Source organism: Siniperca chuatsi, linkage group LG13, assembly GCF_020085105.1.
Source record: "Siniperca chuatsi isolate FFG_IHB_CAS linkage group LG13, ASM2008510v1, whole genome shotgun sequence".
In the NCBI taxonomy this organism is placed as follows: Eukaryota; Metazoa; Chordata; class Actinopteri; order Centrarchiformes; family Sinipercidae; genus Siniperca; species Siniperca chuatsi.
This window is the reverse complement of record NC_058054.1, coordinates 15,434,414-15,495,361: the sequence shown is the minus strand read 5'-3', so window position 1 is coordinate 15,495,361 and position 60,948 is coordinate 15,434,414. Positions and strand designations below refer to the sequence as shown.

Genomic DNA, 60,948 nt, shown 5'->3' with positions numbered 1-60,948 from the left:
GGCTGAGTAGTACCCCACATGAGTGAACTGATCTTGACGTGTAAAATCAATAAAATACCACTCGGAGAAGGAAAAACCTGGAGTGTGTCTTTGCTTTATAAACAAAAAGTAAAAGTGTTAGGTTTTTATAAATAATAAAATTCCCCTGTAAGAGTGAAAATGCGTGGAAAGTGATAGATTTCTGCTTCAAGAATCTCTTCATCAACAAAGTTGTACTTTCAACTGTGTTGGGGACTGGGGTTGAAAATATAATTTCATGTTTAATGTTCATGACTTTGACATTCATACTTTATTCAATACCCGGCATTATATAAATTTCTGTGCACTATACTGTGCATAAATATAAACAGTATATAGCATAGATGAAAGGCACATAGTAATAGTCATTTTTTAAGGACTAATCATGATAACATGTCCATCTAACTGACTAACAAGCGCATCTAAAGGACAGTAGGGCTGGAAGACAACATGACATCATAATCTCCCTCTCTCTCAAACACACACACACAGCAACATCACATAAACAGGCCACAAGAGACAGTCTAAATGGCTCCTGCAAGGCCACAGACACAATAGGAAACAGAGGACAGTAAATCACACACGTACACACGTACACACAAAGCACCCCCACAGACATCCCTGTCCTTATCCTCTTCCTTCGTGACTAAGGAACTTCAAACCTGTAATTTAAGAAATGCTCTGCCAAAGGAATGCAATAAATCTTGTGACAGCAAAGGGAGCAGGAAGGGAAATAGGAGGAGAAAAAAGAAAGAAAAGTGTCAGGCGCGAGTCAGTTTCCTCCTGTGCTGTGTTTGCGTGAGTGTGTGTGTGTGAGGGTGGGGTGTCGGTGTTAACTGATACAGGATCAAGCTGGGTGGTCCAGGGCCTACACATACACCATTTTTGTGTACAAATAAACTTAACCCCCATGCCATTGTGGTCACCCCTCCCACTGCTTTTTTCTCCATCTCTGGTCTTCACAGCTGCACAGTGTGTACGAGTCTGTGCTCCTCCCTCTCAAACAGGGTAAAGTGAGTAATTTAGACCTGCTATTAGGAGACAGTAACGATCTGATAATAAATAGTGTGGTAAAACCCATAGATCTACCTAGAACTGACAGTCAAAATGTCTCTGTCTTTCTATCAGTGTGTAACTTAGCATACCGTTTGTTTTCTCAAAGTGAGTAACTAAAATTCCTAAAAAAAAAAAAAAAAAAAAACCAACAATAAATAAAACAAATACAAACACCAACATACTGATTCATGGGTTTAAGCACTTGTCTTTATTTGGACACAATGTACAAAAAAGCCTATGAGAAGTGAGTGTAGAACTGTCAAGCAGCATGGCAGGCTTTTGATTGGTCATTAAGCCGGTGAATTAGTTGTCCTCCGTGTTTTTCTACTCTCTGATTGGTTAATGAGGCAATGTCGCTCCTTCCCCATGAGAGTTAGATCTCCATCAGCTGGTCCTCTCCAACGATGACCTCGTTAGTCCTCTCAGCTAAAGAAGAGAGAAATTCACACAGAAAAGAAAATATTATATCAAAGGCAGGTATTGCTGTTGTGCGAAACCCTCTGGTGATTTTTGTGTTTCGAACTGAAATCGAAAGTTTTGACACCCTTCAAACTAAAAAAATGGGGACGCGGCAGCTAGTCAAGTGACAGTTACAAGCTCTACAAGCTCTCTAGCATGTTGTGGACCAAGTTATCCTGTCTTTACCTTAGCCAACAGGATAACTACTACTACTACTACATACGGCCCCATTTCAACCACATGTAGATACTATTGTTTGTTAAAAAAAGATGAGACAGGACAAAAATGAAATACAGTGTTTCTTAGACATCCTGACCATGGATAGAATATAAATATGGTGGTAAATACAACCAATAAACAGCATTTTTCACTAAACACATCTTGCCTGGCACTTTTATGTGCTATTTGTCAAATCATAAAAAGCAGCTATTCATGGGTAGCTGACTGAGGTAACATCTGAAAACACAAAACAAACAATCTGACCTCACCCCAAAATAATAGTTAGAATGTGACTAATGTCTGTGGACATTCACAGTTGTGGTGTGTCCAATTTGTTTTAGAAACTATTCTTGAAGATAAATATGGACTACAGACGTAAACAACCATCCCACTGGTTTTGCATGTTTTATCCCATTAAAAGGTACAGAGTGATGTTTTTGACTACTAGTAGTGCTATGGAGCAATGGGGTTTTTACGAGTGGGTCCCCATTTTGCGAGCAAGTGGGCTGCACGATATCCATTAATGCCTCCGGTTTCATGCCATTCTGCATTGTTGGTGGCGGTAACGTGCAAAGAAGGGTAGCAATGAGCCCGCAAAGGCAGTGAAGAAGAAGGCTGCTAGCTAGCAAACATGGACGTAAACAATTCACAATTATAAATATACAAAAGTTGGCTTTACAAATGTTTCATGAGAAAGGAAATGCATTCAACATGTTTGTTATGCCTTAAGGATACACAAAATGGGTTTTGTTGTGAAACACTGAATCCGAACATAAACATAACTCCACTGAGCATCTTTACTGCTGACCAAGTGTATCACGGTATGCAAACTTTGAGAGTTGGCTGCCAAACAGGACTGCGTCAGCAGGCTGAGTTATAAGAAAATAAAACCTACAACATAACAATAATCAAACAGTGATGTTGTGAAAATGATCTTTTAGTAGTTTCTGGCATAAAAAAAAAGTTGTTTGGCAGGTGACTGTCAACTCTTGGATGACAGTTTCCTCAAGTACATCAACAAGGAGAATTTCTAAGCGGTTCTTTGCTCTTAGATAAACTACCTTCTGCCAAAAATTTAAAGGAATTGAAATGTTTACTCTAGTGGAATACCCATTAAGTCATTTCTGCATATTGATTTTGATAAGATACTGAAATTAATGGAAAACAATGGCTGCCTAGCAGGTAGGAAATAAATGTAAATGCAATTTGTAGTTAATGGGCTACAATATGCATACCCACTGTATGGTGCTTTCATTTATTAGAAATCAGTGCCAGAATCTTCTTGTGTGGCAAGACTTAGGTCACCCTGACTGCTACCTGAACCTCACAAAAAGAAATAGATTATGCTTAAATCTGAGTCTGCCAGCATTTTCTTGCTATCTCTCTCAACCCAAAGCTAGTTCAGCATGAGCAGAGCAGTCGCTGCTCCTCCCTCCATCCCTCCATCTCCGAGCATAGGTACTGATCCAAAGCAAACGGTGGCCGAGGGTAATGTTCCATCCACACAGACAGGTTTTAGTGTGAAGGAATCTGTTGCTCAGAACGAGTTTATCCTCTGCTGTGTGGAGGGGAGGACAAATGGAGCATGGGACAGCAGGAGAGGGAAGGAGAGGGAGTGACTGGAGAGAAAGGGAGGAAAGGTTACTCAATTTGGGTCTGTTGATTCTTCAGTAACCAATGTAGTGTTTAAATGTATTAAGACTATATATTTACACATTTCTCCTGCTGGGCCAGTGATAATATAAAGCTCCAACTCTGACCCAAATGAACAAATGACAGCGAGAAAAAAAGCCATGTGTTCATGAACAAGACTGAATTGTTTGGTAAGTGCTTATTCTAACCCAATATGGTTGATTGTCAGGTAAATAGTTAAATGTAATCAGGATGCACCAACAAAGTTTCATCTTCAAGAGCCAGCAGGAAGAAGAAGAGGACAGAGAGTGTGTATTTGTCTAAGATATATGCCCACTGTTTTAATGCATGCATATGCATGTATTTATCAAAGCACCCAGAGGGAGGTATGGATCTTTTAAATATCAACACCTGACAGACCTGTATCTGTGTGTGTGTGTGTGTGTGTGTGTGTGTGTGTGTGTGTGTGTGTGTGAGGCTAACTGGCAGGGTGGTCCTTAGTTGCTAACAGCTTCAACAGTAGAGTGGGTGTGTAATGTCTTTAGCAGCCTACAGTTAAGCAAGCTAAAATTGGTGGTGAGAGACAATCCTTTGCTTTCTTGCAATACAGTAAAGTTAATAATGAAGTTAATGCGCCAAATTAACTCAATGATTCAAGAACCTCTATGGTTATATCGCCTTATCAGTCATGCAAGAGGGGTCGTTCTTCTATTGCTCACCCTAAGGGATCTCCCTTTTTTGTTCCCCTGATAAGGTTCTTTGTGGAGTTTTTCTGTAACCAAACTGAGAATAAGAACAAGAGACTGTTGTATGCGGTACACATTGTAAAGCCCTCTGAGGAAAAACTCAAGGTTTTGGGCTATTTAAATAAAATTGACTTAACTTGACTATATACAGTAGATCCCTTTTAAAAAGTCTAGTTAAGAGACAACAAGGCGTTTTATAAAATAATAATCAAAGAGTAAACATACAATAAAAACAACAGTGTGTGTGCATGTGTGTGAGAGTGACATTTATATATGAGACAAACAGTAAGAGACACACTAAGAGACGGAGAAATTTTCTGTCAATCAGAGACACAGAAGCTGGAACTTTGCGATTGTGTGACTGAACTTCGGCTATACAGTGTATGCAAAACAATTATGCAACCAGGGGTCCAAGTTTCCAGTGTTCACTAGATAATGTTAGCACCTCGTTGCTGGCCAGTGAGGAAACCGTTGCCAAAAAAATCAGTTTTGTTGCAATGATTGCTCACTGGATACTCCAAAAAGACGCAACTGTTGCAAACATTTTTAGGCAAGTTTAGCTCACTGTTGTTACTTAGAGCACCCTGTTGTTCACTCAATTAGGCTGCTCAGTCTGGTAGCTGAGGTTGCTCTCTCTTTCTCTATATGTGTGTGTGAGAGTGTGTGTGTGTTGGATGTGGCTGGAGGCTGCTGCTGTTGAATTCCGGGTGGTCCTGTTCTGGCCCTGCTCTCTAACCTCTCCATCAATGTGACACATGCGCGCGCATGCGCGCGCACACACACACACACAGAGCTAGCTTTGGGGACAAGAGGATTAAGGAAATAAAAAAAATCTCTGACAAATCTCTCTATCACACAGACTTCAGAATTAAGAAACTTTCCTAGTTGGCTTGAACGCTTGGCACTTACTAACAGATACCACACACATACATTAACACCTTATCTGAGTCAGCCGAAGAGAAGTGCTGGGTGTAGACAAAATAACAGTAACAACTAAACATGGACATTACAAGCTTTAAAAGGTTCTGTAAATGAGATTCTGAACATTAATATAGCAGCAAACAACTATTTGCTATGTAAAGATATAGTGGAGTAATGGCGTCCTGAGCAGAGGATGACATCGCACTCCCTCTGCCTGTGTTGTTATCGCAGCCCCTCTGTGCTTAATTTATACAGCCGGACCGGCTGAGCGTGAATGTTAGTGCATGTGAGTCCCTTACGTGAAACTGTTGGTCTGTGAGGAGAGCTGTTTTTTTTCTCATCTAACGTGGTGAATAAAGGATTTTTTTCGACCAAACCAGAGGCTGAAAACGGCAGTTTCTGGTTAAACAAAAAGAATCTTACTTTTTAACAAAAAGGTCTAGCTCTGTAGCGATCCTTTCCATAATGTTGTCAGACACTTAGAATAACAATCTGAGCCTGACAGTGGCAAAAACAAGCACTTTTAGTGGACGTACTTTGATAGCTGCATTTGTCCACAGCAGCCATTGCAGCCCGTTTTGCAGCTGCCGGCTGAGGCGTAGAGCCACAATATTCCAGTGAATTAAAAGTTTATTTCGACCAAACCAGAGTTTGTGATTGTTGGAACAGTGGAAAGTCTAACAAAGATGGTTTTGGTGAGTTTTATTTTGTTTCTGTCCAGTTTGAATTAAGTGTGTGTTACGATGATCTGCAAGTTAAAATTACTGTTTTTCCTCAATGGAGTCTGGTGGGCCGTAGTGCCCATTTGTTTTGGTCTGAGATGCTGGTGCTCTAGTGCGACATTTAGTGGCAGTGAATGTCGCTTACAGCTCCTTTAACTGATAGTATTTATTTGCAAAGTTGTTGTACTGAATGGTGTTATAATGTAAGGTGTTTCTGCTATTTGGTCCAATCTTTGTTAATTCTGTCCTTTCCTTCAGTATCCAGTTTGAGGATGCATAATGGTAAACTATTGCATGTTGCAAAACAAACAAATGCCTAAAATGTACTTTCAGTTGGACTCCCAGCATCCCTGGGAAATGAGACAAGAGAGTTTGTTGAGTAAGGGATTGTGTGCTGACAATGATGGTGAGAAGAAATTAAATACAATGCACAATCAATAAAATAAAGGAGGAGTAGGAATCAAATATTTTGGGGCCATTATTTTGTGCGTGCGTTTATGTTAGTGGTCCTCACCCTCTGGTTCGATCCTTTGTCCGTTTCCCACCAGACAGTATTTGAGGTCTGCTCCTCGGCCGATGACAGCATTACTGCAGATCACACTGCCCTGGATGTTACACCTGCAAATCACACACATATTACATCAATTGCATTCTTCTTATATTTTCTACAGCAGTGGTTCCCAACCTGGGTGTTGGGACTCCGCCTGGGCCCCAAGATAAAATCTGAAGAGTCACAAGATAATAAAAGGGAATAGAAAGAAAACATATATTTCTGTTACATGCTTATTATGTTTCTTACCTGTAGAATAGTTAACCTCTTTAAGACTTTTCAAAGAAACAATGTGAGAGGGAAAAAACACACATTGGTTGAATTCGTTTGTCCACATTAAGGCCAGAACCAGTGATCACAAGAAGATATTGCTATAATTTAAGGCATCACAAGCCAAAACAGTTGGGAACCACTGGTCTATAGGATATATTATACTAATATACACTCTGATGCCAGTTTATTAGGTACACCTAGCTAAAAGCAATAAATTCTACATAAAGGTTTAATGTTCAGTTTTTGTTTAAACTGTTTTCTAGAGGTGTTGATTCAACTTTATGGTACAAAGAAAAGAAAAAAAATCAACAGATGAATCAATAATGAAACATTCACAGCCGCTCAATAATATCCCTAAACCTTGAGTTACTACATATGGACCTGAAAGTGGTGAGCCAGTGGTTCATTTCTGGTACTGACTCTTGAGTAATTAAAGATGAATATTTTGCTGGGATGGGTTAGGTAGTGTTAAAACATGATTGTCCGAGTCTGCTGTTTGCTCTTTGTGCCCGCTGGAGATTCGAACATGTTTATGGTTCACATTCTGTTTTCTTCCTCGTACCTTATGTACACACGCACGCACAGGCACGTACACACAGTTAAGAACATTCATACTGGGAGCTGTCCGGTGCAGCCACAGCCTTCCACTGTTGGCTGTTAAGCTTCTCCACTGGCACAGTTGTGGAGTGAGTACTGTAATAGCGGTGAGGCTGCAGATTGCAACCAACTGATAACCCTTCCTCTCCCATTCCAAGCGTGAATGGGAAGCTACGGTGGCCACTAAACTTGTGAAAAACGAGAAAGGCCCTCTCTAGAGCCAGTGGTTTGTCCATTCTGAGCTACTGTAGAAACATGGTGGTGCAACGTGGCGGACACCGTGGAAGGGGACCTGCTCACTCTGTAGATAAAAACGGCTTATTCTAAGGTAACGAAAACACAACCATTCTTATTTTCAGGTGATTATACACTAATGAAAACATACTTATGAATATTATATTCCATTTCTGCCAATAGCTGCTCCTAACTCTTACACACTGGTTCTTTAAGACATTGTTGGCGCGGTGCTTCAGTCCCACCTGAGCTGGCAGTGCCAACCCACCGTGCACGCTCACATTCAGCCAAACCATCACCATAAAATTCTTGGAGGGGAGACACAGACAGTCTTGAAACAGACAGTGTGTCCTGTGTCGGCTAACCGTGGACGGTGTGTACGTGTAAGTGTGTGTTTCTTGCTTGGGGAGCCCGGTGGAGAACACATGTTGGTCTTGCCCAGGCAGTGACGCACACACGCTTGGCCCTCTGCACCTCACACACAGACAGGTTTGTATTGGCCCATTCTATTCAGGTGGTTAGGCCTGGAGGGAGAAAGGTGTGTGTGTGAGTGTGTGTGTGTGTGTGTGTGTGTGTGTGTGTGTGTGTGTGTAAGTGACTACCTAGGAGGTGGTGGGAGTTGGTGATGGGAGATTACAAGATTCAGAGTTTTGTAACATTAGAGAGAGAGGGAGAGACCACCAAAGAAGCTTTCGGAGCTGAAACACCACTAATTACTAACACCAGGGCTCCTCCTTGCCATAACCCCCACCATCCTCCCTCTCTCTTGCGCACACACACACACACACACACACACACACACACGTCAACCCCCACCTCTTGTGATGCACCCCCCCAATAAAGTTGACCCCTACTATCCCCGCTTTGTCAACAAGTTCTGGTCAGCACCAAACAAAGAAACCAGAAATGCGAGGGGTTTCTGCGACATGGCCGGGGTCTGCTAATCCCCTCACACTGGCTCTTTCTTTCCTTCTTTCTCCTTCCTTCTTATGTCCTCAAAAAAACAGAAGAAAGAGTTGCAATTTCTTTCTTGCGTGCTAGCTTGCTTTCCCCTGGCTTCTTTCTTCCCTTCTCCCATCTCTCTCGTTCTTTCATGCCTTTGTGCGTGCACCTACATGGGCATGATGAGGGTCCCCATGCTGGCTGGCTGGGATCCCTGAAAGGCTTAAGAAGAGATAGAGAGAGACAGAAAGCGAGAGAGAGAGAGAGAGAGAGAGAGAGAGAGAGAGAGAGAGATGGCGTTGAGGCCTTGATGGAGAGAAAAGAGAGGGAGGAGTAAGAAATTGAGATAAAAGAAAAGGAGCCTCTGAATGAGTGTATTAAAATCCAGACTTGAGGCCAAGATGAGTCTCTTTCCACTAGAGTTTCTGGCAAAGAGACAGAGCAGATCAATCTACATGCTAATTCTACAGTAGCTACTGGCACTCTCTGTATAAGTCCTCTTTAGTTGTAACAAAGTCAATTTTGACCACTTTAACTACTGGCTACATTTGACAATTCTGATGTGCAATGACGTGGCTGATGATGATGCATCACTATTCAGACTGCGATTTTTTGCCCTCCCCAAATGAAATCATAATCCAAGTTGGAGTTGTTATTCCTTCCTTGTTCACTAAGGTGATATTTCAGCTGAAAAGAAGCTGCAATGACGTAAAGCATTAGATTTCTACGGCTGATTTCTAAAAGCATCACATTTGTAGAATTTTTAGCGCATCCTTTGGTAGTTTCTGTTGAAAATTATGCTTAGCGACCATCACAAACAGCCACAAAACATAAATAAAGATAAAAGGAAAATTGCATTCAAATTATAACAATATTACTCAGAAAAAGCCAAACAAATCTTTAAATTTGTGAAGATGTAATAAATCCTTACAATGTCATGCTGTACAGCCAAACTTTCTTCAAATGCACAGAACTTGACTTCCTATGTGGAGATCCCAAAGTTTCATAGGATGCCAAATATGTTGGACTGAAGTTTGGGGAAATGTACAAAATGATATACAAGACCTACAAGAACATTTCCATTTGATGGAATGGTGCAGCCATAAAAAAAATAAAGTGTTGGGTTTGAATATTTTGCTGTAAATATCAGGGATTAACCAAATAAATGACTAAATATATTATAAAAATGGAGATCGACACATTTTCTGGCATTTGATTAGCTGGTATTGATGAAACCGATCAACTGATCATTTCAATGCTACTTAACTTCCTGAGAGAATTATCAAATAGCCCAGACTTTTGCTGTCTGGAGTACACCTTTCAAGCCCCCATGGTGTTCCACAAATTCCATAACCAGTGGGAACCTTGGCATAGGCGAGTAAATTAGCAGCTAAATGAAATACATGGATGTTGTGTGTTTCAGTTGAGCAGCTTTGTGTTTGTTTGGAACTGATCTCTGGCTGGTTGCACACCAATAGATCCATTGTTAACCCAGCGCTCCCTGTTTGACCCCATAGAGCACAGAAAACAAAACCTGTTACACCTCCCATCAACGGACACACACATGCACCAGCATCTGCCTAACACTCACACACGTTTGCATATAGGAGCATGTATTTCAATGGAAAGATATGCAGTGAATGCAGAATTAGGCATACCATTGCTTCTATAAGTGAAAACCAAACAGTGTTAACACATAAACGGAAATAAGTTGAGTAGTTTTCGAAATAGTGACACTCGGCACATAAATGGTACTGCAAAATTTCAAGTCATATAAAAATCTGAAAATTTTAATAGAGATAAAAAAAAAAAGTATTTTCCTGGCAACACGAGATCACTCATTGTATTTTGAAATCTTTGATTACTAAATTCCACTGCTTTGTCTCACACTGTGTGCATGTACTAACCGAACACCTAACAAAAGCTGACATGAGGATTAAACTTTAATTCATAAACATGCCTCAAAGGCAAAATTCTTTTTTCAGGCTAAATTAATCTGATCGCAGAAGCACTTCAAAGCACATGTCATCAACGAGTGTGTGCATGTGTGTGTACAGATTTGTGTTCTCACCCCTCCTCGATGGTAACCCCGTGCATGATGACAGAGTTGGTGACTTTGACCTTCTCTTTTACAGTGGTGGAGTTTCCGATGGTGGACCTCTTTATGGAAGTCTTATCTGCTACCTGGCACAGTGCTCCGATGATACTGTCTGATCCCATCTGAGGGCAGAGCAAACACACATAGTAACATTACTCAGACACAAACACATACACAGGCCTCTCCAATGATAAAATGCAAATTAGACTCTGAGAGAAATAATAGGGAGTGAGCTGTGATACAGGACAATTAGTAAAACTGCCAATTAAGAGGAAAATGTAAGATAACAGAAATCTGAACAAATATAAATCTGACTTGTGGACTGACTAATGACACTTCTACTACATTATTCTTACTTGACATCTGTCAGAAATGACAGCAGATGGGTGGACTGCTGGCTCCTCAAACAGCTTTGGGGCCTACAGTATTAGGGAGAAGACAGAAGAGTGGGAGACATGAGATTAAAAGCCCATGGAATAATAGAGAGATGATTAAATAACTTTGAGGAATTGGGCCATTGGGCCAAGTATAGAACATTCAAATAAGCGTGCAATTCTGCATTAAAAGGGGCAAAAAAGAAGCGTCGTCATGTGCAATATAAACATTGTGACATCCACAAGAATGAGGGGGATAAAAGATAAAGACAATGAAAAACAGCAAATTGTCACATTTAAGAGTCATTGCAGTTCTAATACTTTATGTAATGAAAAAAAAAGCAATGTAAACATGTACATATCTAGGCATATAAAACTGAATTCCCTCCAAACATAATCAGTTACACATCCACGTAGTATGTACAGAACATGCACATTTGAAACTGTGTATTTCACAAAAACCCTCGAAGGGGCAGGCTAATGTCCGACTCACCAGTCGGTTTGCTTCTATGTAAGCAGGTAAAGTGTTGACGCGGTAACAAAGACCCTGGTCCATAATGTGAACATAGCAGCGGAGCTTTCCTCCGTGGTAAGCCTCGCTCATGTCACCGCGGTGGTCGTTCCAACATGAGCGCTCCTCGGCCAGCTGCAGGAGAGGCTCGTCTCGTGATGAGATGAGGAGCTCTGGATAATAAAAAGAGACAGGAGAAGAGGCAGAATGAACAGAGTTAGGAGTTCAAATAATGAAACACACGCTGTTTGGGGGGATTCTGCGTGCCTTGGGAGAGGCAGAGTTGTCCTTTTCTGTCAACTTGTTACGAGGTCTGTGAGTGTTCATTTAGAGCAAAAGCCAAACCCAGATGTTCTCCATGCTGATGGCTTATGAATAAGATCAAGGACTATTCTAAATACGTTACAATGCTGTGGCTGTTAAATGTTGTTTTTCCTCTGCTTTTGATGTGTGAAATTGTGATGTGTGCAAACACTGACCATGATTTGTAGAGCCGTCATTCTTTTTCTGGTTCTGATCCTCTGCGTCATCTTTGATTTTCTGACAGTTGGTTGTTTTGGAAAACTGCTTTCGCACCAAATATGGTACCAACTCACCACGGATTGATGAGATGGACCTACAATACAAGAAGAGGAAAGATAAAACAAGATTTCAACATGCCGCAGATGTTAAGTATCCTACAAAGTCATCACACATAAGCATAAAGTCAATGAACCTAATGTACTGTCTTTATATAATTGTACGCTTCCTTATGAAAAGGAGTTTGTGAGGGAGATACTCTCTGCAGCCTTTAGGTGCTGTGCATCTGAAACAGAAAAGACAGCTGAAGTGGTTAACACATTTACTGTGACCTTGCAATTATTTGACTCCATGAGTTTTCCATATTCGCTTCCTCTAACTTGTAATGTCCTTAGCAAATGCTTTGCTGCCATTTGTGCTCCACATCTGATTCTATATCAACAGAAAGAAAAAGGCCAAGGTTGTGCCAGAAAGTGGCACTACTTTGAAGAAACAGAAATCATAAAACAAATAAATGGACTCATTCATTTAGCTAATGCAGTTCAAGTTCACTCACACTGCTTCATGTCATGTCCACAGGACATTAATGTCTTCGTAATGTAATAATTTAGAGGGTGATATGTCTGCCTTAGACTCATGTATAAAATGAATGAACACCCATTTAGTCAATTGCAGTTGAGCATTTATGCAGGCCACAATATAAGTAGGTGTATATCTATACTATCTTTACAGCAGTGATTGTGTAATCCTTAAGAACTTTTAGTAATTGCAAACAGGAAGTCAAATGGGCTTATGTGTCATTATTGTGATTGAGCAGATTAGTAAAGGCAAAAGAAACTAATAAAAAAAATCAGTAATGAAAAAATATGCAGTGAATGATGTATAGTGCAGTTAATGTTACTGAAAGTACATCTGTTAAACATTATGTGATGACAATTAGCACCTCAGGTTCTTATGATGACTTCTAAAACAAAAGCAGATAAAGCTGAACCCTGCTTTCAAGTCTCTCTCTGTGTAAACCAGGAGGTAACTTCCCCATCTTAATTTCTTCCTCCTCCTCGCACTGTGCTGTGCTCGGTGTTCCTCTCCACCCCCCCACCCCCCTTCACTTGCCCTCTCTTACTTTCTTTTAAAGGGAGATTAGAATTTCCATCTGAATGACAGGAGAAAAACAACAGTTACTCTGTCCATTTCTCTCCTTGAGCAAGAGACAGAGAAAGACCATGGAAGAGAAAGGAAGAGAGAGAGAGAGCAGAGCTGTTAAAAGAAAGTCCAAGAAAAGAGCTGAAGAAAGAAATGAGTCATCTAACGAGAGAGATGATATATGGTGGTGGCAGAGGGTGCATTAGTGATGTAATGATGTAAGATTTATATCTACATCTCTATGGCAAATTACTATGTTGAAGTGTAGCGTTTGCCTTAACCAAAAATATTCAGCAGGGGAGAAGAGATGGAGTATAGTTGGGGGATTTGTGTTGGCTTTGGATTTATTTATGTGTCAACTAATACTAGCATGGTGAGGACACACTCCATTTAAAACGGTTAAAATTTAAAACTGGGCAATAACATATTTCCACAATCAAACATTTAGCCAAGCGCCCACTTTTCAATGGGACCATTTCCAAAAAATGTTCAGAATACACGTTAGCAAAGTCTCATCACCACCCTGTTTTGAGAAGTTTGGTGCCATGCTGTTTCTAAGCTCGCAACCTTTTCTGGAATGCATCTGGATCTAGTCTCGTCCTTATCAAACATGCTTGATATTTTTGTCAGCAGTCTCTTAATGTGCTAGCCCAGATCTCCTCTTCAAGTGTGCACAGTTTAAAAAACTTATATTAATGGTCGGAAACGATGAGATAAGACATCTTCTGACAAAATATCGTCTAGAGGGCAGATCAGGGAACACTTGACAGATCTGTTTTTGACAATCGATTATTTAACGTGGTTTTGGCTAGGGTTGCAAAGAGTCGTTAAATTTCCGAAAATTTTACAGATAATTTTCCCAGAATGCCCTTAAATAGGAATTCATTAAAATTACAACCCTCTGCTTGCACAGTGCATTCTCCCATCACATGTGTAGCCCACACTACTGCACTGTCTGAGCTTACCTTTCAGGTAAGTTTTGATTATATTACTGGAGTGAAAATATTTTATATTTTTTATGACATTTTCTTTTAGTAGTCTAAAGCAAAGTACACAGTTCATAACTTCTTAACACCTTCTGGTAGTTTTTGCTAGCTAGCTGTTGGGATGTAGCTTGATTGAGCATGCTAATTGAGGAGTTTTAACTAATCTATTTACATTCATTCTTGAAATTAGTTGTTTAGTTTGCACACAGCCCACATTGTGAGCCCGAAGTTCCTTTTCCCATTAGTTAACTTGCTAGCTAGCTAACTCACCACATTGCACATTTCACATTATATTTATTTGATAAATTAATGAATTTATTTATAAAACTAGATAAAAATGGTGAAAATCAAAACACTGTTTTTGCACATAATACACCAGAGGAAGAATAACTAACATTTTCTTTTGCAAAATTTTTTTTTCATTCATACTGTGTTAAAATGTTGTGAGGGTATCAAACATGAGGCCTGTTGTGAATTAAATTGAATCATGAGGCGATTATATCGTTACACCCCTACCAAATACAATTATGTCATTACTGACACCAATTTTATCCGCAAAACATTTTAATACGAGCTGATATCATATAGATCATTTAGATCCTTTGATTTTTCTGAATGTAACAATGCATCTATTGCCCGCGCAGCTACAGAAGGCTCCCTGTGACACTGCTCCACTTCAGAGGCTAAAGGCCTAACAGCCTGCCTCAGTGGCACATAGTAAAACAAATTAACACCTCGCTAGAATACCCTGCTAACAGGACCTTTCAAAGCCCTACACACCATATAACCATGTTTAACACTTGCTACAGATTAAGCAGCGAATGTGAAGGTCTGTATGGGTTCATGTCCAACTGTATGCATGTACTTAATAACCATACTGCTCACACTGCAGACATAAACTGGTCATTTTCAAATTATTTTTGAAAGATTTGGGGTTAAAATTCAAGGCTGGATGGTTAATTATCTAATTACATGTTAATTCCTATATTCATAGTTAGAAATAAGTGAAGAACTCACTTGTTGTCAGTGAGAAAGTCCACCACTGCTTTTTTCAGACAGTAGAGGTGAGCGTCCACGAGGCCTGTTTTGATGTGCATCCTGGGATGTCTGCAGGTAAAAGGGAGAAACAGACAAAGACAGACACAAGAAAGGATTATATCAAAACTGCCATTTTACATATGACTTCAGGTTACCCTGCTTTGCAAAAACTCACACAGCACTAAAAAAGGAATAAAAAAATGTCTGACATTTTACACACAAACGCTGAAAGAATACATCAGAATTTTCATCAGAATATGCATTTGTGGAGTCCCACCGCACTGCATGACAAACAGCTTTACCCTGGCTGCTAGTTGAAGGACAATTTGCTTTGATTCTTTGCATCAGCATCACCTGCTGTTTTTATGTTTGCCTCTCATTTACTGAAACCCCTTTTAATTTACCTCTGCTTTGCACAAAGAACAGGAACATTTGATGGAAACCAGACACAGCCATAGGCTTACATAAAAGTCAGAGAATAGTGACATCTGTCTATTGTCCTCTGTCAGCTACCGTAGATGTCGCCCCACAGAGTTGCTGATATGAGACAGGTTTATGTTGACCGGGGGGCCACATGTACGCAGACACACTCACCCACCCATGCATTCACTCATTCACACATTTACTCACACATGGACACACAGTGGCCTGAGATTAAACATGTGACATTTACGAAGCGAGAGCCAAAGAAAACCATTTTATCCTCCAGGTTTCAATAAACAAATCCACCCTCACCCCCTCACCTCTCTGACTACCTATCCTCCTCTTCCTCTGCCCTTTCAATCATTAAATAATAAAAACTGCGGGAGGCATTGTTCCTAAAAGGACCATGCCAGTGCTTTTACATGTTTTAGCCCATTTACTACAAATCACATGTACCTTCCATTACTGCTAATCATTTTTCAAAGCATGCTGCAGTGATTTAGACAAAATTAAAAGCAGACATGATGCTCACTGTTAACAGAGATGTTCAGATCTGTGCAAGCTGATTTATAATTTCATACTGAAATCAATAGACACTAATGGCTAAATTGGGGGGGGGGGTTGGTATCTGAGATTCTGTGGTATGTACAGTCAAGACAATCTGGGTGGTAGCCAAAACTAACTACAATTGGCTAATATATTTGCATCGTAACATTTGAGTCAAAGTTGTGCTTGCCTGACAAACACAGAATAAAATACAAATGTCTGATGAATTATCAGAACTTTTAGTTCTTGACCCATCATGCCCTGAATGGAAGTGTCAGCATTTGTTATGTTTCGCCACATTTTTTAAAGCTTTTCCTTTAATTTGTCACCAAACTGTATATACATTTTGTTGAGTTACAGAACCACTTGCCAAGCAAACTGATTTCTCTACTGTTCCTCTTATTGTTGGTATTGATTTTTTCAGTTTTAACCAGAGCCACCAGCACTGGTTAACCAAACTGGCTAGTCATCAATACCAGTAATACCAGTAATGGGACCAGCAGTGCCAGTACTAAAGGCCTATATAAAAATGGTTACATAAACATGACTGTAAAATGATTTCTTCTGAGACAATATTTGGTGTATTTGAATGATTTTCTGTACAAACAGCTAATATTCAAGATTGGAAAAATACCACAATAAAAGCAGTGCAGTATTTCCTAAAACACAAATTAAATCTTGATTTTACACAGAAATGGCTTTAAATTCTTCTTTACTGTGAGCACTTCCTACTATGTACATGGAAATTAGCAATAATGATTAACCAAATGTCAAATCAAATATCTGCAATAATCCAGGATAGGATATTGAAAATGGCATGGGATTGAATGAAAAGTGAATGACACACACTGTACAGAAATGTGATACACATTTTTCAACTTTTTCTTTCTCTTCCTCTCTGCTCATTCCCTTCCTCTATATTTCATCAAAATCTCTTTTCTACAATTTTCCAGCTTTCTGCTCTCCCCTCCTTTCAACTATCTCTCCTTCTCTTCACCAGGCTTGCACTATAACTAGAGTGACTCAAGAGGATTGCTTGGTCACACATCTTTTACAACCAGATGCTGAAAACCATAAATCAAATTGTGTGTGTGTGTCCGTCTGTGTTAAGGTATTTTATTCAAAAGCATAAAAACACATGTGCGTGCACACACAGACACGCTCTGTGGGTGTTGGTCAAATGTATTTATTCGTACAACATTTCCCAGGTGTGTGTCTGTGTGTGTGTGTGTATTGTGGGCTTAAAGTGGAATTTATGAGAACACCCAGCATGTGACATCACTGTTTGGCACCTGCGGGTGGGCAGGAGAGTGAGACAGAGCAAGAGTAGGAACAGGTGCCCTATACAGTCTAGGGCATCATGGTGAGGAAAAGTTTTTATAGTAGAGTGAGGTCTCGCAATCAAGTGTTCACTACATCACTACTGATCACTACACCCAGTCCGACCACAGCCACTGATGATATAAATCCAGCTGGTCAATACAATCTTTAAACTGACTTCAGCTCAGTGCAGACTCTGTAAAAGTGTGTCTTACCTGCAGTGCAGCATTATGACTGACTGGGCTGTCTCTATTTTTCATGTATAAAATCAGAAGGTTTTCTTTTTCCCAACATTGCAACGTGCTGCTCTGATTAATTACTGTGAAGCAAAAGTACGATGTGATTGAGCAATCAAAATTAGATGACAGGAGTCACCTCACTCTTTAAATATGTGGCCTTTGCTGTGTGATGTAGCACCACTGCTCACATTCCAAGAAGCTTAATAAGCCCAATATTACTTTTCATAGAATTGTATTAATTTATTGTGTTGATTAGACATGATCTCAGTCAGTCAAATGACCCATTCAATACCAGAACATAACAGATGTGCCAAAAAAACCCCAAAACAACTTTCTCCAAAATACTATGACCTCCATATTGCAGCTGTGTGTTGTATGCATGGCATGAAAACACACAATGGTCAGGGATATCAACACTGGTCCTACTTGCACCAGTCCTTGCACTGACACAAAATTAGAGCCCAAAAGGTTAATTCATTCTAACCTTTCAAAAATCTTTTATTAATCTGAAATTTTACTTTAGCACTATTGAGTCTTCACCAGTGAAACAAAAAACTAATAGAAATGGAACACACCTTAAATGCAATGTCACTTTTTCTAATATACTGTATTTCTATTCAAGGATGGCATTACCCAGGTTGTACACTAACATTTTGTTCTTCTTTAATCTTCAATCCTAAACTAAATCTGTACCAAATCACAACACCTGATTAAATGGGATTTTTTTTTTAAACCAGGAAAGTATTTACACTGACGGAAGCTAAAACATTTTTTCCATTTTTTTTTAAGGGCTGCTCGTCCTTCTGATTCAAAACACTGAGCACTGGCCACATGCTACTTTATTAGTTTACACTTTTTGCAGAATCCAACTACAACAAACATCTTGCATTTCCCAAACAAGGGTAAACATCTTGCATTTTCCTAACAGCAGCATCATGTGATTTCTGGTTGCTGCGAGTGCTGTAGAGCTCGGTGTCGAGGGGAGCAGGAATTTAGTGCCTCTGCAGGCAAGGATGACTCAACCCTTGGATTAATGACTGACTACTAAAATATCACTAAAGTCCTCAGTGGGAGAGTAGTCACATCTCTCTCACTCTCAAACACACACACACACACACACACACACACACACACAGCATAATGTCTTATTTAGTTACAACTGAAACCCCACAGCGGACGATGACTCAGATGCAGCAGATTGACTGTTAATACCCTCATTAGTCAGGTTTTCACTACAGAGCCAACAAGGCTGAAGGGCTTATGACTTATTCAGGGCATTCAACTACTGCCTCCAAAATAAAATGTGTGTGATTCCCTTAATACCATGCTAGTCTAATAGATGCTTTCTTAATTGAGCTGACTCACATATCTGAACCTGTGTTGTAAGCCTAAAGTGCACATGGCCCTGCTGGTGTAGTACGGTTACTCTTGACAACTGACAAAACTAGCACATTCGGTATGTGAGATCATATCCTGCCATTTATTTATTGTTTAGTCTTTAAAATGTCAGAAAATAGCCCATTACAGTTTCCCAGAGCCCAAGGTCAAGTCTTTAAATTGCATTTTTGTCGGACAAACAGTCCTAAAAACAAAGATATTCAATTTAGAATGACATGAAACAGAGAGAAGCAGCAAATCTTCACATTTGAGAAGCTGTAACCAGCATGTGTTTGCCATTTTTGCTTGATAAATGACGATTATTTGATCATCAAAATAGTTATTCATTTTCTGCCAACCAACTAATCGATTAATTGACTAATCGTTTCAGGCTTAATGTTTATGTTTTGAAGAATCACAAATGTCTAAAGAAAAAGGGAAATGAAAACCAGGCTGACATGTATGCCAGCACTTAGATTTTAGCTTTCAAGCCTGCCAAATGATTCAGAGGTTCTGACATTTTCAAAAAAACTATAAAGCCAGCAAGTAAACGAATATCCATAAAACCAATAAAGCGGATGCACAAAATATATATGAACATATAAATAAAAGATAATAATTACTAACTTATCCCTTTAGGGCTTTCAGTCTATATAGACATTAGCAGCTTATATCGATGGTTCTTGTTATACTTATTGCAAGGTACAGTACATAGAGTACTGCATAATCATTAGTTATGCAGTAGTCCTATTTGAAATACATGTTTTCTAAAATGTGTTATTGCCTTAATGTAATCCTGCCCTTCTGTTGCACTGCAATGGAAGTTATTTAATATTTGGAAAGTACAGCATGTGGTATTTGTGCTGATTGGGTTTTAGCCCCTCTGTTTTGTGCCATCATTGCTAACAGATGCAAACAGGCTCCTGGTCCAATATCTTAAAGGTCACTGCAATTAAGATATGCGTCTCAAAAATTCTAAATCAAAATTGTTCGGATCATGAGAAAGATTCAAGCAAAACCACTGAGGTTCATGTTTGGGTAGTGCCATTAGTTACAGTCAGCATAAAATTCCAAATTTACATCCATACTTAACCAATACTTCTGCATCATGTGCCATTACTAACACTAACACTAAATGTGGTTGCATGGGATATATGTATGTATGTATATATGTATGTATACATATATACATACATATACATATATATATACATACATATATATACATACACACATACATATATCCCCATGCAACCACATTTAGTGTTAGTGTTAGATGATGCAGAAGTATTTGTTAAGTATGGATGTAAATTTGGGATTTTATGCTGACTGTAACTAATGGCACTACCCAAACATGAACCTCAGTGGTTTTGCTTGAATCTTTCTCATGATCCGAACAATTTTGATTTTGAATCAGCCTAGAAAGACACAGTCAGTCCAAGCCTGCGTCCAAGAGACTCTGACAGGTGGAGCTGTAATGTACGAGGGGAAGCTCTGCTGGAGTCCTTTCACACCGTTTAAGCGATTTCCAGGTCAAACAATCTCACATGTGTGGAATGTTTTGAGCTAACACACCTCAACCATGTGGAAACCAACAAGGAAGAATTGCACAGGACAGCGGGTGAACAAGGATGGAAGGATGAAAGAATGGATGAATGGTCGCATGGAGGGATGCACAGAATAAGGGAGAGATGGCTGAAAGAATGAAGTGAAGAGGGGAAAATAAGTCTCCAAAGACAACAGAAAGGCTTTTGACTGAGACAAAATAAAAATAACATCTAATATTTTCACGTTTGAACAGTGGATTGATGTTCCCAGTGAAGAGTCAGGTGCTGTGAATGCTATGTCAGCACAAAATCAAAAAGTGAAAAAAGTAGTTTTATTTAAAAAGATCAAGTTATGATCAAACTGGTGAGGAAAATGTTTCATGAATGAGGCAGTGTGCACATGTAAAATACAAATAACAAAGGAAGGCCCCTCTAGTTTGTGTATGATGTGCCATGACGAAATTACCTTTGACTGGATGATACTGATGTGCAAAACTGTCAGATCTTGTAAAACTACCTAGTGGTGAGTTATAAAAATCCAGAACTCTGGAATGTATTCTGTTATTACCGATAAACACTGTATGTAGAGAGATTTTTTAAATCTGTTTCATGTGGTTGTGTGACGTGTGTGTATAAATGACCAGTCTTTCAATGTAAGCCATAAATGTTTAGCTGTGGGCTTGTGTTTGCATAACACTGTGACAACGTGTGAGTGTTTTCTGTCCATCAATGTCCACCTCGAGGTTGTGTTACGCATTTCTGCGTGTGTGAAAAAGACAGAATGTATATATATATATATATATATATATATATATATATATATATATATATATATATATATGTGTGTGTGTGGCTGAAGATTTCCCTGTGCAGGGAAGCATGTAAGCAGCTGCTCTGGCCCCCTCTTATTGGCCAGAATTTACAGTGGCTTTGGCTCCATGAAGTATTTACGAGCTCCCAAAACACCCGCTCACACACATACGTGCATTTTAGGACTCAGAAACGAAAACCTACCTAGAGTACTCTTCCTGTAACAAAAACCCCACACACCAGCCACAAAACCTTCAGCTTAAAACACAACGACTCTGATTAGAAACCAACACATCTGCTCTCCTAAGCCTAACTAGAAACTACAGATGTACAGAACATATTTACCATCAGTCAAACCCCAAACACGGACTGACCTTGGGATGAGAATCATCTACTGACAACATACTGCAGAAGTTTAGCAACTGGAATTAATGTTAATGCTGTGGCTGGTAAAAAAAACAAGAGTCATGTTAGAAGATAGTGACTGATTAGTTTAGTTTTGGGGTTTTTTAAATCAGTCAACATGCAGTACAATCCGTCTGCATGTTGTTACAAAGACACTGTCTCTGAAAATATGCGCTGCTGTTTTAATTTTTTAAAATGTGATTTTTCAAAGCTGTGAGTACCACAAACAAAATTCCATTCACCTCCATTGTATTGGGGAGGAGGGAGATAACTTAGAGATGGATAACCTGCAAATTAAACCAAACCTATCTGCATGGATATCTACCACTGGAGGTAAGAGACAAAAATATGTTTTTGTAATTTGGACGAAGCCCTTCAGGCTTTTTAAATGACTTACTTCCTCATGATAGACTTCCTAATTGATAGTCCGTCCTCCAGATCTGCCTCATTGGCCATGAACAGCAGCCTCTTCCCTGACTGATCCACTCCCACAAAGTCTCTCTGCTCAGCTGGGAAAAAATACACAATATTTAACGTTAAGACAAAATACTAAAGGTCAACAGTAAGTCACACATTTAGCAATTTTCTACACATTTAACACTTTCGCTTAAATTCATGAGGAAGCCTGTTTCCTTTCTTTAATATTTGGAGAGTAGGCAATCGCACAACACAATAGCAAGCATTAATAAAAAAGAATATATGAGGACCAATCATACATCACGTGTCAGAATTATGTCATACATGTAATATATAAAGTAATATATGCAAAGTGTCTCATCTCCTGTGATGAATATTTCCTGTTACCTGTCTTTTTCTTGCCCTTTTGGCCAGGGACTGTCTCTGTGAATTCATGGGCTTTGCTCATTAGCATGGCCAGTGTTGCATTGTGGGCTCTGAACAGGTCAACCACCTCGTGAAGCGCCACGTCTGTTATCAGGTCACAACTCACCACCAGGATGTCAGTCTGAAGAGGGAGGTTGGAAAGAGAAAAGAGAGAGTAAAGTATGACTGATATCCACACCAGCCTATTTATTTCACTGTGTAATAGTAAGATATGACTAACTGACCCTAACATACTGGAACTGCTGTGTTGGACTATGATTGCTTCACCAAGTAAAGAGATTTACAGCTTTCAAAAAGAGCTTTCTGGCTTGTACTCTATTTTGGAACAAAATCTTCCCACCTGTTGTGATTTTAAAGACATTTCCAATGTGACCCATGTACACACACACACACACACACACATACACAAAAGCCCACAAAAACACAGAAAAGCATAAAAAATAGTTTGAAGGGCGAGTTGTGTTTATAAAGTGAGGTTTGCACACTCATGACAGTCATTCCGGCATGCATGTAGACTATACATAACTATATGTGGCGACAATGCTCCACATAAACACCTCAGGACATGAGAGCTTGGATTGTGTTATTTTCAATTTTCACAACAGAAATTGGCTCACTGAGCAGAATTTTGAGATAGACATATGGAGAGAGAGAGAGAGAGAGAGAGAGAGAGAGAGAGAGAGAGAGAGAGAGAGAGAGAGAGAGAGAGAGAGAGGAGAATGAAGGAATAACTGTTCTTGGTCAACATTGAGCTCTTTTTAAATCAAATTTAGTATTGCTTGTACATAAGCCAAACCCACACACACACACACTTGTAGGGCCTGTGTTAAAGTGACTTAAACTCTGATGACAGTAAGTAATAAATCCTGCTTTGTGTCATTGTTTTTGTTTAGGAATGTTTCTCCTCAGCTGATCCAATTCTGTTGTTAGAAAGTGTGCATTATTATAAAAGGTTTGATTATGAGTTGCCTTATCATCCTTTAGCTTTAGCTGCATAAATCTCACTATATGTACAGTAACATCAAAGCAATGAATGCAAACAGATAACTGAAAATGAAAAGTTGTGACATTACTGAACCTTATGCTGTAAAGGGATATTACATGTTCAGCAAGTGGTAAGATTTACCAATCAATGTTCACAGTAATATAGGTACAGATGACTGAAGTATCTGTTTGTGACACTTCAAAGATGAATGAAGTTCCCAACAACAGAAAACCAGCTTAATGGAGATTATACCACCAAACAGTAGCTGGCCTTTCTCCTGCACCAAATAACTAAGGCCAATGTTACAATGTAAAAAGCTGTCCTATGTAGGAACTACTGTCTGTTTGCTGTGATTATACATCCTTTCCTTTGTGGTAGAACTGGGTGGTTTGACCAAAAATTATTTTCTGTACCTTCTTTAATATTGCATGGTAACAATAAAGGTTTTTTTTTTTAACCTTACAATTTTAATAAAATGTGGTGCAATAAAACCATATCATGGCCCACAGCTCCTCCAGTGAGCCCTTAGTAGCCGGTTAAACTGCCCAGTGGCCACTATGACAGGCGCAGATGTGTAGTCTTACATTAACAGATACAGCTATTATTGATTTAAAGTTTGGGATTTCTGTCAAGAGAAATGCAAATATTTGTATATGTTTATATTGTATTAGAAATCGTGTTCAACTCTTTTGCACTAGCTGTAATTTTCCATTTAATGTTTTATGGACCATTTAAGTGCTTAACAGATGCCATATCTGGTGTGTTTACTTTTCAGCCTGTGTGAGCGATCATATCTCTGAAAAAATAAGTGGGTAAAAAAAAATCAAGGCCACCTCTAACCTTGCAAATATCCAAAGTATGTTTAAGCCAGGTTCATTTTTCTACTATTCTCCTGGCAAAAAGTGACACGATATCACATAAATAACTTCCTACCTTCCTCTTTTACCCATAACACCGAGCTAAGCTGGCTGGATTCGTGCACCCACTATGAACTGATCCAAAAACTGCACTGCTCTAACATCACAATGACAAAGAAAACAAGGATCTTGGTACTTGATTTCCAAAACTCTAATGACAAAATACCCTCTTGTTTAAAAGAAACCCTCCATCATTTGTTAAAGGACCGAGAAATAATATTCTTTTAGCATTTCACCCTCCAGAGATTATTTCCATCATAAACTAAAACTCAAACTATTTTCAGCATTCCAGCTTTGTAATTATATGTAAAACAATGTAGGTTTTAAACCGTATATCAATACACAGCTTTTGAATTCCATAGACATATCACTTACTCTTCCACCAACGACAGGGAGCACAAAACCTACATCAGTCATTTTAACTGGCCTACACTGATGTTACATGTGTATATGTGTGTTTACATGTGGGTGCGCCCACATTTGTGTCTGTGTGTGGTATCCGTCTGTCCAGTGATGAAGGCTGTCAGCATAAGAACTAATCCCACCATTAGCACCAGCTGCCTTAATGACAGAGACGTCTTTTCTCTGTCTGTGATGGAGGCAAGAAGGAGTGAGAGAGGAGGGGGGCAACATTAAATAAGGAAGAAAAACACACGAGTGAAGAATCAACAACCACTGTCAAAAACGAGGAAAGAAAAAGAAAGGCACATTGGAAGTATAAAAAAAGCAAAGGTGGATGAAGGGATGTCTGTCATCAACAAAATACCAGCAAAACTTAATTTACTGCATTCACTAAAACACATCAATATATAGGCTTAGTATATAGTGTATGTAAAAGGATGCATCTTAAGATATTTCAAAAAACACAACCATTACCATAAATGTTTAGCCTGATGAACAATAAATGAAGAAACCTAAGAAATCCTATCATTTTTCTTTTTCATCTTTTACAGTTTTAATTGCCGACACCTGCTTTTGCAATATTCAGCAAACTATAATATTGCACGTTTGATTTGCGTAAATTACCAGTTGATTTGAAACACTTGTTGGGGAAACTACAAAGCATTACAGAATTCACTTGATTTTGTGAGTAATGACCACTGTGGTTGAATGTTGAAGAGCTGAGTGGAGTTCTGTGTGTGTGGAAAGGGCTGGTATCAGTGGGGTCAAGGGTTATGTAGTTGACCTAGAGGTAACTGCCAGCATAACCCGGTCTCGACCTGGCGACAGGAAGCTGCCACGGCAAAGCTGGAGGTGTCTGCAGGAGATCTACTGACACTGAGACTCAGGAGACCTTTCAACTCTCTTCTCCCTCTATCTCACACACACAGGCAAGCTCGCACACATGTTCAGAAACAGAGCACACAAGTATGCGCGCACACACACACACACACACAAATGGGCAAACACATGCGTCTGCACAATCCCCACACACAGACACACACTCAGGCGACAGCAGAGTGGAGTCAGCTGGAGAGACAGAGACACTTTGGCCTTTCAACAGCCAGGATCTCTGGACAGGTCAGGACCACACACACTGATGCATACGAACACCCACACACACAGACACACACTTGTCCCTGTGGTAGCTGACATCAATCCAAAACTACTGCTTACACAATCTCAACCCACTTTAACAATACTGTGATTGTGGCTTTTTTTGTTTTTGAGCTTGCCTGATGCCTTTTAATCAGCATCAAATAATGTCTACATGGTTGTTGTCTCCCCTTAGTCGCTAAGGATTTTTAAGTGTGCAAGATGGTTAAAAGACGAAGGTTAATAAAAAGAAACCAAGTCTCATCTAAGTGTGTTTGCTGTGTCCTTCTCAAATGAAAAGCATCAGCTCCATCTCTCACTCTTCTCTCTCTCTCTCTTCACCTTTTGTCTTGAGTCTTACAAGCTGACTAACATGTGTAGACCAAAGGTGAACCTTTGACTGAGCAACTCCAATGTACTGTATATATAGTTCTTTTAGCCTGCATACAATCATTCTGCCAGGTGATTAAGCATGAATGATAATAAAAATGTCAAATGGGCTTTAAGCATACAAAGCAAAAAGTGCATGTAAAGTACTCCTTTCACTAGCTTGGCTTATTATGAAAGACTTGAGTAATAATCAGGCATATCCCTCCACTTTTGTGTAACTTCACTGTTTGAAGAGTGAACAAAATAAAATATGCTGCTTGTAATCTCTCTTTTCACTAATCAAGAGGAATGACCTACTCTTCTTGCCAGGAGTGTACACTTATTCCTGTAAGTATTTTGTTCGATAGGTTACACCAAATCCCCTCATGGGAGGCTGTTTGTGTAAAGAGATGAGTGAGTGTGTGTCCATACTGTATTCATGCATCAGTTTGACAGTTTGAGTGATTTCTATGCTGGGATTTGGCAACCCATGGTTACAGTTCTTCACTCATCACCCTTGAGTGTGTGAGTGTGTGTAACTCAATGCCTCTAATCTAGCTGGCTGCTCAAAGGATTAGGGACTCGACTATTCTCAATGGGAGCATGCTGGAGCTAGTCCTGTTGTGTGTGTGTGTGTGTGTGTGTGTGTGTGTGTGTGTGTGGTTATACAATGCGTCTAATAAAAAACTCCATTCAAAAGCCAGAGGAAAAAACATTAAACTCGCTTGTCACAACAAATTCAGCATTTTTAGTCTCTGATAAATCTGTTTTCAAAAGCAAAGCTGACGGATTTTGCTGTGAAGAATGTAATGAGCTGCAGTGGCAGGACACTTACTTCTTCAAATGTACATTTGATGTGGTACGCTCTAAATTGAGACATATCTGGAAGCACACGTCAGAGATTTTTGAACTGAGACTGTTGGGAATCCTTGGGAATTTCATGATAAATGTTTTATTCTTGGCATCATGATATAATTCAAAATCGAGCTTTGAGCCAAAATTGATTCTTGATTCAATACAGTTGCTACTCATTTTAGCTGCGTAAGTTTTGTATGACAAAATGTTTGTCCGCGGATGAATGGTAATGTCATTGCAGAAAAATGCCCGTAAAATGTATAAAACACCACATGTTCCCCCACACGCTATTCTCTGCTTTCTTTGTCAATGTTTCAGTCAGATTTGACCTTGATCAACATTATTTAGCTCACCTGCCAGTTATGTTTCATATTGCAGTATAGTAAATCGTTACTGTTTTAGTGCACATTGTGCATTCTGAGTCAAGCTCATTCCCCAGGAGATTATTAAATAGAAAAAGCATCCAAAAGCTTGACTTCATTGGCAGGTTGAATTAATTTTTCCTTCTCCACAGCATCACAGTTGTGTGTACTTGTGATTTCTGTCTTCCCTCAACATGGTGTATTTCACGTACACTATTTTTCTGGTATTAGTAAATTAATTAAAAATCATAGAAGACAATAATTGTGATTCTTAAGTAAATCAAGACTTCCCCCCACCCCTAGATGAACCAAACAGGAAGCATTAATTATACTATAAAGTACAGATCTCTATAAACTCAACAATCCTAAGTCAACCCTATGCAATCATTGATAGTCAAACAATAAACAAGACAAATTGCTTTAGAAACACATCAACGGTTCTAAACTACACAAAACCTCATACAAACATGTTTTCATGGTCACAGGATGTCAGTCAGAACCATGGCGTATACAGAGGGACGACATATACCCCAACATACCCAAACACAAATGCTGCACAGATGTGCATGACTGCAGGATGAGAATAAATGGTGCACCGGGTAAACTGGCAGCACAGGGAGTTTGAGTCTTAACCATGACCTCATCTGTTTAGAGAGAATCGGATGAAGGGAGGGATGGAGGGATCAGCAGGCAGGATACAGAGGGGGTCTGGAAATTGGGGTTGGGGGTCATGGATACCATGTCCCCGTGTGTGTAAATGTGTGTGCCTGTGCATGTTTGTGTGTATTTTAAAAAGGTGAAATGAAGCACTTCAGCAGCCTTGACCATTCGGGGGAGGGAAAGGCACGGATCAGTGGTCACTCAGCAGTACACACAACGCCCACCTAAACCTCCCCCTCAATCATTTTTCTTCTCTACCTCCAACCTCTCTAAAAAAAAATTTCTACGGGGTTGACATTACACAAGAAAACAGTCCCCCTGTCTCATTACGAAACTCTGGCTTACAGAACACTGGCTACCGGTATTGGTGAGTGTATAATGCATTGTTGGGGTCTCCCCTTCCAACACACAATAAATTAATACTCAGTTGTTGCAGCTTTCATTATAAAACAACTTAACCACATTATCTTGCTCAAATTAAGGTTGTAATGAGTCAACAACAATTAATTAACAACACTGGAACAATATTTTGAAGAACTAGCACTTTTCAATAATTAACAACATTCTGGTTTCTGTTCGTGCTTTGATTCATCACACACAACATAAAGGTCAGAGTGAACCGCATGAAAATGGGTGCATTCACCAATGGGTGCAGATGAGTGGTAGAAAAATAAAGTTTGTCTTTTGGGGGGGTTGAATGGCTATGTTGAAAGTACCATTGCAAGTAAGAAAGCTTGTATTAAGGTGCAAAGTGAATTCATCAATATGAAAAACAACAATTTTCCCTTTATATTCTTATATAATTTAGCTAGTGGCCTAAAACACATTATTCTGGGCATTAAGTTAAACAACACATTTCAACTCAGGACATTGGGACAGTAGAGTTACAGCAAACCATTTAAAAAACATTTTAATTACTGTAATTATTCAAAGTAATCGAGTTGTGTGCATGTAAATGTACTGATTTTGAACTTAAGTCTTCTGCTTTTGTGTTGGTTATTTATTAGTTAATTATCTGACTAATAAATTGAAAATACCTGAGAATATTTTGGTTGATAGACTTGCACATCTACTATGATTTATTCCTGTCCAATTTGGTTTATCAATTAAAACAAATTATTTGATTTATAAATTTGAAAATCATTTTATTTCATGACAATGAAACCTGACTGTATTTAAATGGAAGCAATAAGGAGAGAAAGTATTTTTTTAACTCCTTTTTGAATCATTTTTTTTCCACCATTTGCCATTCAAATACAAAACCTAAACTCCAAACAACATACCATATTTATGTAAGAGGTTACACTCCTTAGTTTCATCACTGTCTTGCCTTTTTTAATTTGCTCAAATTATTTCTGTAGGTACAACATACAACTTCAATGTTGTATCAAAATTTCCACTGAAAATCTGGAACATCTGGGGGGAAATAAACCCTGTTCTGTTGGAGCAAATTAATTTGACAAGCATGACCTTTGCTACATCCCAAAACAGTTAATGATCAATCCTCTCCCAAGTCTACATACACAAAAATACACACACCTTTATCTTCTGCTGGATGTGTCTGAGAGCATCTGCGGTGCCCATATCTCCATCTTCCTGGATACAAACCACATCCAGTTTCATCTTCACTTCCAACTTAATTTTAGGGTCTGTGCTCATCATCTTCTGGACCTCTTTGGTGGTGATCACTATCACCTCTGAAAACACAGTTCACAGAAAATTACATTAGAGAGATGCAAAAATGTCAAGATAACTCATAGCTGCAGTGATCCATGGTGTTTTTTTTCTTTGTAGTTTCTTTTAAGTTAATATGATCCCTTTCTTGCAAGCTATGTATCATTTCTTCTAAAATGATAATTTTCCCACTGAAATCCATAAAAAAGGTGCACATCTTCAGAAAGCAATAAAACACATGTAGCCCACTAAAGCCTTATGTACACTATATTTAGTTCCTAATACAAATACATTTTTTATGACAGTTATGACATTTGACATTATGACATAAAATTAGCAATAACATTACTAGACCACTTTATGGATCTAGAACATTGCAGAGTCCATCTGCTTTAAGTAGCCTTGTCTGCATAAAATGTTTTCTACTGGTTCTCTAACTGTGTCAGCCTAGTAAAACCAAATTGCAGGGCTTTGGCTAGCTGGCTGCACACAATAAACTGCTGGCCACACAGGATGATTATGTATAGAAAGATACTTTTATTTAGGCAAGTGAGGACCTACAGGCTTTTATAACAAACGGTCCTGTTTACTGGCAAGAACAGCATACTGCAACAAATCCCTTTATAAGCCCAGAGTTTCTAGACCTACTGCATGCTGCAGCACAAGAGGCAAAGATCTGGACTGTAAATCTAAACAGGAAATGCACACCTGAAAATGGCTGATGATGTGATGACAAGCTGGTGAAAGCACGACTAGAAAAAGCAGCACAGTTGTAAACTTAATACGTTTTATGCAGTGAAAGGAGCAAGCCCATGTTGCTGGGGAAAATTTGCAAGTGTACTCGCCTGTTTTCTGGGTACCAAACAGCATAACTACCACTGACCATGAATGGAACAGAGTTCAAGTTTTCAGTATAACATCGGGAACTGGTCAACAACTGCTTGTGTTTCAAACTTGCAAAGGCAAGTAGTGGAAATGTGACTTATCTGCAACATTAAATTCTGCAATTTATCCATCACAACAGATTACAGTTTCTAATTCCTTGGTTGCTCTCTGACTTTAATAACCAAAGTGAATGTCAACTTTAAATTATTATTATTTTTTAAATCACAGTTGATATGAATTTCTTGGGTGTATTTTTACAGCAGTCAAAATACTGTAGTTTATATGCTCTTCTCTGTCATCCTCTCCTTGTTATATCATAGGGAAATGATAAATAAATTGCAAGAAAATCTGTTTTTCTCATCAGTAAGTAAGTATCTCGGTAACATTTGCTCTCCAAAAACTGTAAAAATCAGAAGGGACATAAATTTTTACTTGGGTTTTTAAACCAGTAATTTTACCTATACAGTACTTATGTTTAAAATGAAAAACAGTTATAGTCCTTGTGATTGAGCAGGAGGTGATCTTTTCTCTTAAAGGTTCTCTTTCCACATTAATGCTAAAATGAAGTCTGCACTCTTGTTTCAGATTTTCCAAGTGGGCCAAATAAACTTACACTGAAAGTAATGGCTGTATTTTTGCTTCTTTACATTTTATGTGGAAACCAACCAAGAATGCCAGTGCACTGTTGTAACACTTTCCACCCCTGCCACTAACACACAGTATAGATGGAGGGCTAATCAGCCATCAGATCCAATTAATGTAAAGCTCTAACAAGGAAATGTCACAGTATCAGACCTGGCTGCCAAAACATCCCATTTCTAAAATGAATCATGTGTAGGATGAAATAAAAATTCCACACACATTCCATAATGATGATAAATAGTAAGACTTTTTTTATTTCACAGTTTTTCTTTTGCTGTCACTGACTTAAAGGCCCTGCACACCCACACAGGTGATGTCCCACCCTAAAGGGAGCAAAAAAAGATGTAGTTGTTGAAGAAGTACTTTAATGAAAATTGAGCTCTCACCTTCAAATCCCACCCTCTCCAAAAGGTTCAGCGGGTACCATATGAGGGGCTTGTTGCCGACAGGCAGCATTGGTTTGGGGGTGCTGTATGTCAGATCAGTCATACGAGAACCCCCACCAGCCGCCATCAACACCGCCTGGAGCTCCATGATGTCTGCTGGGGACGGCTAAGAGAGAGGGACAAACAGATAGATTAACAGAGTTATATTCATATAAACTGAAAATGGACTCAGATTAATAAGTTTATGTTTATACATATAGACTCTTGTAGGTGTTGTATAGAGACATAAGGTTCTGCATATAGTTTGTGAATATATGTGTATACTTTTGTTCAGTAGTCTCTGTGAGACATTCAATGATGCAAGTTTGAAGTTAAATATCTTACCAAAGGTAGCCACTTGATACACCTATTGGTAATGAACTGAATGAATGAGCATTGTCGGTGACTCAACACTAAAGCTAAATGACTATTTCACACCACAGAAGGCATAGCCGAAACACCTGTGCATTTTACGTACACAAAACTGTCTTTTCCTCTTTTTGACCTTCATTGAGTGCAGTGTCTTTTCCTCTACATTCACATGGGAGGCTATTCTAATACTAAATACACATATATGAGCGGTACACTCTCTAAAAGTATGGCCTTTTTTATTTGTGTGTGTGTATTTTGGGCAACAAGCAGCTAGTGTGCCAGTTTTCAACACAGCATGTGGTCATGACAACACATTTTAAGAGAGTACTGTTACCAACAAAGTGACACTATTGTACTGTATGCTGTACTGTCTGGACGTGTACAGCAGTGAACAGGCATAGATTCACATCCGATCGTGCAAGCATGGTCATGTTTGCAGATATGGCACATACATCATAAGGCAATCCGCATTTCTTTGTACATTATGTCAAAATTAGACAGGTCGTCAATATAGCAACCACGGCTGACACTTTACGTTATCTGATGCAACTAACGGTACACTGGCATATGGTCAAGGCACACTGTCAACTAAATCCACAACATGGCATTAACAAGAAGATAAATGTGTCATGTTGATTCGCTCAATGGGTCTGAATGTACCTGTCAGTGATCCCTGTTGATCCGCTGCCACTTGAAATGACAGCAACGGCAGACGCATGTAAGTTGGTTGCTATCACTGTTGTTAGCACTTGGCTAATGATTAGAACAGAGCAGCAAACGAAACCACTGCTTCAAAGACAGCTCGCAAGCAGCTGGACACGTCTTTTGAGAAGCAAACACCCACTCAGATAAGCGGAGGTGGCAGAAGTTAAATTACTCGTTAACTTATTTGACAGAGTTTACGTAAAAGAGGCTAACAGCTAGCATCGTATGATGACACCTGGGTGCTGTCAGTGAAATACGTCCGTGTAGGAAACTACTTCCTCCGCAAAGTGGTTCCTACAGAGTAGAGCAGAATGGAGCACAGAAAGAAACACGTGTGTTTGCATTGATCATTTGCATTTTACAATACACTAGGCTACAACTGAACATTAGAAACAACAAGTACAACAACTTACAAGTGTTATTGAATATGTATAAGACCATGGGGTGCTCTCTAGTATCAGTTTATTCTATCAGAGCAAGAAAAAAATAAATGAAAATAAAGTAACAACTAAACTACAGTCTCATGTTTAAATTTCCAAATGCATTGGGAAAGTCTTTTTGTAAATATTCTTTCTTGCCAGAGGCATCTTAAACTCCTTCCAGATTTGAATAGTCACTGATTAAGGGTATATATATATATATATATATATATATATATATATATATATATATGAGAAGAAAAGGGAAAAGAACATAATTGAACTGAACAATTAAAAAAAATCTTCACCATGCTCACTTTATTCATCATCATTGCTGACAAACAAAATAATATTTCATTTGATAATATTTGTCAAATATTGACTCAAGAACCTTGTTGACACTGACACATTAAAGGAATCTCTCATAAATGTAACCTTGATAAGCATGATAAATATGGTGATGATGATGATTATTATGTTTCAAACAACAGACACAAAAATGCTATAAAAAAAACTTCCACATATGCTCACATATTATACAATAGCATCACATAAAATCTTGAGTACATCCACAACCAGCCATCACCATCCAACCCAATCATTAATGGTTAAAAACATCATCACCATCACCATAAACCCGTTGTTATATGGAAGACTTGTCATCACTCTCCACGATGTGCTGGTCATGCATAAGAGCACCTTCAGCAGTAGACTGTTACCACCACGATGCACCCACCACAGAACACCACAGGAAATCCTCTCTCTGTGGCAATCAAACTTTACAACTCATCTACTTCATGCCGAGAGATGGACAGCAGAGGCATGGGGTTGCTGAGGTGGCTCCAGCCTCCATTTCAGCTCTGTTCTGCTCAGTTTAGTCTCTCTCCTTCTCTCTGGATTACTGTTTCTCCATGAATCACAATCATTCCAACTTTCTCACTTACGGGACATAATGTGCAATAATGGCACATTACGTGCAATATCAAGGACATAAACATTGAACATTTGTATATGCCACTTCTCATACATATCTATATACAACTCACCAAGAAGCATCTTGAGATATGAGCAACTTATGATCCTTACTGTTAACCTTGTTTATATTTCTGGCATTGTGTATATTTTGGATTTTGTGGATTTTTGATATTGATATTTTTAAACTTGCACCTTTATTTTTATTTTATATTTGCACTCTTTCCTACATTGTACAGCAACTGCTGCACAACAATATCCCTCTGGATAAATAAAGTTCTATCTTATCTCATCTTCAGCTTACACATCATGAGCATGTGACAGTTTGATGGCATGAGAAATAAAACAATTACTCACCCAACCAAGTAACCATAATAGAAAAGGTGATGACTGAGTTATGGACGAGTTTCATGAGTTGTTGTTGTTATTGATGATGTTAACATTTTATCATACATTTTTATATGTCACGTTTTTGATTTGTTTTTCAGTTGCTATCTTTTTTCTGTTGCTGTCTTCAACTGAATGACTACTATGAAACAAATAAAGGGCTTGAAATACACATGCTTTTTTTCCCTTTTGACCATAGAAGAAGTAATTCCGAGGGTTCGCACACATTGTGTGTGTGAACAAGTGGTGTGAGCCGTTTAGCAGCCAGAAGCCACCCAGCTACTCCTCCAGACTTCAAGCTTCAAAACTCTCAATTCATAGAGCTGAGACGTAACAGCAAATTGAGTTTGGGGAATGTGGCTTTGGTTTTGTTTGCTCTGGCCAGGAGATGAGCTTGACTGCTCGTTGCTGCTTGCTCGAAACCAGAAGAGCGAGAGAGAGCAAGGAGGGAAGAAGGAGAGACAAAAAAGAGAGAAAGAGACAAACAAGCTTGTCCCTCTGTTGTTGCCTAAATGCCAGAATAATGAAATAAAATAATAATGGAAGGAGGAAGCCTGGTGGGTTGAAATGTTGGAGGAGGAAGAGCGAGGAAGTGAGAATAGGTTAGAGAGACAGGTTCCTGGAAAAGGGGTCCTTGAGTAATGAGGAGAAAAGAGCAGAGGTGAGAACAGAGAGCTGAGGAGGAGGCAATCAGCTTGGAGAGGAGTCATCGAAGAGTAGAGAAAGGAAAAACAGATATGGAGACAGAGATACTTACATTCGTACATTAAATATACACATGCTCAGATTGAGTTCTTTTAGGAGTGAAACATTCAGGCAACTTGTAGCTCAATATGTCTGAATGGGGTTGTAATAATAAATGACCTTGGGAAAAAAATCTCATCAGTAATCATAGCTCATTGCTAAAACTTAAGGACTGATGTAATTGATTAAAGTACATTTGTTTTTAACGTAATAACCATAATAATTCTAGATGCTCTGGCTGGTATTATCCAGTGCTTTGCTGACAAAACAGAGATGCTGGTTAGACCAGACAGATAATGGAATCAGTTTGCGGATACCACTCCAATCATTAATTGCACGATTAAACACTTCTATCAAAATTGCTGGTGTTACATTTAAATAGGTACTCCTTCAATTTAGAATTGCATTTCCATAAGTGATGGGGGACTTTCAAAATACATTAAAAAAGAATGGTCAAAACCTAAACAGCAGAGGCCAGGATATCCTGACTTTTATTCCTTTGTATGGGTCAAGCTCGTAAAACATTGGATCCTACTATTTCCCATAATGCGACCAATAGCACTGTTTTGTTACACCCTCTCTGCCTGGTAAATGCCCAAGTCCTTTAAAACCCACACCTCCAGTTTGTAAAGCAGGCTTTCTTTTAAAAAAAAAGTGTAGTCTCCAAGCCCAAGCCAAGGTAACCCATTTGAAACACACAAAATCACAAAAATTAATTGTTTGCACACTCTGTGGCACTGTTTGGGTAATAATTATTTATTCATATGTGATTTGTAGTGTTTGGACTGTGAAGCCTTTTGTCACAAGCTTTAGACATAAACCTGGCTGAGGAAGGATTAAACACTGTAAAACCTACATCAAGCCATCTATGCTGTTTACCGTATCAGGAGATACTGAAAGAAATTATCTCCCAATGTGACTACTGTAATGTGGAAAAATGTGTCTTTGTAGGCCAGCTGATGGCATTTAACTTATAACCAAGTAAAACAAAAAAGGTTAAAAGAACCCCAGATTTAATCAATTATCTGACAAATATTGATATTTATGAATTAACTCACAGTAACTTTCTATGTAACAGATACTATACTTTCCAATATGCTCAAGCTACAAAAGGTCCTTTATGTTTTTCTGTTTTCCCTCTTTGCCCGCTGAGTTTACAAGGTGTTGTCAGTGGGCAGGTGGCATCCCTCTCTCTTCATAAAAAGGGGGATCTGGCAAAAAAACGAAACTGCAATAAAAGTCAACCCAAACCACTGACACTCACAGAGATTACTGCTTGGCTGGTTTACCACAGAGCGCTGATGTGTGCGAGACATTCCACATAACTAAACTGGAGAACTGGGCTGCAGTTTACTGGTGTCACTGAAAGCTCACATGACAAGACGCTAAGATATAAAAGGTGGATGACAGTGTCCTTTTTTTCTCTTCACAAGAAAGAAGAGGCCATGCCAGCACATGCAGCTATAAGTGTATGCTTTTTTCCTGCTATTACATCATCTTGTTCTTCATATGGCATGTTCATTATAAGAAGAGAAGTGTGTGTGAAAGATAGACAGATTGTTATCAAGATTTTCTTCCTCCCTTTTCTGTGGGAAATTAGAAAAGGAGAAAAAAAATGTTGAGAATGAGGGTGAGAGCCTTCACAGGCAATTGAAAATCCACTGATCCCTTGTATTTTGCATATCGTCAAAGACCAGCTAATTTGTCAAATAAAGACATCCGTCTAAGCGATGAGTGGGGGGCACATGAAAAAGACACAAACACAGAATACCATAGCTCTGAGATAGAAACAGATGGAGATAGGCATGAGAACAGACGTAGAGTGTGCAGGTCTAGTCACAGAGTGACTTGAAATGGAGCCCTATTTCTTCTGATTTCCTCCTCCCTCCTTGGCCCTGTTGCTGCGTCTTGTAAATCATTCTCAATTCACTGAAACAAGCCAGTTGGATTAGCTTGGTTTAGATCATAAACATTTGCAGCACAGACCACCCAGGCAGAGAGCGGAGCCAAGGCAAGAGTGTGTGTGTGTGTGTGTGTGTGAGTGTGCATGCATGGGTGTGTGAAGCCTCCCTCTGAGTTTAGAGGTGGGCACTGCAGCAGATACATACTCAAATGCGGTCTCACACATGCACGCACATACATACACACACAGACATACTTATACTGTGGTTTGTGTTTGCGCCACTTCCAGGGCCAGTGCACTGTGGGGCCCTCACTGCTGCCGTGGAAACCAAAACAAGCCCGTTCACCCAATGTCAGAGACTAATACACACATACATACACAAGCCACGGATAAAGATGTCTCATTGCACTGCTGCTTAACAATGCTGCAGATATTCATTTAATGTAAAAAAGACATTCCTCTTAAGACGTTCATTCATTTTTCCTGCATTGATTATCATAAATAATCAACTGACTGGCTGGTGTACTTATATGCTTTTAATTAAAGGGAATGTGTTTTTCTTTTTATTGTTTACTAATACTCAGAAAAGTTTTACAAGATACGGGTCAACATCTTATTGGAGCAAAACAACAAAAATGAATAGATCACTTCTTGAAACCAGCTGCAAAACGTTTAGTGTCATCGACCCAAACAACTGTGATATGAAGCATGTTTTCCAAGGACTTTCACAAATAAATGCTTTTTTTTTCTTGCACAAGTTCAACAGTCTGCGTCACCAGACCTTGAAATTCATTCTTTTTCACTGGAGCACAGTTGGAGTGATTCTTCTCTTGTTTCTCTCCACATGCAGGAGAGATCTGAGAGCCAAGCTGGTGTCAGAACCAGGAAATATCTGGGCTGGGTTTTGAAGAGCCAGAGTGGGAAAAGCTGGGCAACTCCCTGCCGCAAGGCGCTGGCACTTTTTTCTGCACGCTGCTTGTCTGTCTGTGTGTCTGACATTCTAACTGTGTGTGTTGTTCATTTACCTGTCTTTTAACTTAACTTAACTTCCTCTGTGTTTACTTGAAATTGTGACCAGTCTTGTCTGTCTCACTGCCATTTATTTCTATGCTACTTGTCTATATCGTATTGGCCCAAATATAATACAATGGGGTTTTTTTAAGAAAAAGTTGGGATCATCATATATTCGAGGACTTGTACTTAAAAGCAGGTGTATTGAATGGAGTAAGTAGTTGCTCTTGCGCAACAATCAAGCTTGTGGTGATAAAAATAGTATATTTGCTTATGTTGTTTCATTTGAAGTGCCTTTTTCCTCCAAATATAGGCGTTGCAAAAGGTGTTGTCATCTTACAATCAGGCTTGTCTTATATTCGGGCTCCATAGTACATGTCAGGTGTTGATGGGCCCTCTTTGTTCTGTATGTGTGTGCAATGCAGAGGTAAGTGCTATTACTTTATTGATATATTTCACAAAGTGAAAAATCTCTAGTAAAGATAGACATATAAAGACTAAGGAATATACGGAACAATATAAGATGAAGGATAGAAGGAAGAAAGGAATCCCTTCGTGATTTGACAAAGTTTCAACAGCAGCTTCCCTGTCTTCAATGTGTGTGTGTGTGTGTGTGTCTACGTGTTTGCCCTGTGTGGTTGAGGGACCTTCCAGTCAGTGGACAGTCCGTAAGTCAGAATGTGGCCACAGACACGCGCGCACACACACGCACACACACACACAGTCTTTGCATATATCGATAGTTAAATATAGTAAACGTTACATTAAACATGTCTTTGCTTTGGTAAATAACATCACCTTTATTTATTTCAGATAACAATTTTTGGATAATTTTTGGGATAAGATCCTTCCAGGATTGTTCAGGGCCTCCACATGAAATTATCTGTGATATTGTCAAGTCTGCTTTGCTACTGTTTTTCACAATTTGATGTAACACAATAGTGGTTCATATTATGCCATGTCAATGAAAGCTTTTGTTCAGTTGATTTATCAGGAGAAATCTTACTGTACACAGGAAGTGGTTAGTTAGTTTAAATAAAATTTTGAACAAACAAAACAACAACAGTTCATTTGAAATAGATAGATAGACATTGTTTTCTTGCAGCTTGATCACTGGCAAATTTTGTGCACAATTATGATATTTGGGACAAAAAAATAGGACATCGTCGTAATGTGTAATAATTTAAAATCGCAACAAATGTCAGGATTAGCACTTTAACATTACTGTAAATTCAGAGAGAAAAGTCCTCTAAAGTATAACATATTGTCCAAATCCTAACTCTTCTTTTGTAATAACAAACTCCTAAAGGGACTAAAAGTACAAATTTAGGATGCTTTGGTAAATCACTCCTTTTGAAATGTTTCATGTGTAAGCAATGACTCAGCAATGGGTTTAGCTCTTTTTATATATAAACCTGTCCCATTTTATGGACAACACACCCAAAATATTTGGTCATGTTTGATCTCTTTCTATCTGGTGGCCTGCATGTGTAGGTAAACTTTCCTTCTCTTTCAGCAAAAACAGAGACAGTGCACACGTACACACACACATGCAGGCACATACACACACACAAAAAATGTTCTTTTCAACTGAAATAAATGTTTATAGCATTCCAAACATTTTGTGTGTGAGACAGTATGTGTGGTCCTGTCTGCACCTAGCATGAGGTTTGAGGTTAAGGTGTTTGTCTGCTAGTCTGTGTGCATGTTAGTGATGTCTGTGTGTGTGTGTGTGTGTGTGTGTGTGTGTGTGTGTGTGTGTGTGGGGGGTCTGGGGTAATCTACTGGATCCAAGCTGTTCAGGAACACTGTGACATATGGTGTTTAATACAGATACAAATGCTGAGGGCAGGTAACGTTGTAGGTTAATGAAGTTTGGTGGAGCAGTGATTTGATGAATAAAGTCAAATTAATAAAATTCAGTAGAAAATGTCAGCTGAACCGTTAGAAATGGCACGAAATGGTGAGACAAACACACAAATGTACAGACACAAAATTACATAACAAAAAGACACAATACTTTCTACTGTGATATGCTTCCATAAGTTGTAAAAAGATATAGATTTTTATTCTAAACTTAGTGGTTGAAGAACTAAAAGGTCCTAGATTTGAGTCTGCTGTTCTTCTGAAAGCGTGAATTCCTCCATGTCTCTGTGGGTTTCCTCCAGGTTCTTCAGGTTCCTCCCACAGTCCAAAGACTAGGTGAACTAGTGACTCAACATGGGCTGTAGGTGTGAATATTGTTGCCTGATTATATGTGTTATACAGTATGTGATTATATGTATTATCCAACATGCTGAAATAAACTGAAGAAATTAATATGTTAAATATGTCTACACCATGTATGAACCAAAAGAATAAGACAGTGTCTGTGGGGTTCTTTTTTTTGGGGGGGGGGGTTGCATATAAAACAGACTTATGCCATAAAACAATAATAACCCAGCCCCAATAACAGTAAGGCCATTCAGTAACAAATAGCACAGCATGCCTTCCCAGAATTTTACAAATCTCTGTGTTATTTCCCCAAAGGACTGTAATGCCAGGCACTATAAAATACATGGAAACAGTTGTTTGCATTTAGAGGCCGTTATACAAGTAAATAGCACAACAAACACACACACACGTGGGCATATTCACACATACACTTGACCACAAACACAACTGTCGATGCAAGGACACACAAATGATGATACCACTCAACCCCTGATTACCTGTACTTTTCTGTAGCTGGTTGAATTAAGTCCACTTCTGACTCCGGGTATACTGTTTTATGCTATGAGTTAAATTTTATTTGGGTTTTAACTGTCACGTTTTGCCGTGACATTTTGTGCAGACATTCATGATCCCCAGATAATAAATCCATATGACTGAGGTTTCCTCTAATGCCTTCAACAGGTCAAAATGTTAATTTTTCCGATACTTTGGTTCATGACCAAATACCTTCAAAACTAACAACATTCCCATCATTTTCGGCTGTACTTTGAGTTTAGTGCTTATTATCAAATGTCAGCATGCTAACACACTAAACTAAGATGGTAAACATAGTAAACATTACTCTACATCAACATATAAGCATTTGCATTTAGCTCAAAAGCACCACTGTGCCTAAGTGCAACCTCACAGAGCTAGCATGGCTGTAAACTCTTAGTTCTGATAAACTGGTTACCTATGGCAACAGTTACTTTTTGGTTTTTCAGCCTCACAGAAAAAAATAAGTACAGTATCACTTGCAATGAATAAGTATACTGTGAACAAATAAATCATGACAAAAAAGTTTGTGTGTGCTGAGGGGTGGTGACTAACAAAGTGATGCACAACAATATGTGTTAATTTTGTGTGTTTTAAGGAGAGTGAGAGATGGGGGGAAAGAACAACATCGAAATGACCTTTTATTTCTTGTGAAATTTTGCGTAGGGAGGCTGAGTATCATTTCAAGGGTTTCTGTATCAAAAAGAAGATGGGTGCATATGCTTGCACACACACAGATATACACATCTGCTCCAGATGTTGAGAGTATTTTGTTTCAGTGAAGGTAGCTTGCAGCCCCACATCGGAGAGGAGATAAATCACAGCCCCTGGACAGCAGTGAAGACACTTTTAGAGGCGTTCGTAAACCCACCGCATTCATTTTGTTCCCATATGGCAATATTCACACATGCTGTTTGGAATGACGCTCATATACAGAGAGAAGTAGGGCAGGAGGAGTAGTACACCTGGCCAATTATTTTCAATGCCACCCATTAAATTCTATTTTCTGCTCTGGATGAAATAGAAGTGTTGCACCACATAAAAGACAAGATGCTTGGGCTGTTTCTAAAAGTCATGGGCTGCCCCTGATTCCACACATTGTAAAGCCTAGAACACTGGTTCCCACCTTTTTGAATTGTGACCTCTCAAAATGAAGCAACGTCTACCTGTGACCCCTAATCACAGGTTACGGCCGTTTTCTTTCTTGGATTTAAAAAAAAACTTTTTTTAGAGGCCCTGTGAGGTGAATGTATCTAAACACAAGAAAAAAAATCTAAAATCTGAGAAAAAGATTTTTTCTTGTCCCTTTAATTCTCTAGCGACCCCTGGATTAATCTCCCATCTTGGGAACTGGACTTAGAATATCACATGCTGTTTTAAATTAAAAAGTTATTAGGTTTGAGCATGGAAGTTCAATGTATCTACATGATGATACTTTATATGACAGTGAAGTTGTTCTTTTTATAAAATACCTGGCACTGACCCTATGCATTTCCCACACATGCATGCAGGTTTCCAAACCTGCAGTTTTTCAACATAACCAGCAGGAAATTCACTCGTGTTCACAGTAACTACTGTAACTGATCATGAGTGTCTGCCAAAGTCATTTATTAAGATGAAATTTGATCATAAAGCCATTTTTAGATGAGGTCCCTGGCAATAATTAAACTCATAGTAAGTTATTTTAAATTGAAAATGAAAGTAACAAAAACTGTGAAGTCATACTGAATTAAGATACTGTGTGGTATCTGAACCTGCAGCTGGAAACTCGCATATGAGATTGGGACTAGGAATTTTCAAGTTCAAATTTTTGGTTGGTTTTAAAAATCTGGGTGCACAAGGGGAAATATGATACACAGACCTCTTAAAAAATACTGACCAGCTGTCTTTGAGCAAGACATTTAGACTCTTTTGATTGAGTGGAGCTGCATAGTGGCTAACAGTCCAATGCTGACTGAAGTCAGTCGCTTTCAGAAATGAATGTGTGAGTGTTAAGAACCGTGTTGCCAAAATCATACATATGCCCACATTCACACAATATACTTAATATAAAGTATAAAAGTTAAAGAAATAATTACTGCCCTCATGCTTGTATGAGGAAAGTAGAGGTCATACATGCCTATCAAGGTTATTGCACCATATTTGACTCAAAAAGCCAGATGTACAATGAGACAATTTTATCACTGCAACATGATCAAAAGAAATCGACGCTCTTCTGACTGTGTTTGCATTCATCTAGTCTACCCAACATCACAGGCAACACACAGAGAGCTAAAATATTACTCCCTCCATTGGATTTTAGCCTATATGAGACACTTGTGGAGTCGCCTCAGACCTTCATTCATGTGGGGGATTCAAAATGACCATTGTGGTTATGTGAATGAAAGCAGTTTCCTGGCCTTGACCACTAATATAGTTGTTTCTCCTCTCATCTTGATATGCAGTCTTTTTGAACAGAGGAGGTGTCATCAATCATATATTCAAATGTGGTTACTCTCTCTCTCACATACACACACATTCACGGACACACAAACCTCCTGTGGTCTAGTCTAAAAAGTTAAATGAAGAGATTGAAAGAAAGTATTCACTTACAAGGCCATTTCAGTATGTTTTAAAGGAGAAGCTATACTTTAGAAGATAGGTGAATGCTGTTATATGCTGACTCTAAGCACTCCATGTAGTAAGTATGATTAAAGCATAAAATAAAGATGGAGAGGTCATCATCATTTGTTTAGGAGGTCTTTAATCATATAAATATTTTTCATGGAACACTGAGTGAAATAAGTAATAGGTAAGTCCTTAGGTAATACTGTTCAGTATGTGGACATAAAACTCTGCTGAAGACATCCTGCTTCTGCAAGCGCCAGTGAATGAGCACCATCTGCTGGTCTGGTGGAAGTATTTCCATTAACTTGGTAGTGCATGACTAAAAACTGATATGACCTGCACTCTGTAGTTAATGGACATGTATGTACAAGTATGGGGCAAATTGATGTTGAAACTCCATCCTTACATAACTTTAGTTCTTGAATGTCCAAAACAACTTAGTGACTTACATAATGTAACTGTAAGATTACGTGGTTCCAACAGGTGTAACCATTTCAGTTCGTTTATGTACACAGTGTATATAATATCAAATGATTTTCTGTCAGGGCATTTCAGCCATCTTGCAAGCATTACAGTACAGTATGTTTTTAATGTTGTAATATAGATGTTTCAAAGAATTTTTTATTTCATTTCTCAGTTGAAGCAATCTCTCCTTTGCATTTCCAGCTATCACTGTGCACTGTGAAGAGTTGATAAAACGGCAAAATCTTTCTGTTGTCCTTGTAGGAGTCATTATGCGCAATACCAGATTTTACCATAATTCTTTACCTCCAATTGGACTTCCCAAAAATGTCATGAATCAGACTTAAATTGGGCTAAAGTGAGGAAACTTGCTGCTTAATTATTACTATTAAGTGTGTGTGCTGTCTGCTCCAAGGGGGATATTCTCTGGACATGATGTGACTGACCTTGTTGCTTTCAACCCATTCACGCTCCTGCCTTGCTTCACTGGTGGATGTCACAGTGTCACCCACAGGGATGAGGGAGAAGGAGAAAGAGAGAGATGGTCGGTAGACATTCCTACACTGGTTGCTACTTACACGTTCTGCATTTATGCACACACAATACCCCCACAAACACACACATACACACACGCACGCACGCACAGTAAGTCACAGCATCCTCACGTAGATCCCTGGCAAAGCCAAAGCGATGCAACTGCTACTCCATTGTCAAACCCCTTAACTCCCTCGCTCCCTCCCTCTCCCACTCTTTCTCCTCTACCCCAGTCCCTGCTAGCTGGCCCCGCTCTTTTCTCCTGGTTGTCATGGAGACGGCTAACAAAGCCATCACTTTTACCAATTTCCTCAGAGACAGGTGCTGGCACAATGACTGCTTCCTCGCTGACTGAAAGGGGAAGGGGCAAGAGGGGTCCATGGGAACTCCAGGCGGACACTCTGAGGGCTGTCCAAGTGTCCTCCTCCCCAGGCATTGCCGAGAAAAGAAGGCTAATTTGTTGTCCCTGTTTTCCCAGGGAGGGGGGATGCAGGAGGAAGGAGGAGGGGGGAAGAGAGGCTAGGGGTGGAAGGAGGGCGAGCGAACAAGAGAGAATGAGGCAGAGAGAGAGAGCGAGTGTGTATGCAAAGGGGTGTCTACCAGTTTTCAAAACAGACCGCCTAATATCAGTCTCTTCTCGCTTTCTCCTGCCAATGGTGGCAAGGTCCTCCTTTCTCCCCTTGTTCCTTCATCTCCTCTCGCTTCTCCTATTCTCCTGCTACAACTCTTTGCGCCCAGAAACAATGGTGAGTCATGGCATCATGACTGCAAGATGTTTCAATTTAGCTTTTAGCAAGCGTTCACTTCCTTCTTTGTGTGTGCCTTGCATGTGTGTGTGTGTGTGCGCGCGTGAGTATGTGTGTCTGTATGTGGATTGTAATGTTTAATGACAAATAAACTGAGCAGTGAGAAGAACACTTTTTCTTTCATTTTCTTCCAATTATTGCAAATGTGTTGCCAAGTATCGGTATGACCAAAAGCAAACTTACAGAAATGTTTTATTTGTTGTTTTTCTGTATAGCTGACATTTGTTTGTTCATGGTCATAACATTATATTTTTGCAACTGATGCCCCTAAAAAAATTCAAATAATCATATACAATATGAGGGAACTGACAATCTACAGTGGAAATCATATATGTATTGTAGAACCTTGTGTCACGGACACGCCAGGCTCCACAACCCCACAAACACAACGCACCCCCTCACCAGAATTCTAATCAGAAACATCTGTCACTAATCACACACTTGATATCCATCTGCAACACTCCAGCCCCAGTACAAAAGCACACCACTCACCTCAGTCAGTGTCCAGTCTCGTTCGTAACAAGGACAGTTCCCTCCTCTAATGCCTCCACCAACACTCCACCGGGCTGCCCACCAAACCATCAATATGTCCCTAGAACCCAACGCACTACCCTGATCCACGCCTCCCACACATTTCTGGGCACTGGTCACCCAGGGGCCAATGAAACCCTCTCGTTGCTACAGGAACGCTTCTGGTGGCCCAATATGGCCAGGGATGGGAGAAGGTACGTACAAGGATGTCAAGATTGCGCCATATCTAAAAGGACTCTTGGAACCAGTTCCTGGGTTCGGCAGAGTACATCCAGAACTCCCTACGCCAACCTACCACTGGACTCACTCCCTTCCAGTGCGTGCTCGGGTACCAACCCCCTCTCTACCCGTGGTCTGGAGAGCCCTCGGAGGTTCCCGCAGTCGATTACTGGTTCCGAGAGAGCGAGAGGGTCTGGAACGCAGTCCACCACCAGCTGCAAAGAGCGCTCTGCAGGCGCAGGTTGACAGCTGACCAAAGACAATCCACTGCTCCAGAATATCAACCTGGTCAAAAGGTCTGGCTGTCCACCCGTGAAATAAAGATGCAGAAAGCTCAGTCCCAGATTCATTGGCCCCTTCACCATCCTCAAGCAGATCAACCCGGTCACGTACAAGCTTCAGTTACCTGCACAATACAAGATCCATCCTACCTTTCACATATCCCTTCTCAAACCTCACCACCCTTCTGTTTCTATCTCCACAGAGCCTGGTGTGGCAACAGAGCCCCCCTTGCCACTGATCCTGGAGGATGGAGCTGCCTACCAGGTCAACGAGATCTTGGACTCCCGGCGCTGTGGTGGCATTCTGGAGTATCTGGTATACTGGGAGGGGTATGGTCCCGAGGAGAGATCATGGGTTCCCAGACACGACATCCTCGACCCATCGCTACTAGACGCATTCCATGTAACCCATCCAGACCGTGGAAGAGGACGGCCACGGGGGGGTACTGTCACAGACACGCCAGGCTCCACAACCCCACAAACACAACGCACCCCCTCACCAGAATACTAATCAGAAACACCTGTCACTAATCACACACCTGATATCCATCTGCAACACTCCAGCCCCAGTACAAAAGCACACCACTCACCTCAGTCAGTGTCCAGTCTCGTTCGTAACAAGGACAGTTCTCTGTATCCTGCACTACAACGTCTAGGACTCCTACCCAACGAAAAAGAGTGTTTTCCCTTCTCCTGAGCTCCCGACTCCTGCCCTGTGTTTCTCCTGTCTCCAGTGTGTGTGTCTTCTACCTCGGATCTCCAACCTCACTAGCTAAAGGACAGTATCAGTAACCAGTATCCATTCATCTACTCACTGTCTGTTTGCATCGTTTGAAATAAATCCATCTGTGTCTCCATCTTGGTGTCTCTGGCCTACTCTGTCCGTAAAACCTTGAACATTACACCCTTTTTATATCAACAGTTCTTTTACAATTTAGTACTGTAAATAAAGCATGTAGATTTTGTTTTGGGGAAGAATTTTACATGACTACTTGATAAGCTGATATTTTCTTTAAGTCACTGTTTACTGTTTTTTTTTCAGAGCCTGGCCGACAGAGGGGCTGTCTGTTGGCACAGCTACAAAGTATGTATTGCCCCTCTAAGGAGAGAAGCCATGGGCTTTCAATTTGAGGGAGGTGTATGTGTGTCTGTCCATACACACGTATACATAAGTATGTGTCTATGTCTCTGCTTATGAAGTTGTGTGAGTTTGTGCATGCGTGTGTGGGAGCTCTTGTTTGAATAGACCATACAAATTTTTTGTTGGTGGCACAAAACTTTTTGAGGCAGCATGTAAAGCACTTACCTTCTGTAAAGGACATGCCATTCAGCTGCAAAAGACCCCAACGGCTGTTGTATTGGCCTGTGTGTGCGGTTGAGTATGTGGGTGTGGGTGCAAACGTATGTGCACGTCAAGCTCTAAGGCCCTGCTGTAGATCAGTGACATTTCCAGGATGTTGTCTGCATTGCACTGCAGTGCTTGCTGGGATAGATTCCTCCTGACCAAATATACAGTAGAAGCTTAATAGATGGATGGATTGATTTACTGAAACTAAATTGCCTTTGACATGTATCATGGTTCCCTGATTGTTCTCCTTTATCTGCCTTTGTGACACTTATAAGTTTCTGTTCAATAATTTCTGTTCATTACATATTAAGATGACTGAATTGAATGAATTTTTGAATACAACATCTTTTTATTCTCAGAGCTTTGGTTGCAAATGAGCCGATCCCAGTGAAAATGGTGTATTATGGTTGCATTAACCTCATTCATTCTTAGTGTTCTTGAGTTGGATTCACAGAACACACAGTGTGCATTGCTGTCTGCCACAGTGTCTTATATTCAAACTATCATTGGGGGGCACCAAAGTTTCAAATCCTACACACAGTAGCTTTATCATCTTGGCATTAAAAAGACTTCCTCTCCTGCAGTCATTATTTCTTCACTGGGTATATAGAAGGCTTTTCTCAGGTTTTTGTTCAAATATATTCAGTTTTAGATAAGACTGAGGTTTCCTAATGGTGAATCCTTTTTTAATAATGTGAGAATGATAAACTTCCAGATGTGCCTTGAAGTTTACATCTTGGTTGCCATAACACACATCAGCTGACCTGCAGGAAGCTTCTCAGCTGTCAGGGAAATCCTCATGTGTCACGCTCAGATCTCTGTTTAGCATTCATTACCTTCCTTCACTGTGACATGAGGAGTGAAATACCGGACTCCGGGGTGAAACGGGGCCAGGAGGATGAGTAAAACATGAGCCAATAGTGGTCACAACAGTGACAACCAAGACCCAGTCAAGTTTTCTGTAGTATTAATACATTTATTTATATAGCTCTTTTTTTTAACAACGCTGTGGATTACAGAAAGAGTAACAGACAATAGAAACAAAATACCCAAGTGCCAAAGCAAGGTGATAAAAGATGTAATAAGATAAAATGAAGAAAATAAACTGAATCAATTAGAAGAAATTATTCAGATAAAAGTGAATTTTAAGTGAGATGATACTGAATTGGTCAACCTGAAATCCTCAGGTAGGTAGAGGGTCATAGTCTGAAAAGGCCCGGTCACCCTCAGCAATCACACATCCATGATTTCTGACTCATTTTGTATCCTGTTGCCAGGAGGTTGGTTTGTTGGCAGGGTTGTGTCATTTCATAATATTTCGCATAGTGCACATGTCATAAACTTGTTGAGCTGTCACTTCCCCTAATAAGTTCTATCTGTGGGAGGGTTGTCCTTGATGCCATTACAGCATATGCCTTAAATTAAAGTGCCCAAACACTCGACATGACAGGAAATGGTCAGTGATACAGAGGCCACTTCTCATTTGTAAATGAAAAATACATTAATGTAATATTTTAACATTAAATCCACAGTAAATGGTAAAATAATTCATTATCTTGCTCAAAGTAATTTAAACCAAACCAGAGATTATTTACTTAAATGTGACCTCATGAAACATCATTCATCTTTCATTTATATGTAACCTCACCAAACAAAGTCCAAGTCCTGAGATAAACCATAAGCCAAAGTCAGGAATTCTGAATGAAAATAAGTATAAGAAAGTCTTTTTACAAATTACCTTTTGCACCTTTAATTATTTTAGACATAAAATTTTAATTCTGTCCAGTAGATGTCAGCAAAACACCAATAAATAAATGTCTGACAGCACAGAGGAAGCCATGTGGCATGGCAGACACTAAACATGACTAATCTAATGTATTGCCTAATAGTCACCAACAGAGTCAATACAGTCATGTAACATGCATGCTAACGTGCCACATTTTGAGTTACAACATTCAGGGTTGTTATATTACAAAATGGGGGTATTTTCCTGCATTGAGAGTCATCAACATCATGTAAAAGCTTTATATTAGTTCTTGTTTAGGTTCATGAGGACATTTTCGGTTGTGTGATGTAGTCTAAATACAAAGCAAAATCTCCAGCAGTGAAGCTCAGTCTGATTACTACCTGTACCTGTACCTGCGAACTATAAGCTTGATGTGTTGGCCTCTACAGCGTTGGCTGGAATCTTACATAGCTGCTACAGTATATCTAAAATCTGTGGTGAATGTGGTAGGAACTTAAGAGTGAAAGAAAACCTTTTCACTCTTGAAGTAAAAAGCACTCAAAATCATTTGCATAATTCAGTTTTCACATGTCCTTTCTAGTTTATGGAAACTCACTTAAACCAACCACATTAAGAATCAAGTCATATTCACTGTGTCATCTCAGAGAATTCATGTAAAGCTGCTGTGTTCTTCCAAATATTAATTTAGTGACGACTAATGGGAGATATCATTAAAATCTGAGCTATGTTTGCTATTTTGTATTCTGGCCATGACTTTATAGCGGTTATTATGGAGTCTGATGTGAATCCCAAGCTGTAAAATGCTGCACAGCAGGAAGACACAGTGGAAACTAACGCACTTTGTGTTTGATTTGTTTTCAAAGGCTTTTCAAATGCTTCAGGCTTTTTTCTGTTCATCATGTAAATGTTGACTACCCATGATCTTTAGAATAACATGTTGTTTTAATCCATTAAGGAGAAGCATTGGGCAAGTTATTTCCCTGTCTGTCCGAGTGTGATTTGTGAGAGCAGCTGTGCTGCTTGACCCCCGCTATCCACCAAATCCTCTGTCTCACTCCTTCCTCTATTGAACTGTAAATGGATCTGTTTATTAGCTTTCCAAATGAGAATAGAGAAGTAACAGTGAGGTGGCCTGATGTCGGGACATTACAATGTTACATTTGCGACCAACAATACTCTTGTGTGCCAAACCTGAATCTTTTGGTTGGTTTACATCCTCTGCTCCTTTGCAGCTCTTGTTCCAAAAATGTGTTTTATTTGCTCCAGTGGTCCAGAACCTGAAAGGGCCAAACAGTGACAGCTGTGACCATCTACTGTAAGATGTTGATAAGCCTGATTCAGCTGGGAAACAACCACCATTGAAACATGTATGTCATCACATCACCAGTTGCTGTTATGTCTTCTGACTTTCCTCCTCATGTGTTTTAATAAGAGTCTAATTAATGTTGCTGGTGCAACTGGCCTACATAGTTTGCCTTGCATGCTTAATCACTCTCAGGAAATTAATATTCAACAGTTTTCACTGAGTGACCCGACAAAAAGTAATACATGCAGAGACGGATAAAGCTTCTTCCCTATGCAGATATTGCTTGTGATTTATAAAAATCAATATTAGATGATTTTACATGATAAAAATCTTCACTCTGAAGGTCTTCCAGTATTGTATGGAGATTAGTATATAATACAACAATCATAATAACATTGAATAATGTAAAACAGGTGGAGAGGGATATACAGTACAATGACTAATTGCAGATTTTCTGAGAGAAGAAGTTTATTACAGTGAGAGTCTCCTCTTGTGCTTTTGTCATGACATGAGATCCAGTTATGTCATCTGCGTGTTCTATATTTGGGCCCCAAAAAGAGCCAAAGCAGAGGCCTTTACTTTTGTCATTATGCCATTACAGTGATAACCCCTCTTCTTCCTTTGCTCTGACCCTGCAGAGTGATTCATAGACGCAGACAGTGCAAAGCTAAAATAGCAGCAGTCAGTCACCCACTCTGGAGATTATCTGGCTGTTGCCCTGCAGGACAAGGCAGAAGCAGAGTACACATGGACACACACACTCTCTCAGCTGTTCTAGTGTATGCAGAATGTGTGAATCATTTGTCTCACTCTTTTAAAATATTATCAAAGCGTCAATTTATTGCTATATTGCTTATTGTTATATCACAAACAGGATTTTGTTGTGTTGGAAGCTTGAAAGTGCCTGAAGTTAGGAATGTCAGCAGTTCTATTTATGGTAAATTGGCAGTTTGGTAAGTCCAGATGCGTTTCCGCCTACAGATTCATCTGCAGACTTACTGTGCCGTGTGGTGATGTAATCAGTGATGCATTTCTGACCCTTTTAATGTGGACTTGTGTGTCAAATTTGTCTTTTCCTCTTTGCTTTTAATATATTCATATCCTGCGTCACCGTCCTACTTTTAGCTATGTATTGTTCTATTTTGGTAACATGCACAGCAGGCAAGGGATTCACACACAGGCAAGCTATAATACACACGACTGTCTCAATACTTGCAGAGACTAAGTGTTGCAGATGTTTTGGGCAGAAATAGTAAAAAAGGGAGAAAGGAACACTTGGTTTATTGGGAGGATTTTATTCTCAGGTGCTCGCAGAACTATGTACAGTATAATTTCAGGTGACCAAGACAGAACTACAATGAGGCGTGCATCTAAAAAGAAAACTAGGCTGTAGTGTTTTTTCCCTGTTTGCTGTGTCATGTGCAGGACGCATATGGCCTGAGAGAGATGAAGTCATGAAGTGAGGACAGAGTGTCAAGTGAAATATAAGTGACAGAAGGATGGAGGGCCATGTTCATGTTCGAGAGGAAGGAAGGAAGGAAGGAAGAAGAGGACAGATGTGGGTTCAGTAGGTGAGCAGGCAGAGTGAGTTACAGATGACTGCTAAGACTGGATGTGCCTATAAAATGATGTGTGAAGTCACTCATAACAACTAATGGGTCAAATAAATTTTCTAGCTTCCAATATCTTCTTTCATCTACTGCAGAAAAACGATGTTGACCATGATGCATCAAATCTTCAGATCAGATTCCAGACCTAAGTAAAACAATTTGAGATGACAAAGTAGATTGATGCCATCATGTTACACAATGTAAATATGTGGTTGTTACAGACACGCCAGGCTCCACCTCATCACAGCCACACCGCACTCCCTCACCAGAGTACTAATTCCCAACACCTGTCAACCATTACACACCTGCACTTAATCAACCACCCTACTCCCTATAAAACCCAGCTCCGCACCTCAGTCAGTGTCCGGTCTCGTTAATACTAAGGACAGATTATAGCAGTCTTCCTACGTATACTTCACGGACTCACCACTACGATTCATTGGAAACCTACCCCTTGGAACTCCGAACCTCGGCTCCTGTCTGTCACTAATCTCCTGAGTGTGCTGCTCCTACTCCTGGCTCCCGTCTGTCTCCTGTATCCCGAGCTCCTGTGTGTTTCCTGTCTTCCGTGTGTGTCGCCCCAGTGCACACACGATTCCGCCATCCGTAAGATAAAGGACAGTATCTATTTCACTCCTTTATACTTCTGTGTTGCAATAAACTTTCTCTGTATCCTTACCATCGTCTCCGGTCACTCTGTCCGTAACAGAAGACCGGACCAAAGAAGACAACTATACTCAGCATGAGTACCACCGATCCAGTACAGGAGTTACTGGAGATTCTACGCCGGGTCTCATCGCTTCATCGCCATCTACCTCCGATGCTTCCGCTTCCGCTTGGTCACTCCAGCAGTTCCGCCATGTCCCAGTCCCATGGCCAAACCAGCGCCATTCTCTGGCCTGGCGGAGGACTGCAACGGATTCATCCTACAGTGTTCCCTGGTCCTGGAGATGCAATCCTCCCTGTACCCCACTGAACGCTCAAAAGTGGCTTTCGTCATCTCTCAGCTACAGGGAGAGCGTTGCAGTGGGCCGAATCTATCTGGTCTCAGAACAGTTCAGTCACTCAATCCCTGACGAGTTTCCTGGAGCACTTCCGCGAGGTGTTCGAAAGACCAGCTGGAGATTCCTCGGCCGGAGAGAAATTATATCAGTTGAAACAAGGTCAGCGGTCGATCCAGGACTACGCCCTGGAATTCCGAACCCTCGCGGCAGCTAGTGGATGGAACGAGCAGTCCCTTATTACCACCTTCCGTCAGGGATTGGAACCCCGGGTCAGATTGCATCTCGCTGCATACGAGGACACCATCGGCCTCGAACGGTTTATCCAGTTAGCCATTCGGGTGGCTACTCGTATGCAGACGTGTTACCCAGAACACCAGGACCAGCCATCACTCACACGCAACCTCCGTCCGCCAGAGAAACTCCGCCCTCCAGAACCTGAATCCGAACCCATGCAGGTGGACTCCTATCATCTAACCCCGACGGAGCGGCAGAGAGCGGCTGACCCGAGGACTTTGCCTGTACTGTGGAGCTTCTGGACATAGTAGGGCCACCTGTCCAGTGAGACCACCACGTCCTATGGTGAGTGTGATTCTTCCTAGTCTCCCTTGCAGTAAACCCCTGTCTACTGAAATAACTCTGGTGACCCATAATGTGTCCGTTCCAGTACAAGCCCTCATTGATTCCGGGTCAGCCGGCAATTTCATCTCCGGTTCCCTCTGCCGTCAGCTTGGCATCAAGACGTCCATCACTCCCACCAGTTACCAAGTCCGAGCCATAACTGGAAAATCCATCAGTCGCCGTGGCATACAGAGGGCTACCCATCCTGTCACCATCCGGGTAGGCCTGCTGCATGAGGAACAACAACGTTTAATGGTTCTGGAGGGTTCAACTGTAGAGGTAATCTTAGGGCGCCCATGGTTGGAACACCACGACCCCATCGTTTCTTGGGCTACTGGAGAAGTCCTGAAGTGGGGTCAGTCCTGTTTCCCTGGCTGCTTCCTCGCCGACCCAAACCATCGACATCCCGCCTTCAGAGTCTCCACTTGTGCACCACATCCGTCGAAAGTCCCAGAGAGAAGCAGTCAGTGGAGATTCCGCCATGTTATTCCGCCTATAAGGATGTCTTCTGCCCTAAGAGAGCCTCTCAGTTGCCACCGCACCGGCCATGGGACTGCGCAATAGACCTCATCCCGGGTGAACCAGTGCCCCATGGAAAGATCTATCCGTTGTCTATTCCGGAACAGAAAGCCATGGGGAGTACATCGAGGAAGCCCTCGCTCAGGGTTACATCCGACCGTCCACTTCTCCAGCAGCCTCAAGCTTCTTCTTCGTGGCCAAAAAGGATGGAGGCTTGCGGCCCTGTGTGGATTATCGAGCCCTCAACAAGATCACAGTCAAGTTCCGGTATCCACTTCCCCTCGTCCCTGCTGCGCTGGAACAACTCTACGCGGTGCCACTATCTACACCAAGTTGGACCTCCGCAGCGCCTACAACCTGATCCGAATACGTGAGGGGGACGAATGGAAGACGGCATTCGTAACACCTACGGGCCATTATGAGTACCTGGTAATGCCCTACGGTCTGGCCAACGCCCCCTCTGTCTTCCAGGACTTTATTCACGAGGTACTCCGGGAGTTCCTTCACAAATTCGTAATCGTGTACATTGACGACATACTGATCTACTCCCGGGCCCAGAGGATCATCTCCTACATGTTGCGGAGGTCCTAGAACGCCTGAGAAGTCATCACCTCTTTCTCAAAGCGGAGAAGTGTGAATTCCATCAGACTACAGTGCAGTTCCTTGGTTATACCATCAGTGGTAGTGGCATCCAGATGGACGAGGGGAAGGTGGATTCCATCCGAATTGGCCCACACCAACTACGGTAAAGGAACTGCAACGATTTCTGGGGTTCGCAAACTTTTACCGTCGCTTCATCCGCAATTACAGCAAGATAGTCAACCCCTTAACCAACCTCCTTCGTAATAAGCCCAAGTCTCTGTCCTGGCCACCAGCTGCTCAAGAAGCTTTTGACCTCCTCAAGAGGACCTTCTCCAGCGCACCGCTCCTTACTCATCCAGATCCAGAAAAACCATTTACAGTCGAAGTAGACACCTCTACGACTGGGGTAGGAGCGGTGCTATCCCAACCTCATGGTAACCCAGCTAAACTCCACCCATGTGCTTTCTTTTCCCGGAAACTCAGCCCGGCGGAGATGAACTACGACATCGGTGACCGAGAACTGCTGGCCGTGAAGTTGGCCTTAGAGGAATGGAGGCATTGGTTGGAGGGCGCAGCAGCCCCCTTTACGGTTCTAACTGATCATAAAAATCTGGAGTATATTAAACAGGCCAAACGTCTTAACCCCGCCAGGCACGTTGGGCTTTGTTTTTACCAGATTCCATTTCCAGATCTCTTACCGTCCCGGTTCTAAGAACATCAAGGCAGATGCTTTGTCCCGGCTACACGCTCCCGAGATCACTACAGATGACCCTGAACCCATTATACCTCAGCACGTGTTCGTCAATCCCATACTATGGTCCGAGAATTCAGTTCCCTCCTCCAATGTCTCCACCAGTACTCCGCCGGGCTGTCCCCCCGGTCTACAGTACGTTCCGAGACTCCAGCGTAATCAACTCATCCATACTTCTCATACCTCGTTGGGCACTGGTCACCCAGGGGCCAATGGAACCCTCTCGCTGCTACGGGAACGCTTCTGGTGGCCAAGCATGGCGAGGGATGTGAGAAGGTACGTCCAGGGTTGTACAGAATGTGCCATATCTAAATCTCCACGTCATCTTCCCGCAGGCAAACTCTGTCCCCTGGCGACGCCCAACAGACCCTGGTCACACCTGGGGGTGGACTTCATCACAGATCTCCCTCCTTCAGACAATCACACCTGTGTCCTTGTAGTCGTGGACCGGTTCTCGAAGTCCTGCCGCCTCATCCCACTTCGAGGACTGCCCACGGCTATGGAGACTGCCGAATGCATATTTAACCATGTCTTTCGGTACTACGGGTTACCGGAGGATATAGTTTCTGATCGAGGACCACAATTCATCTCCCGGTTCTGGAAAGCCTTCTTTTCCCTCCTGGGTGTGACCGTCAGCCTCTCCTCTGGCTACCATCCTCAGAGCAACGGTCAGACGGAGAGGAAGATTCAGGACATTGGGCGTTTCTTACGTACCTTCTGCCATGACCACCAGGACTCTTGGAACCAGTACCTGGGCTGGGCCGAGTACGCCCAGAACTCCCTACGTCAACCATCTACTGGACTCACTCCCTTCCAGTGCGTGCTCGGTTACCAGCCCCCTCTCTCCCATGGTCTGGGAACCCTCAGAAGTTCCAGCTGTGGATCACTGGTTCCGAGAGAGCGAGAGGGTCTGGGGCGCAGCTCATCATCAACTACGGAGAGCACTCTGCAGGCGCAGGCTGACGGCCGATCTTAGGAGATCCACCACTCCAAGATACCTACCCGGCCAGAAGGTCTGGTTATCCACTCGCGACATCAGGATGCGCCTGCCCTGCAGAAAGCTAAGTCCCAGATTCATTGGCCCCTTTACCATAATCGAACAGATCAACCCTGTCACATATAAACTCCAGTTACCAGCCCAGTACAAGATCCATCCTACTTTCCATGTCTCATTACTGAAACCATTTTATCCTTCTGTTCCTGTCTCCACAGAGCCTGGCGAAACGACAGATGCCCCCTTACCGCTTCTCTTAGAGGATGGTACCGCTTACCAGGTCCGCGAGGTCTTGGACTCCCGACGCCGTGGTGGCCTTCTGGAATATCTGGTGGATTGGGAGGGGTACGGTCCAGAGGAGAGGTCATGGGTTCCCCGACATGACATTCTCGACCCTTCTCTTCTGACGGAATTCCACGCAGATCATCCGGATCGTCCAGCCCCCCGAGGAAGAGGACGGCCGCCGCGGCGTCGGGGTTTCCGGTCCTCAGGAGCGGACCGTGAGGGGGGGGGTACTGTTACAGACACGCCAGGCTCCACCTCATCACAGCCACACCGCACTCCCTCACCGGAGTACTAATTCCCAACACCTGTCAACCATTACACACCTGCACTTAATCAACCACCCTACTCCCTATAAAACCCAGCTCCGCACCTCAGTCAGTGTCCGGTCTCGTTAATACTAAGGACAGATTATAGCAGTCTTCCTACGTATACTTCACGGACTCACCACTACGATTCATTGGAAACCTACCCCTTGGAACTCCGAACCTCGGCTCCTGTCTGTCACTAATCTCCTGAGTGTGCTGCTCCTACTCCTGGCTCCCGTCTGTCTCCTGTATCCCGAGCTCCTGTGTGTTTCCTGTCTTCCGTGTGTGTCGCCCCAGTGCACACACGATTCCGCCATCCGTAAGATAAAGGACAGTATCTATTTCACTCCTTTATACTTCTGTGTTGCAATAAACTTTCTCTGTATCCTTACCATCGTCTCCGGTCACTCTGTCCGTAACAGTGGTGAAGACGACAAATAATTACACTCACAGTAGTCATATGTCATACTGGTTCTGAACACTTCCATGATGTGAATATTTGCACTTGAACTTGGTTCTCTGTTATAAATTGCAAGATCCGTTTTGGAGTATTGGAGTTTTATTATAAGACATGTTATCATTAATACCAAGTTCAAGCAATTATTATGTTTTGTCTGAAACCAGTGTTATAAGTACTTTAATGAAATTAAATTCATGACTAACTAATGAAATCAGAAATCCATTGTGAAATCAGATATAGACACATAAATAGACAGATATTTAACTCATATTGTTCAATACTGATTTAAGAAATATCATGAAGCCAATATCAAGCTGTGTTTAGTCTGTATCAACAGGATGCAGGAGATGCTGCTGCAGTGAGAGGTACAAAAGCAAACAGGAAGTCAGTGTTGTGCTGTCTGGAAATTTCAGAGAATTTCACTGCTTTATGGTTTTCACCACATGTTGTTCTGCTGTTATTTGTCTTCTGTCAGTTAGCTGAATCCTCATTTGTATTCACAAAGGTTATGTTCCTCCTTTCTTTAACTTTTCCCTCTTTTTTTAGATTTAATCTCACTGATGGGTAATTAGTTTCACTTTGTTCTTCATATTTGTTATATTTGGCTATTTGGCTGTTTTGGACATATTATATTGATTTATTTATCTCTTGTATACAGCAAAACACTACATCGTCCTACATTATCCTGTGTTCCACAGTAGGGGTGCTTTTCTGTGAAAGGTAGGCCCTGCCACCTTAAATGTTTTTCCACACATACACTCTCTAGCTCACTCTGTCTGAAACACAGAGCAATCGAGCCACAGTTGTGTTAGATTGATCACTCAGCTGGCCGTGCTCCAGCATGCTCTCTTTTCTATTATCCCATGACTGCAGCAGTGTGATAGGGATAGAGGCTATGTACATCAGTGTCAGTGAACTTTTTATATGTGTTCATCCATCTAGAACAATATAATGTTGTGATGTCCCCCTTCACTCCCATTGTAAAATACCATACTGAATGCCTTACAAAGCTGTAGATTTGGTCTGACTACGTAAGAGTACTTGCTTGTTATTTAGTTGTAAGGTTATCATCTCAGATCTGGTGCTTGAATATCTTACTGCCTAATCCTTTGTTGGTTAACATTGTAGATTTCTGGGAAACTGTGACAATAGTTTTTTTTTTAGGAAGAGGAAGTAAAAAGAGGCTACAGTGCTCTCACGCTTATCTTAGCCAACATCCATTTCATGTTGACTAATTTTTTCTCTCTAAACCGTGATTTTATAATACTGCATGCAGTAGTTTTATCAGATGCTTTTATACAATTTTATTAAATGCCTTTTTACAATGCTCTGGGGATAGTTCAGGCTGCCAATCTGCCAGAATTGTACTGCTTTCACAATGCACCATCTGCTGTCATTTTCTGTTTTTGGTTAAATCCATTCTGTTCATATTTTGCATAAGATCGTCATCTGACCAATTCACTGTAGCACATATAGTACTATGGATTTTTGATATAATTAAACAAATGTAATCCACATCCTAGGGGTGGACAGGGCTGGCTGTTGCCAACCCTGAGATGTGACAGGTGCCATCCCAAGTTCACTAGTTGTGATTGACTGACAAGCAACAAATCTGAAGATAAAACCAAAAACTAATGTCACAATGGCTGGCAAAACATATCATTGTTTGGCAAACATCACAGATATGTTGGAAATTTAAATCTTTACTTTTGGCACTGAACTTATCTTGTTCATGTTAATTCTATACACCGAACATTGAGTAACTGTATGGGGAGACTAATCCTCACAGAACTAGCACATTGCTTGAACCAGTGAGCTGCTTGAACCAGTGATCTACACAGAAACCCTTTTATATTTTCTTCCATCTCTTCCTGAACTCCATCAGGGGATGACCAGCCATTGTTTACTGTGTTGGCAAGCAGAGCAAAAGGGATTTGGACCCAAATGCAGACAGAGTAGGCAAACAGGTGTAGTTCAGTGATTTAATGGAAGTTTACTGACAGATACAGGTAGGCAGGCAGGCACACATGTTGGCTGACAGGCAAGCAGGTAGACAGGCTACAAACAGGTAGCAGGCAGGTAGATACAGGGCCAAGGCAGAAATTGCAATACAACAGCAAAATCCAACATTGCAACTGGGATGAACTGACAAAGAACAAAGGAATCGCACAAATACACAAGTGAGGGAAGGATAACTAGACACAGGTGAAACTAGTCAGGGTACACAATCAAAACTGGAGGGAAAAGACACAAAGGCAGGAAGTAAAGCACAACACACAAGAGGAGAGGTGAGTATTACAAAATAAATCAGGAAATGACCAAATGCAAGACTCAAAACCATGACAGCCATATGGAGTAGCAAGAGTTTTCCCTGTGGGCCGGTGGTGAGAAGAATAAAAGCTCTAGTATAACAAGATGGCTGAGAAGTGTGGTCCCCAAGTTCTTGTTATTTGAAACTTACTTACTTGGAAGTTATTATATTTCTGCTTAAAATGGTAATTTGATTTTAATGAGATTCTACATAAAATGGTACAGTACACTTTCCTTTTGTTGCTATAAATCTCAGACTTCAACTCATTATGATTTAAAAATACTGCACTATGATGATGTACAAACACAGTTAATGATGATTGGAAACTCTTTGCTGTGAATGTTATGTAAGACATGAATGTGTCTGTTGTGCTGTTGTACAAGGTGAAATAATAGAAAATGTAAACGTCTCTCCATCAGTTCTGTAATGAAAGTAGAGTGTTGCCACTTTAGTGCACACTCACACAACAGCTCTAACACTACACTCTCTCACTAAAACACAGACACGTGCACAAACATGTAATATGCTGACACAGTACATGTGGCCACA

General features: G+C 40.6%; 1 protein-coding gene across 2 annotated transcripts; it reads right to left on the bottom strand.

The window, feature by feature from the left end:
* Positions 1-1,259: 1,259 nt before the first annotated feature.
* On the bottom strand, positions 1,260-44,836 carry eif2b3 (eukaryotic translation initiation factor 2B, subunit 3 gamma). Of its 2 annotated transcripts, none has more exons than XM_044219818.1 (12): positions 44,635-44,836; positions 31,820-31,985; positions 29,772-29,929; positions 22,510-22,669; positions 22,103-22,214; positions 15,018-15,107; positions 11,832-11,968; positions 11,335-11,525; positions 10,824-10,886; positions 10,441-10,589; positions 6,288-6,391; positions 1,260-1,500 (listed from the first exon to the last, which is right to left on the bottom strand). In XM_044219818.1, exons 2-12 carry the CDS (start codon positions 31,965-31,967, stop codon positions 1,448-1,450), a joined length of 1,365 nt encoding a protein of 454 aa, XP_044075753.1. In that variant the 5' UTR covers positions 31,968-31,985; positions 44,635-44,836; the 3' UTR covers positions 1,260-1,447. The 2 variants fall into 2 exon arrangements, with proteins under 2 accessions (XP_044075753.1, XP_044075752.1); XM_044219817.1 differs by lacking the exon at positions 44,635-44,836 and adding an exon at positions 32,891-33,212.
* Positions 44,837-60,948: the final 16,112 nt, after the last annotated feature.

What these genes read in the sequence shown, in the direction of transcription:
- eif2b3 (XM_044219818.1), bottom strand. Translation starts at nt 31,967, where the DNA reads ATGGAGCTCCAGGCGGTGTTGATGGCGGCTGGTGGGGGTTCTCGTATG. An exon ending in ACATCCAGCAGAAGATAAAG is followed by an intron (nt 22,670 to 29,771) that starts GTGTGTGTATTT and finishes CTCCCTCTTCAG; the next exon opens with ACTGACATCCTGGTGGTGAG. An exon ending in ACAAAGGATCGAACCAGAGG is followed by an intron (nt 1,501 to 6,287) that starts GTGAGGACCACT and finishes TCTCTTCTTTAG; the next exon opens with CTGAGAGGACTAACGAGGTC.